The 72,089-nt window shown below is 36.3% G+C and overlaps 3 protein-coding genes across 4 annotated transcripts; 1 reads left to right on the top strand and 2 right to left on the bottom strand.

The window, feature by feature from the left end:
- Positions 1-33,055: 33,055 nt before the first annotated feature.
- LOC104234434 (uncharacterized aarF domain-containing protein kinase At1g71810, chloroplastic) lies at positions 33,056-47,003 on the top strand. 2 transcript variants are annotated; one of them, XM_070172202.1, is made up of 21 exons: positions 33,056-33,525; positions 33,614-33,658; positions 33,813-33,851; positions 34,526-34,696; positions 34,809-34,961; positions 35,139-35,174; positions 36,396-36,439; positions 39,065-39,155; positions 39,947-39,992; positions 40,075-40,179; positions 41,058-41,172; positions 41,260-41,309; positions 41,417-41,495; positions 42,874-42,924; positions 43,050-43,191; positions 43,874-43,918; positions 44,141-44,245; positions 44,362-44,403; positions 45,213-45,392; positions 46,192-46,308; positions 46,851-47,003. In XM_070172202.1, exons 1-21 carry the CDS (start codon positions 33,079-33,081, stop codon positions 46,953-46,955), a joined length of 2,208 nt encoding a protein of 735 aa, XP_070028303.1. In that variant the 5' UTR covers positions 33,056-33,078; the 3' UTR covers positions 46,956-47,003. The 2 variants fall into 2 exon arrangements, with proteins under 2 accessions (XP_070028303.1, XP_070028302.1); XM_070172201.1 differs by having other exon boundaries at positions 46,189-46,308.
- LOC138890061 (DNA-directed RNA polymerase subunit beta'-like) lies at positions 46,962-48,055 on the bottom strand. The gene is made up of 3 exons (XM_070173411.1): positions 47,865-48,055; positions 47,653-47,772; positions 46,962-46,974 (listed from the first exon to the last, which is right to left on the bottom strand). Exons 1-3 carry the CDS (start codon positions 48,053-48,055, stop codon positions 46,962-46,964), a joined length of 324 nt encoding a protein of 107 aa, XP_070029512.1.
- A 1,292-nt stretch (positions 48,056-49,347) lies between these two features.
- Positions 49,348-52,994, bottom strand: LOC104234432 (NAC domain-containing protein 17-like). The gene is made up of 3 exons (XM_009787992.2): positions 52,584-52,994; positions 50,098-51,333; positions 49,348-49,809 (listed from the first exon to the last, which is right to left on the bottom strand). The coding sequence occupies exons 1-3, from the start codon at positions 52,804-52,806 to the stop codon at positions 49,433-49,435; spliced, it is 1,836 nt and encodes a 611-aa protein (XP_009786294.1). The 5' UTR covers positions 52,807-52,994; the 3' UTR covers positions 49,348-49,432.
- Positions 52,995-72,089: the final 19,095 nt, after the last annotated feature.

Here is a 72,089-nt window from a genome sequence, read left to right as displayed (position 1 = left end):
AGAATTTGTTGTGCTGGGCCCAAGTCCTTCATATCAAATGACTTGGACAGATCTCCTTTCAACTTTGCTATCAACCCCTTGTCTTTTCCTACAATTAACATGTCATCCACATACAACAACAATATAATAAAGTTATTCTCAGAAAATCTTTTGAAGTATACACATGGATCAGAATAGGTCTTTAGGTATGTTTGACTTTTCATGAATGAGTCAAACTTCATGTACCACTGCCTTGGTGCCTGCTTCAATCCATAAAGACTCTTATTCAATTTGCACACCATGTGTTTCTTTCCAGCTACTTCAAATCCTTCTGGCTGCTCCATATAAATCTCCTCTTCCAAATCTCCATGAAGAAATGCAGTTTTCACATCTAACTGCTCCACTTCAAGATCTAGGCTAGCTGCTAAGCTCAAAATTGTTCGAATAGAAGTCATTTTGACAACAGGTGAGAAAATTTCGTCAAAATCAATACCTTTCTTTTGTTCGAAGCCTTTAACCACCAATCGAGCTTTGTATCTGACCAGCTTGCCATTTCCATCTTTCTTGAGTTTAAAGACCCATTTGCATTTGAGTGGTCTTTTACCCTTTGGAAGTTCAACCAGCTTGTATGTGCCATTTTTCTGTAGAGATTCCATCTCTTCTTGCATAGCTTTCATCCACTGGTTCTTTTCTGGATGGGACAACACCTCCTTAAGACTTTCTGGCTCCCCCTCATCACTGATGAGGACATACTCTGTGGAAGGGTACCTGCATGACTCTACCCTTGGCCTCTCTGATCTCCTCAGAGGTTGAGGTTGTTCTTCTCCCTGAGTGGGGTGCTCCACTTCCTCGACACCTTCATCAAGTTGCTCCCCTGCTCAATAACCTCACCAGGTTGCTCCCCCTGCTCGGCAACCTCGTCGGTCGTACTTTCTGCAGTTGTGGGATTGTTAGAAGTAGAAGGAATAGTAACAAGGTTAGGAATTATACCATTCTTCGCATTTTCTGACATATCGGCAGCAGTTCCAACTTCACTTTCTCGGAAGACTACATCTATGCTTCTGATGACCTTCTTCTTTACAGGATCCCACAATTTGTACCCGAACTCTTCATCTCTATATCCGATAAATATCTAGGGAACATATTTATCACCGCATCTCCACGATAACTGCCAAAAATTAGATCTTCAGCTTCTCTCCATCAAATAAAAATTCACCATTATATATCGGGTCCACCACCTGAAAATCCATTAGTCTTGAAACGATTGTTACCCAAAACAAATTCAACACTGCAATGGCTAGATCTAAATCATCTGAGAAACACTAATGGTGGTTGCTCTTCAGAAAAACAACAACAACAATAATAACGACCTAGTGAAATCCCACTAGTGGGGTCTGGGGAAGATAGTGTGTACGCAGACCTTACCCCTACCTCGAAGGGGTAGAGAGACTGTTTCTGAAAGACCCTCGTCTCAAGAGGACAAAAAGACAAAAGGAGACAATATCAATATCACCACAGAAATCATAGAAAAAATAGGAACAGCATGAAATCCAGAAGAAAGATGCAAAGCAAAAGCGATAGCTAGTAAATAGGTCCGACATTGAAAAGTGAAATAGTAAGACACGACATTGCCACTAGCTATCTTAGACAAAAATTCTACCAGACTAGTCTAACAATGGTACGAAGTAAGGCAAGACTCAACTACCTCCTAACCCACAACCCTAATACTCGACCTCCACATATTTTTATCAAGTACCATGTCCTCGAAAATCTGAAACCTCACCATGTCCTACTTGATCACCTCTCCCCAATACTTCTTAGGCTGCCTTCTACCTCTTCTCGTGCCTTCCATAACCAGCCACTCACACCTTCTTATCGAATCATCTGGGCTTCTCCTCTGTACATGCCCGAACTATCTGAGCCTCGCTTCCCATATCTTGTCATCAATGGAAGTCACGCGCACCTTCTCCCAAATATCATCATTCCTAATCTTATCCATCCTAGTGTGCCCGCACATCCATCTCAACATCTCAATTTCTGCCACTTTCATCTTCTGGATATGTAATTTTTTAACAGGACAACACTCAGCCTCGTACATCATGGCCGGTTTAACCACAACTTTATAGAGCTTACCTTTGAGTATCAGTGGCACTCTCTTGTCACACAGTACTCCATATGTTAACCTCCACTTCATCCATCCTACCCCAATACGGTGTGTGACATCCTCATCGATCCCCCCCTGGATAACCGATCAAAGGCACTTGAAGCTACCTCTACTTGGGATGACCTATGAGTCAAGCCTCACATCCATGCCCACTTTCCCCGGCTCAGCGCTGAACTTACACTCCAGGTATTCTGTCTTCGTCCTGCTCAACTTGAAACCCTTAGGCTCAAGAGCCTGTCTCCAAACCTCCAGCCTCTTGTTAACACCGGCTCGCGACTCATCAATCAAACTATGTCATCGGCAAATAACATGCACCATGAAACCTCCTCTTGAATATGGTGTGTTAACGCGTCCATCACCAGGGCGAATAAGAACGGACTGAGAGCAGAGCTTTGGTGTAACCCCATAACAACCGGAAAATGCTCAGAGTCGCCTCCTATTGTCCTTACCCGAGTCTTAGCCCCATCATACATGTCACTAATCGCCATAATGTAGGGGACCGACACAATATTTGCCTCCAAGCATCTCCAGAGAACTTCTTTAGGAACCTTATCATATGTTTTCTCTAGGTCAATAAACATCATGTGCATGTCCTTCTTCTTATCTCTGTATTGTTCCACCAACTGCCTAATAAGGTCTATAGCTTATGTAGTAGAACGACCCAGCATAAACCTGAACTGGTCGTCGGAAACAGATACCGACATCCTCACCCTCGCTTCAACCACTCACTCCCATACTTTCATGGTATGACTTAGTAATTTAATACCCCTATAATTGTTACAACTCCGGATATCACCGTACTCCACCTCCACTCATCTGGCATCCTCTTCGCCTTAAAAATAACATTGAACAACCCAGTCAACCACTCCAAACCTGCTCTCCCCACACACTACCAAAATTCCACCGGAATCTCGTTAGGCACGGTTGCTCTGCCCTTGCTCATATTACTCATGGCTCTCACGACCTCCTCAACCTTGATGCGCCTGCAGTACCCAAAGACACGGTGACTCTCGAAATGCTCCAATTCACCTAGCACAATATCCCGATCCCTTTCTTCATTCAGAAGTTTATGAAAGTAAGTCTGTCATCTGCTTTTAATCTGGGAATCATCCATCAATACTCTACCATCGTCGTCCTTGATGCATCTCACTTGGTCCAAATCCCGAGCCTTCCTCCCTCTCAACTTGACCAGCCTGAATAACTTCTTCTCCCCGCCTTTTTCCCCCAGTTCTTCGTATATACGACTATAAGCCGCAGTCTTAGTCTCTGTGACTGCCAACTTAGCTTCCTTCCTAGCTACCTTATACCTCTCCGTGCACGCTCGCCTCTCCTCCTCACCTATGCTCCCCACTAACTTCAGGTACGCCACCCTCTTCGCTTCCACTTTACCTTGGACCACTTCATTCCACCACCAGTCTCCTTTGTGCCCGCCACAGACGCCCGTCGAGACCCCTAACACCTTTCTCGTTGCCTCCCTTATATAGTCTGTTGTCGTTGACTACATAGTGCTTGTGTCACCACTGCTCCTCCAACCTCCCAAAGCCAACAACCGTCCCCCCAACTCTTTGGCTTTATCCTTAGTTAAGGTTCCCCACCTGATTCTCGGTCTTCCTCGAGCAGACCTTTTCTTCCTCTTTAATATAATACCAACGTCCAACACCAAGAGTCTATGTTGAGCATTTCAGATTTGTTTGCATAAGTTTATAAACAAAATCCCTAGTCTCATCGCACGAATAAATTTCATATTTACATTTTCGAAACATCGTAAACCCAAATGTTCAGTTGACTACTTATGTGCAGTGCTTGGTTCAAGTGGTAATTTTTGAGAAAACTGTAGTGCTTTTCAGTAAAGTACCTTAATTAGATGGGGAAACAGATTACTTAACCACCAGACTTTGGGAAAAATTGAAGACAAATAGACTTCGGCATGCATTTAAATATTGCAATTGTTCATAAGCGACTTCAGAATTTAACTTGATATATTTGACCTTTTAAATTTCTGAAATTTTGTACTTCTAAAACTATCGCCTATCGGTTCACATCTACCGTTTAGTTGAAATTTTAATAAATTTTTATAAATACATAATTATACTCTACGTCGAAAATATTGAATTTGCCAGAACTCACTCTACCACGGCAACTGGCGCAAAAGAAATCAAAATAGAATATGCTGGAATTCATGAAGTACATAGTTAAATCCAAAATTTACGATGGAAGGGTCATTTTCTAAGCCGAGCAGGAAAGGGACGTTGCGCTAAAGTCTATTTTGTCAACAAGCCTAACTTATGCGTCGTCATGTTTTTAGAGGCCGTATTCAGAATTTTAAAAGATGAGTATACTAAGATGTACTTCAGGATTCACTTTTAAGTTCATACTATAAACTCATTACTCTTTTGAAATTATAACTTCAAAATTTATTTTGTTTGCAATTAATTTTCTTATTGTTTCTGTACTTAGTATTGAAGATTCGGAAAATGGCCAAATATACTCTTGTATTATTTAAAAGGTAAAGGTATAAATGTACCCCTCGTTATACTTTGAGTCTAAATATACCCCTATCTTTTTACTATTGGTTTATGTATATCCTTTTTTCGTTCAGTTTGTCCAAAGTGGACATTCAATCCTATGTGACACTGACATTTGATGAAGTGGATGTCACATGGCTTGTCACCTCAGCGCCCCTAACCCATTTTACCCCTCCCTTTTATTTATTTTTCACCACTAAAATTTTCTTCCTCTCCACCACTATTGCCACCATTACCGCTACCATGAAAAATATTGTATTTCACATTTTAGTCTTTTATGTATGGATTAGGGGGCCGGGATGACATGTCATGTGTCATCCACAGGGGCGGATCTACATGCTAATTTTGGGTGCTCAAGCACCCATTATCTTTGACAAGATTTAGTAAATTTGTATAGATAATTATAAAAATATTTAGGTAAATATTGATTGAGCACCCATAACTAAACTCTTTTTTCCTCTTCTTTCAAATTTTTTATCAGTGCGCACCCACGATTTTAAAATCCTGGATCCGCCACTGGTCATCCACCTCATCAAATGTCAGTGTCACGTAGGATTGGATGACCACCTTGGACAAACTTAATAGAAGAGGAGTATATTTGAACCAATAGTTACGACAAGAATATATTTAGACCCAAAGTATAATTGAAAAGTATGTTTAAATATTTTCTCATAGTATAAGAGTATATTTAGTCCTTTGTGATTAGCTGAACTCATTGATTATACATTCTCCACCTTAGCTAATTTTAATATAGAGATTCAAATAAATTATGACGGTGATGACAAACGGAAAATAGGAGTTTACATACGTCAAACTTAAGAATTTGAAAGAGTAAACCAAACAAAGAAAGAAAAAGAAAAAATGTTTAATTAGAAAAGCATTAATATAATGTAAGTTGATCAAAATAGTCCTAAGTATTCTAAATACTTATTTAGCTAAGCAATATAATGTTGGATATAATTGTAATATTGGATATAATTATTTGTCTAAAGAGGATAGAAATTATATATAGTAATTCGTTTTTGAACAACAACGCCGCTAATATGCATGGTTTAGAAGATAGAATCCTTGTTTTCGGACAACAATTACATTCCCAATGATATTTGGATTACTTACGCTAAACCGTCAATATAACTATAATAAATGTATTTTCCATAAGATTTTAGCGTATAGAATCCCGATTATTTGTATAACTTGATCTTTTCCTTTCTTCTTTTTCTATTTGAACTACATTCACAGTTTAATGTGATAATAACTTATTGCATGAATCTATTTAGAAAAAGAAGTAGGCAAAGAACTTTTTTTATTTTTAAAAAAGTAATGATTACACAAAACTTAAAATAATATTTATTTTAAAGAAGTTTTACAAGATAATCAAATTAAGAACTTCCTTTAAAGAGTATCTATCTATATTATTATAAAAACACGAATGTTGGAAAATTAAATGTTGAACGACCAAAATATCCTTAAAATATTAATATACTTTTATACTCTTTAGAAGATACATTGTTTGTCCAAAAAAAATAAAATTACCTGTTAGGACACTATTCCTAACATGAATTTGAACGGAAATCTAAAACCATATTGTTTTTGTTCCAAAGTTATACTAATCCTACATAAACAAGAGTACGATGAACTGACTCTCGATCTTTATATATATAAAAGTCACATTTACTTTGAAAAAGTTATACCTATTGTGGGAATTCAGTGTTTCTACGGGTAATTTGATTTTGTTCATCGCATAAATTTTCTTAAAATTAGACACGGTAGAAGCTCTAAACAAGGGAAGGAATGCAGTTGGCCATGTGATAGAACATTAATTATTTTAGTAGTACTATTTATCCTTTTTAGTATGGTGTTATTTGTTTTGGGGGATCCACTGTTTTGAGTATTACACTTTTTAAAACAAAAATCTACTTGGAATATCAATATGAAATTTCTGGCATGGTTGTGCAATATGGGGCATGGAGGGCATCATTCGGTCAAAATTTTGATCGTTTTTTCAAACAAGAAGATTGAGAGGCCCCAGCTTGCTGCACTTTAAGATATGAATCCCATTTGGCTTGGACTCTTCATCCTATTTGCTGCACTTTAAGATAAGGAACGACTTATTCAAGAAAGACTACTTGGAATTTAACATGCCCCAAATCTAGGTACGTAGTCACAAGTTTAATTTGTTACCCGTCCATCCATCAAAAGCTACATGGCTGGACACTACTATAAAGAGTGGTTTTTCGCTCCCTCTTAGTACAAGGAAGCAATTCAATATGAATAAAATTATACATAATATTTAAACTCACCAAATAGACAACTCTTTACGTTGACTATAATGGAAAAATTAATTTTAATTGCCGGTACAAGTTTGACCTTTGATGAATTGGTTTAATCTATCTTTTTCGCCGACAAACTTTTATGCGCAATTTTGTGATTTGTTTTGTTACGTTTATATTATACTCAAAATTTTCATGTCTATTTTATCTTTTAATTGGTAATAATAATTTTTAAAAGGATTATTGAACTTAATACATATTTAATACCAAATAACTTTAAATACTTATATATAGTAATAGAAAGTTTATTATTTCGGTACGCATTTTATAATATTTGACACATGATATTTCACAGCCATAACTTTTGTACAATATGATTTTTTCTGTATATCAAAACAAATGTGTTTTGAATGTGTGGCTAAGAAATCTAATATTTTTAGACATATATTATAATTGAAACAAAATAACGTCCAATGCAAAAAGGAAACAAAGGGCCACGGAAGGCATGAACTAAAGTTCAATGTTAACATATTAGACTTTCGTATACTGGGCGTAACTAGAGTAAATCATCGCTTCACAAACAATAATGAATACTATTATATTTTAAAGTGAGTTTACAACTTTAATCACATAAACTTGTGATTCTAAATATTTAAGTAGTTCCATTTTTACTCCTATATTATGTCAAAAACGTTATTGATAACTTGATTTGAATTATATATTATATTTATTTTTATTTTAAGGAATTGATTATTAAACTTCCTACTGTGTACGTATTCAATAGTGTAAGCAATTGAAAGTTTATTATTTTCAATACGTATTTCTCGTGCAACGCACGTACATAGAGACTATTACTATATTAAAAGTACGAAGACCCTTAACGAAATGTCGTTCACCTTTTTTACCCTTCAAAAGTTAATTTTATATTGGACAAAATAGTCATTTAAATTATTTTCCTAATACTTAGGAGTTAAAAATTAATTGTATTTTGTATATTTAATTCTTCCTTATTTGAACTAGGTATGAAATCCTAATATTTAGAACTTCAAATTCAATTATACTTTTACGTGGTATAATTAAAAAGAAAGAAAAAAATTAAATATACTTCTGCCACTTCCTCCCCCCCCCTCTCCTTTCATTAACAAGAGATACACTACGTACTATAGTTTTAATTTTACATTACCAATATTTACGTAGAATGGAAAAATAAAACTTAAAACTCGCGGCTTTTTATCTCATCCAAGCTTGATCTTTATAAATAAATAAAAAATCTGCAATCCCTTTAAACATGCGTAAATTACCATAAGAAATACTTTATTGAAAATTCATTTAATTAATTTTCTAATAATTAAGAGTTTCAAAGTAATTAAAATTTTACGTATTAAATATTTCTTACTTGAGAAAGTCCTACGTTTTAGAAGTTTGAAAACATTAAGAAGTTACTTTGTACAAATCTATGTTTAGGAGTTTAAAACTATATTATTGTATTTTTTTCTTATTTAAACTATGTAAAAAATCCAAAAACTTTAAAATTATTAAGAATTTACTTATGTAAATCTTATACTTAAAAATATCCGATCATTTGTTATGAAGGAAAATATGATACTATTATATTCTATTGGTACTTATGTCTCTTGTGCGGAGTATAGTTAATATTTGAATAACATTGTGAGCACTTTTATGAGGTAGGATTTCTTTCTTTGCTGAGTTGTTTAATAACATCAAAAATCATCATTTTCAGGACTTAAATTATTTTCTTATTTTTTCTAGCTCAAATATATTCTATTATAATTTTTATGCTTTTAAAAAGTCTATATTTACTGATCAAGATACACGCGCAAAGCGCGTACCAAAAGACTAGTTTATTGAAACGCTAATGAACTCAAGCAAGAAATCTATACTTATAGTGGAGTTAATTAAGTTATAATTAATGCCTGATTATACTGTTAATGAAGATCACCTAATATTAGCCGTGCAATTTATTTTTAAAAGAATGAATGCACGAGCCGTCAATTTAATTAGAGTTGTAGTTAATGACTGATTGTAATATATAGGAGTAAAAACTATTGATACTTATATTTAATTTTTAGTAAATTATAAAAGGCAGGCATTAAAGTAACAATATGTATAGTTCCACCTACAATAATAATTAAAACTAAATAACAAACTATAATAGTGATCAGGTGCTCAAATAGTGAAGAGCTAAAGACATAGCAACGTCAAATATCAGACCATAACAGACAATGTCAATCAGACCATGCATGCTAACTGAGTATTTTAGGACATGTTTAATAGACGATGAAGCACTAATTTACAATAAACTATAAAGGAACAAACTATATATAGATTATAAATCAGCGATAAAATAGAAAGTTTAAAATAAAATTGTTACATAAAATTGTTACATACGAAATATATAGAGATATAATTCGTTTTTGAATTAATTAAAAAAAAGTGTGTCATATTGAAACACAAAGAGTCCGAACTTATGCAATGTAATGTCATGTATGCACATAACAGACAAAGTTAAAAATAACATTCCTCTACATATAAGTTAGTTTTGAAGAAAAAAGCATTCATCATACTACAAAAAACTTGGATCCCTCGTGTGGCTTATGTAAGGTATAAAGGATGGTCTATACTCTATAGAGGTCTTAGCAATATATACAAAAATTATGATAGGTCAATGTGCTTTCAAATATATGTTTATTCCGAGAATTCAATTTTTATCTCTAAAAATAAAGTATATTCTTTTAAATTTATTAGAAAATAATACGTTTGTATTCTTTTAGGTTAATGTGCTTTCAAACATACGTTTGTATTTTGTAATGACAAATAAAGCATGTGGACAAATGTTGGAGTTTATTTGCGGCAACATATGTCATTTTGGGGATGGATTGGCTGACACTTTATCATACTATATTGGACTTTCGCGTCAAGATCGTGATCTTAGCATTGCCGGAGTTGCCTCGATTAGAGTGGAGTGGGACTCCTGGTAATACTACCGGCAGGGTTATCTCCAGTATGAAGGCTCGGCGTATGATCGAGAAGGGGTGTTTGGCTTATTTGGCTTATGTTTGTGATTCGAGTGCTTAGGTTCCTTCTATGGATTCTGTGCCAGTTGATCGGGAGTTTCCAGGGGTGTTTCTTGCAGATCTGCCGGGGATGCCATCCGACAGGGATATTGATTTTTGCATTGATTTGGCTCCGGGCACTCAGCCCATTTTTATTCTGCCGTATCGCATGGCCCCGCCAGAGTTGAAGGAATCGAAGGAGCAGTTGCAAGATATGTGGAAATTAATCATTTTGCATATTAAATGTTATCTAATCATTTTGAATTTCAGTTGGTAATGTAATAAACTGCATTGAAACAATTGTCCCATTTTTCCCGTCAATTGCTTTATTATTATTATTATTATTATTATTATTATTATTATTATTATTATTATTATTATTATTATTATTATTATTATTATATATATATATATATATATATATATATATATTCTCATTAATTCAATTTGACTTAATACAAATAATTGACTAAACTTATATATGCAATATTATTATTATTTTTATTACTACTATTATTATTGTTATTAGTATAAAAGTACACATTCTCAATGCGAAGTGTTGATAGACTGAATATTTACTGGAAATTATTAGCGTGCAAAGCACATTTAATTCAGAGAACAAATGCAATATAGCAGCTTCTTTTGTACCTATTAACTCTTTTTTCTTTTTCTTTTTGGATCAACCGGCTTATTTAATTTAATGAGCATGATTATATTATATAGAGTTCAAAGAAAAAGTTATTTAAATAGTATATGTCAGTCATATCATATATCATTTTTATCTTCTATCCAAATCATTATCATATTCATGCTAATTTTGCTTATTTTTTCATTTAAAAAAAACTGAGTTAATCAAGTATAGAGGACAACAAGTGATGGCTCAAAAAAATTGGTGGTCTAAAGCAACTTTTAGTGTCGGACCTTTTAGAATAAAAAAATAATTCATTTATATTTTTATTTGAAGTTTATTTTTCTAGCTTTTTGAGATGTAACTAAATTTGTTAATAATTTCTTTTATAAATTATTTAATTTTTTCTAGGATATTTTGATCTTAGTTAATAGAATCAGATTCAAGAAGTTGATAACTTCATATCAAAATAATTATTTGATGTTCTAATATCTATATGCTATATTAAAAGCACGAAGGCTTTTAGCGAAATATCGTTCGCTTTTTTTACCCTTAAAAAGTATATATTTCATATTGGATAGAACAGTAAATTAGTTATTTTCCTAATTTTTAATACTTTAAAATTAACTAAAATTTTGATTATTAAATCATTCCTTATTTGAAACGATACCAAATACACTAAATCTCCTTTAATAAATAAATCACTAATATTTAGAAATTTGAGATCATTAACAAAATTTGCCACTTTTATTCCCCCAAAAGAAAGTTCAACGTCTATATGAATGGAAAAAATCTTAAAGCCTACGACAAAGTATGCTTCCAACAATCATACCAAATCGGGTGGCAATTCACCTAAATACAAAATTAAGTTTTTTCTTTCTCCATTTATTCCAACAAATGACTAAATGTAGTTTTTATTATATTGAGTTATTTGTGTTAGTTGATAAATCTTGAGAAATTGTGATAAAAGCATACGAAGTAACAAATATTCATAATTTTTGGATTTAAGAATAGGCCACACAAATAATAATATTTTCAAAAGATATATTAAAAGCATAATCTTTTCAAATTCACGCGAAATTGATTGATCAAACCCTTATGTAAAGTTGAACGACCTTTTAACCTTAAAAAGAACCACTCATTTTATAACATTTATGTACAAAAAAAATCCATATTCTAATAAATTTTCCTATTACTCGCTATTATTATGTTTTTTAATTCAATATCAAATCCTACAAATAATTCATTAATAAAAGCACACTTAACTATGGCACATCAAGTTCAAACGATATAGTATCCAACATTAGAGGAGACAAAGATATTATTATTATATCCTTATCGTTTAACTTATGCGAATCAAGTATATTCTATTAATTAATTCCAAAATAAATAAAAATAATATAACTCCAATAACGTAAGACACTAAAATGGAAGTTCAAAATCGTCACCATTTAATTTTAAACTTCATTAGAAAAATAAATGGAACTATAAATAGCACCTCGAATCAGTAATTATATACTCGATATCATTAATTTTCCAAAATCATCATTTAAGTTTTTTCTAATATTTTAAAGTTTTTAATTAGTTAAATTTTTTGTATTAAATCCTTACTTATTTAAACTATATATAAACTTTTAATATTAAATATATCGTATAAATTCTTTGAATTATGTAAAGTTTTATTTTACAACTCTAATATAATTTTTATATAATTATTTTAAACATATTATTGAGATGGGATACACGCACAAAGCGCGTACCCTAAGACCAGTATTTATTGAAAAGCTTGAAACTTGAGAACAAAAAAAAAAAAAAAAAAAAAAGAATGTGCAATATAGTTTTATTCGATAGTACTCTTCAGCTCTTGATTTTTATAAAAAAATTAAAGTAAAACCCTTTTCTTTTATAGAGCAATGGAGTATAACTTATCAAAAACTTAAGCTTTTGCAAAAACCAAGGAACAGAATATAAGAGCGTAGTACATATTTCCTAATGAGAAAGATAAAAAATAAGACTTGGACTATTGAAGATACCAAAAAACGGACTCTAAAAATTTATTACACGTTTTTAGTGAGAAGTTTAAAAAAGAGAATAATAATATAAGTACCTCACTAATGATGTCAATCATAAATTTAAATAATGAAAATTTTTATATTCGCAGGAAGAGTTTAGGAGGATTAATTCTCAGTCTCTGATATTTTGCTCAAAAGGTTACATCAATACTGAAGTAAAAGTTATTTTTATTTTTTATAAAATATATTCACTTCTTTATTTTGAAATACCCAATATAATTAGGCCCTAAAGATTATGGTGAGATGGATATGATCCACAACTTGCCTTAATTAGATGTATCGGATTTGAGCCCTATGGATAAAAAAATCATGTTGAAATGTGCTACCTAGTTTACTAGGCCTTACACGGTACGATATTAATTTGTCGGAGTATCAATACAAATACCAAACATGAGTAAAAAATAAAAAGAAAAATTTGGGGACCTAAAACTCTTGCTTTAGTTGCTTGACCCTTAGGCCGCCTCGAGAACAACTGTCACGACCCAAAATCTCACCTATCGTGATGGCGCCTATCGTGGAACTAGGCAAGCCTCAACTCGACATCTCAACACAGTAGAACTTTTAAATAAAGGCGGAAGCAGTTAATATTAAAGAAATCCTTTTAAAGAAAATAGAATATAACTCCAAAATTACTATACAATCCATTCCCAAAACCCGGTGTCACTAAGTGCATGAGCATCTAAATGATAACAACATCTGACTGATAAAACACTGTCTGAAAATATAGAACAGTAGAATATGAAAGGAAAGGAGACTCAAGGTCAGCGAACGCCATGCAGCTACCTCAATAGTCTCATGAGTCTGACTCCTCAATCAGCAACCACTGTGACCAGAAGTGTCTAGATTTGTACACGAGGTACAGAGGGTAACGTGAGTACACCAACTCAGTAAGTAACAGAAATAAATAAGGGACTGAGAAGTAGTGATGAGCTATGCAAATACAGTTATCTCAATAACTTTCAATAAGAATAGTCATACTTTCAATTTAACAGTTTAAGTCTCATCAGTGCGTACTCAAATAACCCAGATATCAAATATTCCATAAATATGTACTACAAGGATAAATAGCAACTAAGTGCAGCAATTAACTAAAAACAAATATAGCCTCTCAAGGCAGCAGTTACTCAGCTCATCTCATAACTTAAAAATTTCAGTGGAAATAACAAAACCAAATCAGTAATTTAATTCCAAACATCTCGTAAAAAAAATTCCAGTTCCAATGAAAGTTGTTCAAAATATTTGTTTAACATTTTTAATAGAGACTCAGTATAAAGATGAGTGAAGACAGAAATTTCACAAAACAAGCCCCTCGGGCAAAGCATCACTCGTATGTATGTATGTATATATAGACCCTCTGGCAAGCCTCTCAGTCCCTCATGACTCAACTCTCATCAATCAGCACTCACACTCAGCAGGTACCTCATAATAACCGCTGCGGCGTGCAGCCCGATCCACATATATATATATATATATATATATATAGTCAACTGCGCTCACTGGGGGTGTGCAGACTCCGGAGGGGCTCCTTCAGCCCAAGCGCTATAAACTGCACGGACAACTCACATGCTATAATAATATCTGGATTCGCACGGACAACTCACGTGTTGCACGGATAACTCACGTGCTATAATAATATCTGGATCCACACGGACAACTCACGTGTTGCACGGACAACTTACGTGCTATAATATAATATCTATATCCGCACAGACAACTCACGTGCTATAGTATCAATAACCTCACACTTAAGCCCTCGGCCTCACTCAGTCATCAATCTCTCCAGTCTCTTGGGCTCTCAGAAATCATTTAAACAGCCCAAACATAAGTAATATCATATATCAACAATGAACAGTAGCAGACGGAGGCATAATAAGCAAGAAACGTTAGGACTGAGTACAAACAGCAATTAACAGCTAATTCATCAGGTACACGACCTCGCAAGTCTAAAAGTGATCACATAAGGCCTAAACATGATTTCTAACATGAAATACAGTCAATTTCTATGAAAACAGAGGGAACATGTATTAAACAGTAGGCCAATTAATTTCACAGTCTCGCGGGACGGACCAAGTCACAATCCCTACGGTGCACGCCCACACACCCGTCACCTAGCATGTGTGTCACCTCCAAAGTAGTCATCCGACACAATGTCCAGGGTTTCATACCCTCAGGACCAAATTTATAACTGTTACTTACCTCAATCCGAGCAAAATCTTATTCTGCAATGCCTTTTCCGCTCAAATCGACCTCCAAATGTCCCGAATCTAGTCACAATTAACTCGATTCAGTCAATACATATTTTAGGAATTAATTCCATATGAAAAATACTAATTTTTCAACAAAATCCGAAATTGCACTAAAAATTTACCCGTGGGGCCCACGTCTCGAAACCCGACAAAAATTACTGAATATGAACCCCCATCCAACTACGAGTCCAACCATACAAATTTTACCAAAATCCAACTCCGAATCGATGTTCAAATCATGAAAATTCATTTTTATGGAGTTTTAGAAAATTCCTCCATTTCTCTTCAAATATCAATAATCTAAAGCCAAAAATGAAGATTTATTCATGGAATATAATCACAAGAGAGTCAAGAATACTTACCCTAAGAATTTTCGTGATTTCTCGCTCAAAATCGCCCAAAACCCGAGCTTGGTAGTCATAAAAATGACCAAAAACCGACTGCTAGACTTAAAACTGTCTAGAATTTTCGGGTATTGTTCACGCGTTTACTGGTCACGGGACTGTTCACGGATACTTTACAAGCTACTATTCACGGCTACTGTACATGGTACTGTTCACGGATACTATACGCGTACTGTACACGGCTACTGTTCATGCGGGTGCAGTCACTGTTCACATGTGCGAAAAATGCAGAAACTGCCCAGAAAATTTCAGCAGCCTTTTTATATCCGTTAACCTTCCGAAAATCCACCCGAGGCCCTTGGGACCTCGACAAAAATGCATCAACTAGTGCTAAAACATCATACGAACTTAGTCGAAACCTCAAATCACACATCAGATAATGCTAAAACCGCGAATCACACCCCAGTTCAAGCCTAATGAAACTAGGAACGTCCAACTTCTATATTCGATGCAAAAACCTATCAAATCAAATCTGATTGACTTCAAATTTTGCACACAAGTCATAAATGACATAACAAAGCTATGAAAAATTTCAGAACTAGATTTCGACCCCGATATCAAAAAGTCAAATCTCCTATCAAACTTAAGAAATCTTTAGCCTTAGATTTCTAGATTATGTTAAATTGCGATAATTTGATCTAGGGACCTTCGAATTTGATTTCGGGCATATAAACAAGTCCCAAATCATGATACGGAACTACCGGAATGGTAAAAACTTTTATCCGGGTTCGTTTGCTCAAAAATTTTACCGAAGTCAACTCAGTTGAGTTTTAAAGCTCTAGTTCACAATTTAATCCATTTTTTCACATAAAAACCTTCCGGAATATACACAAGTCAAGAAATTATTGATACTGCTTTTCAAGGTCTTAAAACACTGAGATGATTATTTAATTTAAAGATAACATTTTGGTCATCACATTCTCCACCTCTAAAACAAACGTTCGTCCTCGAACGTACTAACAATTATTCTCAGGTTACCAAATTGATGCTTTTACTTTTACACAAATATTCGCGATTGATCCCACATTACTGCATTCGATATAAGTCCGACAACACCATTTCAATTGAGATTATTTTCTTTATCCATATTTGTAAACTTGAAGACCAAATTTCTTACACTCCAATCATTTTCAGAAAGGTCTGATTTTCACGTCAACACACGATATTTGTCTCGACTGGCTATAGCAACTCGTGTCTACGCACCCATCAAATACGGGGTGTTACATTCTCCCCCACTTAGGGTCATTCGTCCTCAAATGAGAAGTAAAGCATGTCCTTAAACACATAATGCAACTTATCTCTTTCTTTGCACATCTCAATATCCCAAATTTTCCTAACTCCTAAATTTTTCAGAAATTTCGGCAGAGTCTTCCCTATAATTGGGACTATCCACCTGTCAGAGTAACACCAAAACAACTCCTAACAACATGTCCACAACCCAACAAAGCACCATAAAGTATATATTAATAACACTAATCTCCATATTACAAGCATGACATTATCACAATGATATCTTGACATGGAACACATCATATGTATGACCATAACCACATCTTTGGTCTTAATAGTTGTTCATAAAAGATTACAACATCACCAATTAACCTCATGTTAACAAAAATCCCATTTCAAACCTCCAGTTTACTAACAACAAGGCATGGAGATCTCATAATTACTTACCTAAATTAACGAGTAACAATTTACATCCTTCAGGCACTCACCTCGTAGTCTAAAACTCAATAATTACAATACAAATTTGGCAAATTATGCACAAAGATATTCATACAAGAATTTTCTTCAAATAAGTCTAATAGGCATGCCACCCTATAAGTACTATAGTACAAATTTTAATTTCACAAAGGGAGCATTTAAACACATAATAATTTTTTTTTCTTTCACCACAAGGACCTCGTCCTTATATAACATCTACCATAGCTTGAAGCCCGGTTTAAATATTTCACATTATATAGAACACAAGGATCTCATCCTCAATTTTGTACCACAAGTAATATGCACATCGTGCCAAATTGGAACGTTCCATTTTCTTCTTTTGAATAATTTTCCATTTAACAAAATCACAACACATAATGATAGACATAGCTATCTCCATCAAATCTCCCAACATGAGTATTCACATATGCAGATTTCAGAATTATGAAGTTCACTCAAGTTGAGCACAATAGGAGGACTTGCCTCGATACTCAGAACTGAATAAAGTTAAGAAATTTGTTACTTTATAATAATTCGAGACCGTACTCGTAACGACACCATCTAGTGTTGCGACCTCAGCCATACCATAGAAAATATATCAACGGGTTGGGTCTCTACCTCTAGGAGTCTCACCTCCACCTCTAACATCCTGACCCCTACCTCTGGCTGGTCATATAAGTGGGTAGTAATTGCAATGGAGCACGTAGCGTGAGTGCTTTTATAAAATATGTTTCTCCCAAGTCTAGGACAATTTTCCCATGATGTGCCTAGTACTATCACATTCATAACAATCCCTTTGAGGGTTCAACAGCTCATACTGAGCCTATGGTAGATAATTGGAATAACCATTATACGAAGATCGTGTCGGTAGTACATTAAAAGAACTTATTGGAGCACCCTGAGTCATCAGATATATTGACTGGGCTGGCCGGCTACCCGAGACCCTGTTATAATGATTTGTAGTTGTACAGTAGAATCTGCTGAATCCTTTAAAACCTCGAGACATATTGGTCTCCTTAGCTTCCTCTTTTCCTCATCCACAATACATTCTAACATTTGGAAATTTCTACCACTAGCCGAGATGAAGCATCAACCTGTAGCTTCCCGAGTTGTACAAAATTTCAATATCATAATTGAGTCCTTTAATGAGTCTGTGGACTCGCTCTCTGGCTGTAGGAACTAAAGTAGGAGTATGACAGCTAACTTATTAAACCCGATGACATATTCTGACACTGTAATGGTGACTTGACACAATCGTTCAGACCACATATACAACATATTACAGAGAATCCGGGAAACAAACTCTTTCAAAAATATTTCTGAGAACTGAGCCGAGTAGGTGGTGTTGCATTAGCTAGTCTGCCCTCTTCATAGGCTTGCCACAAACACCGACGGCTAATTTCTTCTTTTGTTATGCTGACTCAACACTGCTAAGCTAACCTATTTATTCATATACTCTTCGATTCTTCTTTGGGGTAACTCTTGTCCCTAATTATGCACAATAATCACAAAAGTATAGCTCCATCAAGATAAATCTTGGCATGAACTACATAGTCCAGAAGATCGTCAACCACTGTACTTTCTCTGATGCACCCCAAAATCTGCAACCTTGACTTCCACACTGAGCAAACCTTCTGTAAATGTAAAGTTTTTTTTTCTAACTTCTTTGAAACTGAAGTATGGGACTATTAAGGAGGCAGACATACCGCAAGTCCTAACCTTATCCCCTGCATGTCTCATGCCTTAAATATGTGTAAATTATTAGGGAGCCTTTCAGTACCATATATATATATATATATATATATATATATATATATATATACATTTCAGGTCAAAACGGATATAACACATGACCATTCGATTCATTCATTGATAGTAGGCATCCCTATTTGGCGCGAAGTCATGGGTCACAACGTCCAATAATCCACAACGTTGACCTTTGTAACTCATATAAATCAACCAGACGCCAAGGTCCATTGTATCCCTACATGATTCACTAGGTGATATTCTCAATGCATCCGCATCTTTAGACATAACCATAATGGGTCTAGTAAATATGTAATCTTTCCACCACCTCTTGGCGGAACCCGTCATCTGAAATACAGTAAAATCAACCCTTATTGCTTTCAACTATTCCCATGTTCTACGATACTTCGTAGCAGCGGTTGAGAAAATCATGTGGGTCCTCAGAAGGTGTACCACTGAAATGGACTGGAAATAGCTTGGTAAACTTGTCCAATCTCAGCAAAGCCTCAAAAGGCAAGGTAGGTTTGTCATCGGCCCGTGCCTTAATAACTGGTTGAGCTGCCCCAACTGAATGAGATTCAGATAAATCCTTCATAAGCTAATGCAACACAACCCATCTAATTCCTCAAACCATTTGCAAATCTCGTATTCACCCTCGTAACAGTCAATCCCACTCTTATAAGCGATCCAAACTCAAATTGCAACACGTATATTTCATTGGTAAGAGAGGACTGCCAACCAACAACATAAGGATCACACAAACTTCAGAACATCCCGCAGGAGATAATCCATTTGCTTAGCCTCAAACTGGTATCTCTCTATACTCTTCCATAATCATAACTATTACACAATCACTAAACCTCTCTCTGAGTCTGAACTCATAACACCACATGAAGATTTACTCCGCTCCACTACTAAACTACACGAGAGGTCCTTCAACACACCCATAGCTCGAGGCCATATGCCAACTCAAGACAGAAGTCAAACACCTAATAATCCTTGCTACATCCTCAACTACCTCTTCCCTTCACATTTGAACAACTTGAACACATCTCGTAATCAAATCATACTCACCCCTAGTCATCTAGTCACAAATCCCACCAGTAAGGACACAAACGGACATATAAGTCTCAAATGCACGTGCTCGCACAATCAAAATCCAGTACTTAAGCCACAGACAAAACTTGGCCTCAAGTCCTTCAGACTGGCCCAACATCACACACAGAAATCACATCTCGCACCTCATCCAGGGAATCACAAGCTGTCGATGCACAACAGATACCGAGCGCTCATGTTCGCACACGAATGCATGGAAGGAATTCAAGGAATTACGCTTCAAGTTTAATCAATGCCACACGATAAGAATTCAAGAATGTGGAATTTCCTAAAGGGTTCTGCAGCCTCTCAAAGATAAGTACAGACGTCTCCGTATCGATCCGTAAGACTCTACTAAACTTGCTCATGACTCGTGAGACCTATGTAACCTAGTGCTCTGATTCCAACTTGTCACGACCCAAAATCTCACCTGTCGTGATGGCGCCTATCGTGGAACTAGGCAAGCCTCAACTCGACATCTCAACAGAGTAGAACTTTTAAATAAAGGCGGAAGCAGTTAATATTAAAGAAATCCTTTTAAAAAATAGAATATAACTCCAAAATTACTATACAATCCATCCCCAAAACCCGGTGTCACTGAGTACATGAGAATCTAAATGATAACAACATCTAACTGATAAAACACTGTCTGAAAATATAGAACAGTAGAATATGAAAGGAAAAGAGAGTCAAGGTCAGCGAATGTCATGCAGCTGCCTCAATAGTCTCCTAAGTCTGACTCCTCAATCAGCAACCACTGTGACTAGAAGTGTCTAGATCTGTACACGAGGTACAAGGGGTAACGTGAGTACACCAACTCAGTAAGTAATAAAAATAAATAAGGAACTGAGAAGTAGTGACGAGCTATGCAAATACAGTTATCTCAATAACTTTAAATAAGAATAGCCATACTTTTAATTTAACAGTTTAAGTCTCATCAGTGCGTACTCAAATAACCTAGATATCAAATATTCCATAAATATGTACTACAAGGAAAAATAACAACTAAGTGCAGCAATTAACTGAAAACAAATATAGCCTCTCAAGGCAGCAGTTACTCAGCTCATCTCATAACTTAAAAATCTCAGTGGAAATAACAAAACCAAATCAGTAATTTAATTCCAAACATCTCGTAAAAAAAACTCCAGTTCCAATGAAAGTTGTTCAAAATATTTGTTTAACATTTTTAATAGAGGCTTAGTATAAAGATGAGTGAAGACAGAAATTTCACAAAACAAGCCCATCGGGCAAAGCATCACTCGTATGTATGTATATATAGCCCCTAGGGAAAGCCTCTCAGTCCCTCATGACTCAACTCTCATCAATCAGCACTCTCACTCAACAGGTACCTCATAATAATCATTGCGGCGTGCATCCCCATCCATATATATATAGTCGACTGCGCTCACTGGGGGTGTGCAGACTCCGGAGGGGTTCCTTCAGCCCAAGCGCTATAAACTGCACGGACAACTCATGTGCTGCACGGACAACTCACGTGCTATAATATTATCTGGATCCGCACAGAACAACTCACGTGCTATAATATAATATCTGGATCCGCACAGACAACTCACGTGCTATAGTATCAATAATCTCACTCTCTCTAGTCTCTTGGGCTCTCAGAAATCATTTAAACGGCCTAAACATAAGTAATATCATATATCAACAATGAACAGTAACAGACGGAGGCATAATAACCAAGAAAAGTTATGACTGAGTACAAAACAACAATTAGCAGCTAATTCAGCAGGTACATGACCTCGCAGGTCTCAAAAGTGATCACATAAGGCCTAAACATGATTTCTAACATGAAGTACAGTCAATTTCTATGAAAACAGAGGGAACATGTATTAAACAGTAGGCCAATTAATTCCACAGTCTCGCGGGACGGACCAAGTCACAATCCCTACGGTGCGCGCCCACACGCCCATCACCTAGTATGTGTGTCACCTCCAAAATAGTCATCCGACACAATGTCCAGGATTTCATACCCTCAGGACCAGATTTATAACCGTTGCTTACCTCAATCCGAGCAAACTCTTATTCCGCAATGCCTTTTCCGCTCAAATCGACCTCCAAATGTCCCGAATCTAGTCACAATTAACTCGATTCATTCAATACATATTTTAGGAATTAATTCCATATGAAAAATACTAATTTTTCAACAAAATCCAAAATTGCACTAAATATTTGCGTCTCGGAACCCGAAAAAAATTACGGAATATGAACCCCCATCCAACCACGAGTCCAACCATACAAATTTTACCAAAATTCGACTCCGAATCGATGTTCAAATCTTGAAAATTCATTTTTATGGAGTTTTAGAAAATTCCTCCATTTCTCTTCAAATATCAATAATCTAAAGCCAAAAATGAAGATTTATTCATGGAATATAATCACAAGAGAGTCAAGAACACTTACCCCAAGAATTTTCGTGATTTCCGCTCAAAATCACTCAAAACCCGAGCTTGGCAGTCAAAAAAATGACCAAAGACCGACTGTTGGACTTAAAACTGTCTAGAATTTTCGGGTACTATTCACGCGTTTACTGCTCACGTGACTGTTCACGGATACTGAACACGCTACTATTCATGGCTACTGTTCACGGATACTTACATGGGGGCTGTTCATGGATACTGTTCACGGATACTGTACACATACTCTACACGGCTACTGTTCACGCGGGTGCGATTACTGTTCACACATGCGAAAAATGCAGAAACTGCCCAGGAAATTTCAGCAGCCTTTTTATATCCGTTAACCTTCCAAAATCCACCTGAGGCCCTCGGGACCTCAACAAAAATGCATCAACCAGTCCTAAAACATCATACGAACTTAGTCAAAACCTCAAATCACATCAAATAATGCTAAAACCGCAAATCACACCCCAATTCAAGCCTAATGAAACTAGGAACGTCCAACTTCTATATTCAATGCAAAAACCTATCAAATCAAATCCGATTGACTTCAAATTTTGCACACAAGTTATAAATGACATAACGAAGCTATGAAAATTTTCAGAACTGGATTTCGACCCCGATATCAAAAAGTCAAATCTCCGATCAAACTTAAGAAATCTTTAGCCTTAGATTTCTAGATTCCGTTAAATGGCGATAATTTGATCTAGGGACCTCCAAATTTGATTTCGGGCATATAAACAAGTCCCAAATCACGACACGGAACTACCGGAATGGTCAAAAATTTTATTCGGGTTCATTTGCTCAAAATGTTGACCGAAGTCAACTCAGTTGAGTTTTAAAGCTCTAGTTCACAATTTAATCCATTTTTTCACATAAAAATCTTCCAAAAAATACGCAAGTCAATAAATTATTGATACTGCTTTTCAAGGTCTTAAAACACCAAGATGATTATTTAATTTAAAAATGACATTTTGGGTCATCACAACAACACTAAGATTTAATGCCAAATTAAAATGCTTTCAAGATTTAATCTACCTACAATATATATACCTTCAAGAGATTATACATCAATCAAAAAGATATTGTTGAAGAATATATTATATTCCCACTACTCAAACTTCAATATTATCTAACCTAGGGCTGGGCATATATCAGGTATAATCGATAGCCCGAACCGAAAAAAGTTTATTGGGGTATTGATATCGGGTTATTGGGTTAACGGTTCGGTAAGAGTTTAATATTTTTTCACTATTGGGTTATCGGTTTGGGCCTCGGTTTGCCCAATTTCTTAACGGGTAAACTGATAGCCCAATAAGAATTAGTACTATTTTAATTATGTTTGGACAACTGTTAAATTACTAATACTCTTGTTGCTCTTGCTACAATTAGACTCTGAAGAAAGACATTGATCTCTTGATTATGGTTTGGCAGGAAACCAAAAAATTATTATTTATGTTCCTGTTAACTTCTATTTCCAGCAAATTGAGATGAAATGCTTGTGGATATGTAGTATTAATCTTTGAGATTGCACATGTCTTGAATTTGTCAAAATGAAGCATGCTTCAAATATTAGTTGTGGTCAGAACGCAGAAATGGATAGTATACTATATGTGAATTCTTCTCTTTTTTGCTTTACTCCTGTGAATTGTTTTTTTCTTCTTAACTCTAGTTTGAGTTATCTTATTGGGTAAATCGATAACCGAACCGATAATGGTCAATAACCGATTAACCGATAACCAATAAGTAATATCTTATCGGTTCGGTTATCGGTTTATCATATTTGTAAACCGATAACCGATATGTAAAATCGATAATATTCACAACCAAACCGAATCGACCGGTGCCCGCCCCTAATCTAACCCTTACTTTTTCTTTCTCCTAAATTTGTGGTGTAGTTAATTCAGCATCACTTTAGTAAAATCCTTCTAAAATCCAAAATAAAAGTCAAGACATTCGTCTCTTTTCTTGCTTAAAGCCTTAACGTGTTAAATGACGCCAACTGAATTAATTATTTTTCTCCAGAAGTTGAAAAGTAATATTCTGAAGTTCCAAACAGTTCCCTACTTCTACACGCATCCTTAAGGTCACGAATCCAATTCCATCTTTTCTTTCCTTCCCTTTCTCCATCATTATGTTTGGATTTCTACAATCAGGGTGTGTTTGGTATAACGAAAAATATTTTTCGTAGAAAATATTTTTCAAGAGTATTAAAAATATTGTAAAAATATTTTCTACAATCATGTTTATTCATTTTCCGGTGTTTGATACATAAATTAAGGAAAAAAACTTCTCAAGAGTATTCATAAATAATTAAGATATAATAAACATGAAGCCATAAACTTTCAAACCAACAACCTTCCGAACCCAAAAATTTCATAAATTTTCGAACCGCTAAACGTTCAAAACCGCGGAATTTCGAACCCGTAAACTTCCAAACACATAAACCTCCCAACTCATAATTTTGGAACTTGTAAAATTTTGAACCTTTAAACCGATAAATAAAAAATTAAAACTGAAAAATATATTTAAAAAATATTTTTTCGGGGGGAGGGGGAAGGGGGTGGTGTGGGGTGGGGGTGGCGCAGGGCAGGCCGCACGGGGGGTTGGGGGTGGGGTGGGGTGAAAATAAAATGAAAAAAAATAGAAATTTAAATTACAAATAAAAAGTAAAAAAAATTGGGGATGGGGGGAGGGGGGAGGGGTGGGTGGTGCAGAAAAACGAAAAAACAGAAATTTGAAATTGTAAAAAAATATTAAGGTAAAAAAAATATTTTTTTTTGCGGGAGTGGGTGGAGTGGAGGAGTAGTAGGGTGGGTGGTAACAGAAAAACTAAAATTTGAAAAAAAATAAAACTTTTTTTTGGAGAGGGGGCGTGGAGTGGTTGGTGAGGGTGGGAAAGGTTAAGAAGGAGTTTTGAAAAATGTTTTCCCTTCTATTGATAAGAAAAATATTTTCCTCCAATTGGAGAAAAATGAGTTCATAAGGAATGTTATAAATAGAATTCTATTTAAGCTGAATGTCTATATTCTAGAGAGATTCTAGGGTTTATTACTTAGTGGCTAAGTCACGTTTCCCCTATAAATAGAGGGGTTTTATTCTATTATAATTGGTCCTATATCAATAAGAATTCTCTCTCCCTACGTTTCTCTGCAATATTCTTCTTCTTCTTTTATTATTTCATAACACGTTATCAGCACGAGACTCTAACCAATTGAGTAGAAGCTTTGGGATTGAGCATAATGATTGTCAATTGAACTTTCCTCATGATTAAATTCTGGATTTAAGGTAAGTATTTTAATTTAATTTTCTCTTTTAAATTCTTAACATTCTATAACTTGATTTTAAATACAAGCAAATATGGATATCTCTCAAAGCAAAATTGGATCACAATTCAATTGTAAAAATATTTGTGTAATTGACTCATGTACGACACATACAATATTCAAAGCGAAGAAATATTTCTCTTATTTAAGCATGTGTAAGACAGATGTTACTACAATTTCTGATAGTAGTAATCTGATTGAAGGCTCTGGAAGAGATACTATAACTCTGCCTAAAGGAACAATACTTATCATAGAGAATGCAATGTTCTCCTCCAAGTCCAAGAGGAACTTGTTGAGTTTTAAAGATATCCGACGAAATGGATATCATATTGAGACAATAGATGAGAATAATCTTGAATATCTCATCATTACCAAGAATGTCTCTGGCCAAAAGAGGGTTATTGAGAAGTTCCCATCTTTATCTTGTGGCCTATATTGGACAAGAATTAGTGCAATTGAGGCACATTCTATTGTGAACCAAAAGGTTACTGATTCCAATACTTTTGTACTTTAGCATGATCGATTGGGATACCCTAGATCAATTATGATGAGACGAATTATAGAAAACTCAAATGGGCATCCATTAAAGAATTTAAAGATTCTTTTAAATAATGAATTTTCTTGCACTTCTTGTTATCAAGGCAAGTTAATTATTAGACCATCACCAGCAAAGGTTGGGATTGAGTCCCCTACGTTTTTAGAACGTATACAAGGGGACATTTGTGGACCTATTCACCCACCTAGTGGGTCGTTTAGATATTTTATGGTTTTAATAGACGCATCTTCTAGATGGTCTCATGTTTGCCTATTGTCATCTCGCAACCTCGCGTTTGCAAAATTAATGGCACAAATAATTCTATTACGGGCGCAATTTCCCGATAATTCAATTAAGTCTATTAGACTGGATAATGTTGTTGAGTTTTCATCCCAGGCATTTAATGATTATTGCTTATCAATTGGGATAAAAGTGGAACATCTTGTAGCTCATGTTCGTACAATCTTTAATTAAACGTCTGCAATTGATAGCAAGACAGTTACTCATGAAAACGAGGTTGCCCACTTCTATTTGGGGTCACGCCATTTTGCATGCAGCAATGCTAGTTCATCTCAGACCGATAGATTATCATAAATATTCCCCGTTGCAATTAGTTTTGGGTCATGAACTTAATATATCCCATTTAAGAATTTTTGGATGCGCAGTATATGTGCCTGTAGCACCGCCATATCACACCAAAATGGGTCCCCAAAGAAGGTTAGGAATATATGTTGGGTTTGAATCACCCCCGATTATTCGCTACCTCGAAACATTAACGGGGGATTTGTTTATTGCACGATTTGCAGACTGTTGATTCGATGAGACACTTTTCCCAAAATTAGGAGGAGAAGTTGGTGAAACCAAATAGGAAATTTTATGGAAAAATCCATCATTATGTCATCTTGATCCACGTGCCTCTATTTGTGAAAAAGAGGTGCAAAAGATTATCCATTTGCAGAGAATAGCAAATCAAATGTCAGACGCATTTACGGATCTGAAAAGGATAACAAAATCACATATTCCTGCAGAGAATGTTCCAATCCGTATTGATGTCTCTGTTGGACAATCTTCTAGTGTCATAGCTAATGAGTCAAAAGCACGCCTAAAACGTGGCAGACCATTAGGTTCCAAAGATCGAAATCCTAGAAAAAGGAAAACAAATGATCAAAATGACACTACAAAAGAATCTCATGAAGAAATCCATGATTTAATAAATTCTGAGATTCATGAGGAAACCACTAAGCCCGAGACTCAAGAAAATAAGGAACTATCAATAAATCCAATCAATATTGAGACAAATTTGAATCGATTGGATATAGTGGTGGATTATGTCTTTGCATATAATGTTGCATCTAGAATTTTGCAAGATAGTGATGATCTTTAACCTCAATCTATTGGAGAATATCGACAAAGACGTGATTGGCCAAAATGGCAAGAAGCAATCCAATTAGAGTTGAACTCACTTGCAAAACGTGAAGTTTTTGGGCCTGTAGTCCAAACACCTAATGGTGTTAAACCTGTTGGCTATAAATGGGTCTTTGTACGCAAGAGGAATGAGATAAATGAGGTACAAAGATATAAGGCACGCCTTGTTGCACAAGAATTTTCACAAAGGCCTGGTGTCGATTATGAAGAGACATATTCACCCGTTATGGATGCTATAACATTCCGTTATCTCATTAGTTTTGTTGTCCATGAAAAGCTTGACATGCATTTAATGGATGTAGTTACCGCTTACATTAATGTCTCACTTGATAATGAGATATACGTGAAAATTCCCGAGGGATTCAAAATGCCTAAAGCAAATAATTCAAAGTCCTGGGAAATATTTTCAATCAAATTGCAAAGATCTTTGTATGGTCTAAAGCAATCAAGGACGAATGTGATATAATCGTCTTAGTGAGTATTTATTAAAGGAAGGCTATATAAATGATGGCATTTGTCCATGTGTTTTTATAAAGAAAACAACATCAAAATTTGTTGTACTTACCGTATATGTTTGTGATGACCCAAAAGGTCATCACTTGCTTTTAAATTGAATTCTGTATTTCCGAGGCCTTGAAAACCTCATTTAGCATCACTTCATTTTGCGTGCACAGTTCGAGCGGGTAGCTGGAAAGCCTAAATATGAAAATCTGTGAAAAATGATAAATTTTGACTATAAAATGAGCTAATTTGACTTCGGTCAATGTTTTGGGTAAACGGATCCAGACCCGTAATTTGACAGTCCCAGAGGGTCCGTAGGAAAATATGGGACTTGGACGTATGCCCGGAATCGAATTCCGAGGTTCCAAGCCCGAGGAATAAATTTTCAAAGAAAATTGTTTTATGAAATTATTTAAAGTATTTGGAAATGAATTTTGATTAAAACTGGAGGGTATCGGGCCCATATTTTGGTTTTGGCGCCCGATACAGGTCTTATATATGATTTAAGATGATTCTGTGGAATTTGGTGAGAAACGGATGTCATTTGACGTGTTTCAGACCTAAATTGCAAAATTTAAGGTTTTAAGAAATTTTGAAATATTTCATTGATTTTGAGGTTTAATTCATTGTTAATGATGTTAGTTTGGCGATTTGATCGCACAGATAAGTTCATATGATGTTTTTGAGTTAGTATGTATGTTTGGTTTTGAGCCTCGAGGGCTCGGGTGTATTTTGGATAGGTTTCGGGATGTTTTGCACTTAGGAAAAGTTGCAAATTTGTTGCTTCTAGTGCACAGACCTTTTGTGCATCGCGATCACGTACTCGTGATCGCGAAAGGGAACTGGGATGGGGGTGGCATTTGTTCTACACGAACGCGAAGAGAGGGACGCGAACGCAGAGCACTGGAGGGCTGCTCTACGCGAACGCGACCCATTTCCCGCGAACGCGTATAGTAAATTAGAGGTGGGCTAGGATGTTGTTGTTCTTCTACGCGAACGCGTACGTAGGTCCGCAAACGCGAAGGTCAGGGGGGGCAACCCTTCATGAAAGCGTAGGTGAACTCGCGATCGCGTAAGTTCACTTCTGGCAGCTCTTCGCGATCGCGACAGTGTTCTCGCGAACGCGATGGACACTGTCACCCAGCACTTAAAAACAGTAGCTAAGTCGGGATTTAGCCCATATTTTCATATTTTCAAAACTAGAGAGCATTGAGGCGATTTTCAAGGAACAAGTTCTTCCCCAAAGCATTGGTATATGATTCTAAACCTTTTTCTTACGATTTCCCATTGCATTTCATCAATCTTTATCCAAAAATCTAGAGTTTTTATGGTAGAAATTGGGAATTTGGGTAGAGTTAGGGCTTTTTGATTATTTGGGAATTTGACCTCATTTTGGGGTCGAATTTCAAAACAAATTATATATTCAGGCTCGTGGGTGAATAAATGGGTGATAGGGTTTTGGTCCGAACCTCGTGTTTTGACCAAGCGGACTCGGGGTCAATTTTTGACTTTTTGGGAAGAATGATTAGAAAGCTATAATTAAGCATTGGAATTGGATTGTTTAGCATTTATTGATGTTATGAAGCCGGTTATGTATAGATATAATTGATTTGGAGCCGAATTCGAAAGAAAAGGCGGTGTTTGAGGCTTAAGTTGGCCGTGGAAGTTCGAGGTAAGTGTCCGGTCTAACCTTAGCTTGAGGGATTAGGAGTTGTGTCATATTTGCTATTTGCTTCTTATTGAGTATGACGTATAGGCATGGTGACGAGTATGTATACGTTGGTGTCGAGCATGACCATGAGTCTTAAATTGCAACTTATTGTATTCTTAAATGATATTACGGATGCTTTAATTGATGATTCTCGATATTGAGCAAGGATTTAGTTTGTTTTCGTGGAAATTACTAAGTTTGAATATTGGTGATAGCTGAAATGGTTAGATGTTGGATTAAGATTGGTTATAGATGTTTCTCCTTTACTGGGACGTATTTATTTATGATGTCGATTCCCTTGCCGGGATAGTGTAGTTCGTTATTGATCCCTTGCCAGGACTATTGTTATGATTATTGTTGACTATATATTTGGAACGGGTTGCGCGCCGTAATATTATTATATATGCATCGGGTTGCACGCCGCAACATTATTATATATGGATCGGGTTGCACGCTGCAACATTATTATATAAGGATCGGGTTGCACGCCGCAACAATGTTATATTGGATCGGGTTGCACGCCGCAACAAATATTATATTGGATCGGGTTGCACGCCTCAACAGTGATATAAATGGATTGGGTTGCACGCCACAATAGTGTTAAACGATAAGGGATCGGGTTGCGCGCCGCAACAGTATTATTATTGTTTTGTTGTAGATTTTGAATTGTTCTCTTATATTTCTCTTAAGTTTCTGTTGGATTTGACATTTTCCCCGTAGCATGTACCCCCTTCCATTTAAATTGTTTATTCCTATTTATTTTTCGTTGTATATTATATAACTGCAAAAGTTTATCTGGAGTCGAGTCGTAGCCTCGTCACTACCTCGCCGGGGTTAGGCCAGGCACTTACCAGCACATGGGGTCGGTTATGCTGATGCTATACTTTGCACTCTGTGCAAATACCGGAGTAGCATTGGGACAGTAGCACTTGGGGAGCTAGCCTTCAGTCCATCCAGAGATCCCGAGGTAGTCCTGCAAGCATCCGCAGGCCCTGCGTTCTCTTCTATCCATTTATATGTTATGTTTTCCCTTGTTTCCGAGACAGACTGTATTTCTTTTTTCAGACATTTGTATGTAGTACTCATAGATAGTCCGTGAATATTGTAAAACCAGATTCCGGGTAGAGGAGCATATTGGCATTGTAGTACTGATTTTGATCATTTCTAGCTGTTTAAGTCTTCCGCTTATTCTATTATCTTTAATCTTTAAATTATTGATTACCTGTTAATTCAAGTTGTTAAAAGGATTAAAATGAAAGAGTTAAAATTTCTACATTTCGTGGCTTGCCTAGCTTCTACGAGTAGCGCCATCACGACTCCCGAGGTTGGGAAAATCCGGGTCGTGACAATGTTGATGACATTAACCTTATTTGAACTCCTATAGAACTCCAAAAGGAAATTGATTATTTAAAGAAGGAATTCGAGATGAAAGATCTCGGAAAGATAAAATTATATCTTGGTTTGCAAATTGAACATTTGGCAAACGGAATTTTTGTTCATCAATCTACCTACATAGAAAAGGTATTGAAACGGTTTTACATGGATGTAGCACATCCATTAAGTACTCCGATGGTTGTTTGATCACTTGATGTGAATAAGGATCCATTCCGATCTCAAGAAAAGAATGAAGAGCTACTTGGTCCTAAAGTACCATATCTTAGTGCAATTGGTGCACTAATGTATCTTGCAAATACTACAAGGCCTGACATAACTTTTTTAGTTAATGTCTTAGCAAGGTATAGCTCTACTCCTACAAGGAGACATTGGAATGGAATCAAACACATATTGCGGTATCTAAAAGGAACTACCGATATGTGCTTATTTTATAGCAATAATTGCAGTCCTGATCTTGTTGGTTATACCGATGCTGGGTATTTATCCGATCCACACAAGGCTCGATCTCAAACAGGCTATGTGTTTATATATGGAGGCACTGCCATATCTTGGCGATCGACTAAGCAATCAATTGTGGCTACTTCAACTAATCATGCTGAGATAATTGCTATTCATGAAGCAAGTCGAGAATGTGTGTGGTTGAGGTCTATAATACATCTTATTCGAGACAAGTGTGGTTTGAAGTGTGACAAACTACCCACGATTTTGTATGAAGACAATGCAGTATGCATAGCCCAATTGAAGGGAGGATTCATAAAAGGAGATAGGACAAAACACATTTCACCAAAGTTATTTTTCACACATGATCTTCAAAAGAATGGTGATATTAATGTGCAACAAATTTGTTCAAGTGATAATATGGCTGATTGGTTCACCAAGTCTCTACCGATGTCAACCTTCAAGAAGTTAGTGTACAAGATTGGGATGCGAAGGCTCAAGGATGTGAATTGATGCTCTCATCAGGGGGAGTTAATGCGCGTTGCACTCGTTTTCCCTTACAAGGTTTTGTCCCACGGGGTTTTCCTTGCAAGGTTTTTAACGAGACAACCAAAAGGGGTATTATTAGATATGTGTACTCTTTTTCCTTCTCTAAATTTTTTTTCCCATAGGGTTTTATTTTAGTTAAGGTTTTAACGAGGCACGTTATCTGTTGAATAGACATTCAAGGGGGAGTGTTATAAATAGAATTCTATTTAAGGTGAATGACTATATTGTAGAGAGATTCTAGGGTTTGTTACTTGGTGACTAAGTTACTTTTCCCCTATAAATAGAGGGGTTCTATTCTATTGTAATTGATCCCATATTAATAAGAATTCTCTCTCCCTACTTTTCTATGCAATATTCTTCTTCTTCTTTTATTATTTCGAAAAATATTTTTCAAAATATTTAAGTCAATTAAACATGGAAAAATTGGAAAATATTTTACTTCATACCAAACACACCCCAAATCTCAAAATTTAAAAACTGAATAACGTGTTTGGTCCCTCAATTATTGGTAAAATTTCATTTTGGTCTTTGTGATATATGGCTAAGCACATCTATGTGTTTTTGATTCCTTTACGTAGGAATCAGTTACATTTAGACTCGTGTGATTATATATTTTAAAATATTAGATTTGTGAAGGTTCACAAATAGAGCGATCAAAATCGTACATGTTAATAATTAAAAGTTAGATGCGCTTAGACAAATGTCACAATGCTCAAAATAAGAATTTGTCAAAAGTTGAGGGACTAAAAGTACAAATTTCTCATTATAAAAAAAACCATTAAAAAAATGCAATTCTGAAAAATCTAAAACTTCTAAAAAAATCAACACACACAAATAACATTTTGCAAAAAAAAAAAAAAATTGTGATATCATGTATTATGTTTGGAGTAATTTTCAGCCTTACATAACCGTCCTAACAGACACTGAAGCAAAAATACTATCGCTCCGCCACAATATGCTAGCACTCCGGCCACAACCGTCACCGTTATTAGCCGGCACTTCATTTTCCGATCGCTCCTTCCGCCGTCTATTCCAGCGGAGGAAGGTGAATTCCACTTCCCGGTGCGCAGCGCTGCCGGTTGCTGCAGTTGCGCGGGAGGTGGACGATTTCACAAAGTACTCCGGCTACGTTTTCGAGCTGAATTCAGCGGATGAGGAGTCTCTCACGGAGTTCAATATCGCGAAAATCGCCGCGTTTTATCAGAAGAAACCTTTGATTGTCGTTCGTAGACTTGTCCAAATCGGTTCTACTCTCGGCAAGTGGTTCGCCGTCAGGTACATGGATATTGTTAACGAACGTGCCGATGAGATGTTCAAAGTTAGTATTAATTATATCGGTACATATTTTAGAATAATGCATCTTCGTTATGTGTATTTGAATTAATTTATTTATTTTTTCCTTGTAGATTAGAGCTGCAGAATTGAGGAAGATACTAGTACAGCTTGGTCCAGTATGCCTTATTAATTCAACTTGCAAATTTTACTTCAATAATTCTCCCAATTAGTTTTGTTTTTTAAAAAACAGTATGAGTATTTTTTATATGGTAGTGGCAATAGTAAGGTGTCTCCCTATTCATAAGCCTCTTTTTAAAATTTCTTTTGCAGGCATATGTTAAAATTGCGCAGGCTATCTCATCTCGTCCTGTAAGTAACGAGTTGTTCAGCTAGTCAGTTTATCTCCAATTTTTTGCATTCACTTCCACTCAACATCCAGCAATTTTCTGCTGACAGAGAGAATTTACTTCCTTGCTGGACTAAACTGGCATTAGCTCCCCTTTCCATTTACGAATATTTGTCAACAAGTTCGAATTGTATTACATTTAACAACAGAAGGACTCTGAAAATGAGAAATAGTTAGCACGATTGCAGCTAGCATACTGGATTATAGATTTCATATTGAATTTCGTTCCTTTTTGACTGGAGATCTATGTTGTTTTCTGAAACTCAACTTTTTTTTAGACATCTTTTAGATTTCTGGAAAGAAAAAAATGTAGAAAACAAAAGTGCAGTTTTTAGAACTCGCTGTCTGCGAGTAGAAGCTGCTTGAAAATAATGGGATTCCAAAAATTCATTCTTCACTCTCCAAGTTATGCAACTATTAAGGTCCAAAGATATCTTGATTAAAATTCTGGGCATGCATCCAAAACATAAACTGATTCAGTTTGCAGCAATTAATTCTTACTTGCTGTGAAATAATGGGAAATTAAGTGCAAGTAGCTCTCTGCAAGAATTAATTGTTTGAAGGTGCACACTCGTAGTGACAGCACCCCATGTTTCACTGAAGTTAGTGATGTTCATCAAACTTACATTGCTTCTAGGATTTGGTACCACCGTTGTATTTGGATGAGCTATCTCAGTTGCAAGATCGGATAACACCTTTTTCCTCTGAAGTAGCTTTTCAAATTATAGAGAAAGAGCTTGGCATGCCCTTAGATGTGGTGTTCTCTGAGATCTCACCGGAGCCTGTTGCAGCAGCGTCACTTGGACAGGTCTGTGAAGTAGTGGGTTTCTTTTTCTTATATTTTAATTAGGCGGACTCATATTCACACTTCGTATAAAGCCAAATGTGATAGCAACTATATTTAAGTTCCATTTTTTAAGGTCTATCAAGCTAGGCTACGTTCTAGTGGACAAGTTGTTGCTGTAAAGGTGCAGAGACCTGGAGTTCGAAGTTCAATCTCCTTGGACATATTGATTTTACGTTATCTCGCAGGCTTAATACGGAGGGCGGGAAAGCTTAATACTGATCTTCAGGTATTGTAGTACAAGTAAAATTCCTTGCTGAGAGGAAAAAATGGGATGGGATGTGGAACACATAAATGGTTTAGGCTGCTGTGCGTTCTTAGTGTGCACAAGCATCTATTTTCAACCATGACAAGACATATTCTTTGCAATTACTTGTCCTGAGCAAATTTTCTGTCCAATATACAGGCAGTTGTTGATGAGTGGGCCTCAAGTCTTTTTCGGGTACGCAGTTATATCTTAATCTTCCTTATATATGCGCTGTCCACATACTTGCTCTGATACTGTCACATTTAAAACTTAGTCAACTGATCAAAACTTTCAGCTTTTAAGTTCATATTTTTTGTCACGCAAGAGGAATTCCCCTCCCCCCCCCCTTTATTAGCCGGTTAGTAGGTTTTGTGGATTATCATGGATTAAGCTTCTAAATGATACGATTAAACAATGGAAAGAGTTACATAGATAGACTCAGGAACATTCAAAGGGTGATAGTGAACTAGTTTGGGTTTATACATTATAGATTTATTACTAAGTTTAAATTATATTTGAAAAGATTGATGGGACTTAATAGGGAGAAAAAGAAGGATCTCCACATTGATACTCCAACATATGATAGTGTCAAGAAAGATCCTCTTGAGAAGAAAGGAATCATAAATACATAATTACATAGAGGAGAAGAGTTGGAGGAGATACAAAGGACCTTCCTTTACACCAATGATTTCCTTGATCCTATACTTGCTTATCCTAATTGTGGATGAGTAGTTAACTACTCCTACCGTATAAGGGATGAGGTTTTATGGTGCATGATATATTGATGAAAGTAGCAAAGGAGTTTGTCAAAGTTAGAACTATGGAGAATACTTGAGAGTAAGTTTTTTAGGATAGGAAGTAAGATAGAATATATGCACTGCAAATTTAGCTCAAATAAGAAGAATGAAGGTGAAGTGAGATCAAATGAACATTTTTTTTTTTGAAGCCATGTAAGATTGGATAATCACATTTGACAAAGGACGCAAGCAGCAGATATGGAAAATAAAATGGAACAAGATTGCTTGAGATGGTTTTGCCATGTTTTGCATAGACGTTCATATGCACAGGTCCATAAGTATGACAATACGATGATTGAAGATTGGGGATATAGAAGCAAAGGATCCATATAGGTTATAATTAAAGTAGTTATAGTTTGAGATTTAGAGTGCCCTAATCTGTCTTCAAAGGTAATCATTTAATATTGAAATAAAATGGACCCAGATAGCAAATGGATATAGAGGATTCATATAGCTGGCTCAAATCCTCATGTACACATATCTATGGACTAGAATCTGTGTTTGCCTACATGTACACACACACACAAAAATCGAACTAACAATAATTACTTTTAATAACATAGAAGGAGGAATATTCTTAGTGCTTTATATTGAATACAGGTGATCAAATTGAATGCAGGAGATGGACTACAAACAAGAAGCACGGAATGGAGTCAAATTTCGGTAAAATAGTTAATCTACCTGAATGCATCCTGTATAAGATATCTGAAATCTGTTGTTCCTTGCATACCTTTAATCTACTTTTAATCCAGTCTCACTTAGATTGTTGTGATGAGTGAGTTTGCATTTTAAAAACCTAAGAGATTCACTGCTTTTTATGGTTAACGACAAGATAAGCAATTGGCTCCAAGGTCTTTTACAGAATTTACCGTTGGTTTTTGAAGTTTATGAATGACTAGCTTTGATCATGAGATAAATATATCAAATGTGTTAAATCTTTTTTGTTCCCTTTTATGACTAATGCTGATTTGGAGCTGTCCATTATATAATAATACCTCTCCTTTTTATTTATTATTGTGTCGTGTTGAAATTTTCTGATATTGCACCAAGCTTCGGGAATTTAAGAGGGTTAACCGGTGAGTAGTGTTTTTGAAGCTCAAATCAGGTACATGAGAATTTTTTTTATAGAATGCTTTAATGGATTATCTATTGCAATCAGCTTCTGTTGGTCGCATACATTCTCGCAAAAGCTTTGTAATTGGTTGATGTTTCTGTTGAAACACTGATCTAATAATTTGCAATTTTAAGCCTTTTCCCTTAAATTAATGTGCAGAACCTGGAAACCTTTCTTAAAACACTATCAACTAAATCTGAAAGTGTTTTGTTTAAGCATTTTACTGATTATTATGAAGTATGGTTTTGACCCTTTCCCTTCTGTGAGTTAAGGAAAAAATACAAAATAATAGAAAGATAGCCTCCAATGTTTCTCTGGTTAATGAGGTGGTTAAGCAGCAGCCAGCAGGTAGGGAGAGAAGTATTTCCTCCTATCCTCTTCAATGAGCCAATGAACTGTACGAAATTGCATAAATTTTAAATATATATGTGTATATATATATATATAGAGAGAGAGAGAGAGGAACTTACGAAACTCCGGTAGACAAATCCTGCTTACTAATTTTCCTTTGTTTGGCTTTCTGATGCATGGAGACCAAGAGGAAATGACCTTGTTCATGCACATGCCACACTAAACTACTTTGAGATGTCATATGAAAACATCAAAAGTACATACGGGGACGGAAATATCATAAAAATGAGGGAGAGAAAACTCGCCTAAAATAGTTGAAAGCATGAAAATAATGAAAAAGCACATCAGACGAATGTGATCTCAATCTGATTTCACCTGAAGTCCTGAACAATTATTTAGGATCAGGTCCATCATGAATGTCTCCTTATTGGATATGGGCATATGGCAATTTGGTATTTCTTATAAAGATACCAGAGGCGGATCCAAAATTTTAAGCTTATGGGTTCCTATAACAATCTCAAGTTAATCTACATAATAATTGGACCAACTAACTGGGTTCCAAGCTAAATATTCTTATACTTTTAATGATTTTTTAGAATAAATACAGGGTTTATGCAAAAGTTACTGGGTTCACGGGAACCCGTACCGTTTGCTCTACATCCGCCCCTCAAAGATACTAGCCAACTTTTATTAGATGTTCACTCTCGCGAAGAAAAGTTCCATGCACCATGTGAAAAATAGTTGATTATCATAGTTTGTGCATCCTATAATCTGGGAGAACTAAAAGACTAACCCATTCGGTGACTTTTGCGGTCGCCCTCACTAAACCAACTTGAATATGAACTATGATTCAGATCATGTCTTACCGAAATAGGATTTCCTTTTCGTGCCATATACCCTTAGACTTTACTTTTTTCCCTTTTTTCTTTTCGGTCCAAATATTTGTTCTCGAAGGTCTTCGTTTTCGTGTAGAAGCAAACTCTCCAAATTCATGACCATCCTTTCCTTCAGTAATCTTACAACGAATAGGAATTTTTCCACTGTAAATTTGTATGGAGCAATCAACGAATTCCGGCGAAATAGAAGATCTACCTGACCAAATTTTCCTGTTAAAAAGAAGATCTCTCTTCTTCTTCATTCTCAAGAGGAATGCATCAACAAAACTTCCCTTCCATATAGATTGTCATGGCATGACTAATTTCTTCGCTTCGATTCCACCTGTAAAGCTAGCTCCTACTCCTACTCCTTCTCCTTTAGGATAGGATCCTCCTTGGTCCTTTTTGCATAACACTCTCGTAAGGAGACCTTTACGAACCGCAGCATGGGGGATGTCCTCTCTCTGGCTAGGCTCTATTGTTCTGAGGATGCCCTTTCTTTACTAGAGGAGGAGGAAAACAGACACATACATAATTCTAGAGGTGAACCAGCTTAGTCGGTAGAATTTTTTTTTATCTAGCAAAACAAAGGAAATAATGCTTTTCTTAAGGCAATCCATAAGTCAGAAATAGAATGAGGAAGAGAGAGGACCCCTCGGAATGGTATGTGGGCCTTCCTCAAGCAATCCCCTATGACTCAACCTTTGTTCTTGAGCAAAAGCGTCCTCCTAAAAGACTGACCCATCCGGTGACTTTATTTCCAACAATTACAAAAATTTCGTACTTGCTTACTAGGTTGATTATGCATACTTCATCTAGAACCAGTGGCATTTGATTGTATGGTACTCTTTAGTTTGTAACTGCAGATTCATGCATCTACTAAGTTAACAGGGAGAAATCTTCTTTTATTCATCCATGATCTAAACATCTCATATATTGCATGAGCAGGCAATTGTATGGTGTAATACAAGACGTTGTGGTACCAGAAATGTATTTGGCACAAACAACTCGGAAAGTGCTCACCATGCAGTGGATTGAGGTACAACTACATACCAGTAGCTATAAGCATACAGTCACGTGATAATTATGTTCAGTGAGATTTTGTGTTAGCCCGTGACAATTATGTTGGACATTATATTATCTTTCCGAAAGTAGCAGTTGGATTTCTTCCACGCAAATGTCAAAGTCAATAAAGACCTGATTAGTAAAAATGCTGAATTTAAAAAAAATGATTTTGGAGATTTTCTTACAGAAGGGCACTGATCTTGAGAACATTTTGTCTCTTCCTTATACTTGCTGCTCTGATTGAAACATCTCTTTTTGCAATTTCTATGGCTTTCTGACAGTCCCTGACATTCAGGCCCGGAAGGGAAAGGTAAAGAGGATACTTGACTGGGAGTTTCTTTAGATTAACATATTCACTAGTTGATGTGCACTACCTAGTTAGGGGGGAGAGAAGCATCAACACAACATTTAAAGAGTTACATCCAAAGGGGTCTAAGTTAGACTAAGGTTTACATCTCTATTAACTTGGATAAAATGTTTGAGAATCTCGTCGTTTCCTTTGAAGAATTTCCTTTTTTTTTAATTGGTTTCATTATATTAAGGTATTACAGATAAACACAGTAGCTCCAATAGCACCAACATGATCTCATTTGGTTCTTTGACATATATATGTTCGCAGCAACATGAGAGTGTCAATAATCTTTTTATTTAGGTCACATGAGGTGGCATATCTTATAGCCAACAACTAGTGTCTATTTTCCCCCTCCCCCGGTGTTAAGAAACTTAGACATATTGCTCATGTTACTACACCTTTTTCTTGGCCAGGGGCAAAAGCTGGCTGGGGTCAAGGATCTTTATTTGGTTGAGGTAGGTCATGAAACTCATTTCCTCAATGTTTATCTGTTTTTCAACATTGAACCGTACTTTAAAGTGAACTTAATGTTCACAGGTAGGGGTTTATTGCTCATTCAATCAACTTCTAGAGTATGGATTCTATCATGCAGATCCACATCCTGGAAATCTATTTCGTACATATGATGGGAAACTAGCTTACTTAGGTACTTCATTTATTTTCATTTCTCAATACGCATGCAGGATGCCATCTTTTAACTAAATATATCATGTTGGAAACCTTTTGTACAAGCTATGTTTCCAAACATATGCTGGTAACCTTTTGTACTTGCTATTTTTCCAAATATATGTCGGTAACCTTTTATACGTGCTACTTTCCTTTTTTCTTTCTTACTCTAGCGTTTGTCATTTTTTTCTTAAGGAGAATGTTGAAATGTCTACTTTGTTTAATCCGATTAGCTTTCATGAATTGGTTTTAGCTATTGTCTTATAGCTCACAAATGAAAATGCTGCTGAGAACTCAAAGTAGCTATCTACATGGAAACTCAAAGTATCATATTTGAATGTCTTATGAAAGTGTATATGAGAACAAACTTCTCTGTGTTTCTGTGGTTCTTTCTGATGTTCATAGTTATTCTATGTTTTAGTGTTAGAATCTCATATCAAAAGTGTTTGGGTTATAGTCTCCTTATATCGACTTGGACAATCCTCACCACTTGAAACTACCTTTTGAGTTTGACTCAGGCCCAAGGTTAACTTGGTATCAAAATCAGATTCATCCGTGATGTCGGGCTACCCAATCAATGTTGGCCACACCCAAGTTAATATTACTTCACACTCCAGATGTCCAGTCGTGGGGGAGAGGAAGTGTTAGAATTCCACATTGATTATGTGTATTGGTTGTAGTCTCCTTTTATGGTCTTGAACAGCCTCACCACTTGAGCTAGCTTTTGGTTTGAGTCAGACCTAAGGTCTATTTTCTTAAAGTTAGTCGATAACAATATGGATATTTTGTCCCAATTAAGTGCCTTAGCTTTAGCTACCTGTCATCAATTGCTTAACTTAAACTTGCTTTCAATCCCAGACTTCGGTATGATGGGTGAATTCAAACAAGAATTTCGTGATGGTTTCATTGAAGCATGTCTCCATCTTGTGAATCGTGATTACAGTTCATTGGCCAAGGATTTTGTCACTCTTGGGTATTATTATTATCTTCACTACTCAAAGCAAGGTCCTTTCTTAATATTAGAAAGTTGCTTAGTTCTGCTACATATATGCTTTGACAGGCTTATTCCACCCACAAGTGACAAGGCTGCAGTTACAGAAGCTTTAACAGGTTTTGTCCTTTATTTTGATATTTATTAGCTCTAAAGTTATATGTCTAGACCTAGAAAGTGATATACTTGTTGGGTTCTTCTTTACTGATATGATTTTCACCATTAGGTGTTTTTCGGGATGCTGTCGCCAAAGGAGTCCGTAATGTAAGCTTTGGGGATCTTCTCGGAGATTTGGGAATCACCATGTAAGCGCTTTTCATGATTACTTCTTTCGATTGAAATTGAACATATCTTTGCTTTCCTGTGATTACCTTTTCTTATGTGATGTAATTTGGTCTTATTTCACTTGTGCTTTAATCATTTCTTACTTTCTAAGTTTGTGAAAGATGTATATCTCATGGAGCATGCTGTGATGAGGATAGGCCCGGAGAAGGGAGCTTCTCTAAATAAACAATTTAAGAAGGAAAAGAAACATTTTTTAAAAGATGTATCCTATTAAAGGCACTAATCCTTGTTTAGTTTATTGAACAATCTTAGTGGTCGATCTTGATCTTGATCTGGATTCTGAGCTGATCTGCTAGATTACTGGATAGAATATTTGTGCTTCTAGCCAGTGGGGGATCTTTGGAGGACATGGATTCATATGCACCTAAGTTCCCCTCCCTAGACTATGTATAGCAATGTTATATCTCTTCAAAAATACTTATATATATATATATGTGTGTGGGTGTGTGTGCTCCCAAGCTCAAAGAACCATATGGTGGTTATTGGGTGCACCTTTATAAATGAGGTCCAGGGTTCAATTCCCATGTCTTTCTTGCTGTTTTTTTCCTTCTTTTCTAGAATTAGGCCCACACATGGTATGTCTGGTGACCCTTCTTCCATTCTAAATTAGTACTTTTTTCTTCTTTCTTTCTTGGTTTGGTTTTTTCTTTCAAAATTCCAAGTCTGAGATATTGACATCCCTATTCTCTTTTTGTCACCATAAAATATATATAATTAAATCAAATATCCATATTAAAACTAGTAGCAGTGGAGGATGTTCAACCCATTGACTATATGCTACCTCTGAACTCATTAACTATATGCTACATCCTCAACTGCTGCTAGTTTTAATGTAGGCATTATACAATATTTTGTACAACTTTAATACTTATGTAGGTGTGTGTGTGTGTGTGAAAGTTACTCAAATTTTAAAAAAGTTTAATTTTGAATGCCTAATGGGTTCAATGGTAAGAACCAAGAGGTCAAACCCGACAGATTTAAATCCTGGATCTACCTCTTCGTAATAATGCACCCATCTTCTTGAAATCCTTGATCTGCCCCTTTTCTCAGGACACTGAAGTATTACGATGGGAGTTGCATGCACTGTTGCATGCCGGACTATATGGCTTTTCGAAACGAATGAACTTGCTTGATAGAAAATCTGGAAAACCTTATCATTCATATTGAGATCATTGATGATAATTTCAGAGATGTTCTTTGTTGTCTTGATAATGCCTTAGTAGATATTGGTTTTTCTTATGAGGACACCAAATGGCAGATCTATCATTTACTCTTTGCAGTATTCTTTTGATTTTTTTTATATTTTTTAATAAGTTTTGCCAAACTCTTTGATTACAGGTACAAATTTAAGTTTCAAATACCTTCTTATTTCTCTCTTGTCATCCGAAGGTAATTTGGCGTGTAAAGTTTCACAACAAAAAGAATCATTAGGGATTAGTTTGTTTTCAATTTCCTTTGTCCCGTTTATTCTGTTGGTGGCTGATGTCATGTGCTGATGCTTCTGAGACATCTAGCCTCGCTGTATTGGAGGGCATTGCTATTGGCATCAATCCAGAATACAAAGTTCTGGGCAGCACGTATCCATGGATTGCTCGAAAAGTACTAACTGACAGCTCACCAAAACTGAAAGCTTCTTTACGAGCACTTCTTTATAAGGTATATGCAAATGTGATCTCTTATTCTCTTTCTTAGCACCAATTCCCAGCTGTCCCCTTGCACAAGCAACTTGATTGACCTCGTACCACTTCATGTTTCTGACCTCCAGTCAAATTTTTGGTGCCACAGCTGGATCACTAACAATTAATTTTCCTAGACGAGGAAAAGTCACAAATCTGTACTAGTCACGTTCATGAGTTCAAATTTTTTAATTGGAAATGAATCTCAAGTATCTTATGCTTGTGCTTTTTGCATGAAAGAGGGTTGTTTTTCTTCTCCTTTGATATGGAAGAAAGGGATGATTTTTAAATATTTAATTATCAATTTGATGAAATAATGTGCGATGAGCTAGGTGTCAATCATGTATGGATGCAGCAATGCTAGCAACACCTTTTTCTTTCCTATCCTTTTTCTTTCTCATTATCTTTTTGGGAATTACTAAGCATTGTATTCGACACAAACTTGTCTCCAACTAATTGTGAATTCTTTGAAGGGGCTTTCTTCAAAGAAATCAAAGACTAATTTATTAATATTAGGTAGAGACATATCAAGCTTCAAGCATGAGACAGTATACAGAAGTTTTACTGGTTATGGTGTTATTAACCTAATAAATTTTGTAACTGCAAGTTTTAACTGTTTATGTACTCGTGGCAAATTCTAATTCCATATACTCTTATATTAGGATGGTCAGTTCAGGATTGATCGACTGGAGTCACTCTTATCAGAGGTAAGCTTTGTGATATATATTTTGTCGCATTTATATTTGTCATCATACGTCTGACAATTAACTAGTGTAAGTTAGATGCTGCAGCTGAATTTTGTGTTCTTCTTGATATGCGAGTTACATATGAGAAAATTGGAAATCTTTAAGTATTTCATAGTTTCACCATATTAGTTAGTATTTGTTTCTGATATACAAGTGTAGATTCTGAATCTCTCTTCATAACAGTCTCTCCGTGCCAAGACAGAGAGAACACTGATCAACAAGCAAAATGGTGAGACCGATTCGAAGGTCATTATCAAGCAAATTCTTTCTTTTACACTGGATGATAAGGTATTCTATCTCAGAAAATATTACACTATTAAACAGTCCAGAAGCTGGATTGCACCTGAAAATAAAGAAAGAAATACACAGATGCACTTCTTATTAGTTCATTTGTTTATTTTCAGGGTGCCTTTGTCAGAGAACTTCTACTTGAGGAATTTGCCAAGGTATGGACCATTGTTTGAAATTACAAAAATTCAAGCAAACTTTTCATCAATGCTCAGCACCTTCGTTTGACTTAATTCAAACACGTGATAAATACTGTAGTGGCTGGAAATTCTTTTGCCTTGAATGTAGATGAATAGGAAAAGACCCTATACCAATATAATAGAAATAATTGTTTGGTCAAATCTGTATGCAGTTTCAGCTTGATAACGTATCAGTCAAGTTTTCTATTTCAATGGATTCTAGTGACAGACAAACTGATTTGCATCATTAGTACTCGTAGTTGGTTGGTGTTTCTGATTCTGATATTATTGATGATTTGGGAATTCTCTTCTTTGTTCTTATTCCAAAAACAAGTCCCAGTAGGAGTACTAGAGATAACAAAGAGATAAAGGATAGGTGAAGAGAGGTTTCACTATCATACTGGTAGTTTGTGGATGGAAATCTATCTGACAATGCAAGACCCAATACTTTTTAGGAAAGCAAGATACTGCTCAATCACTGAACATGACATGGAAATTTAAAATATCCTGTACAGTCCCAAAACCAGTGCTCTTGATGATGTTAGAGTTTGCATTCCTCATTTTCACGTGGAATCAGTATGCGTGCTAATGTGAATAATCTAAGAAACTCAAATTGGCGAATTTCCACTTCATTTGGTGTGTTGAAAAGTGGTTATAGCTTAACTCCCTTTCCATGTTGGTTGGTTTCCGATATTGTGTCCAAAATTTCCAGAATGCTACTCTTTCACTGTAATTTTCATCATCCGCACTGGTTGTATTAGGAAGTCACTCTTTTCTCCAATTTACAGGGTATGGATGCACTTGGTATTGCAACTCTTGATTCAGTAGCCAATGCAGTTGCAGCTAGGCTACCGTTCTCTCCCTCCCGACCATCGTCATTGACTGATGAAGATATTACTAATCTAAGAAATCTGCAACGTCTGATACTGTTGATATCAGGACTTAGAGAGGCCGAGAACCCCAGCATGGTAAGAGATTCTTGCAAACAAAAATAGACGTGTGTTTTCTTGCAGTTGATATAGAACCACCACGATGCACAATATGGAAAAAGTATCTAAGAACAGTTTTTGTATGGATTACTATTACTTACACATGTTTATCACTGTTAATAATAGAGCGAGAATATCCATGGTTACCTCCCATAACATGCTGTATTCTCGAAGAAAAATGCTCTCAGACATACAAACATTTATTACGATCCATGAACAACTAAGATATTGGAACTTGGAAACACCTGAAAAAGCATCAGTTTAATAATGAGAGTGCAGTATCATTCTTATTTCCATAAGAATGTTCTCCCTATTTTACATGTCTTTGAAATTTCCAAAGTTCCATTATGAATATTGATGTAGTGGCCCCTCAAAGACCAATTGTGAGCCTTCCAGTGTATTGCCACACTATGACAACATAATCACACTGCTTGCTCTTAATTAGCTGCTAAAGATCAGATTTATTTCATGATGCATGCTTGAACATGCATGGAAATCCAAGAAGATGTTTCTCTCCAGCTGAATTCCGCTTCACATTTCACCATCTTGGTCTCCAAGCTCCTAGACTAGTTACTTTTTCTGTAAAAGAAATAATCTTCCCGTTACTGAACTGTTATGTTCTTATGTTATCTGTACATCCCTGTGCATTTATAAAACTTGATTTAACTAGGGATACCACAGTACCAATCATTTCAGTGCCAAGTTGATTTTTATGATTATTGCACAATTACTTCATATGTTAGTAAAACGCGGACTCATAACTCATTATCTATAGAAGGTTAAAGGAGTTAGCACATCCAAAGAGCAGATGATATCTTTGAATGGAGTGCCTGTATCCCTTCAGCAATTTGAAGCTGTGCAAGAACTTCTCCCCCTCCTTTCAGTTCTACCTGAGGTAAAGCTCAAGCGATTTATTATCTCCATGATAAAAACCAACTTTATAACTGGTCGCTTCTTTATGATGGCAGTGATAGTGTATCTCCATAATTCTAATCCAATCTTTTAGCTGTTGTTTATAGAGAAAAACTGATTCAGTAATTTTTGAAAGAAAGAAGGGCTACAGATGTCATGAGAGCTTAACTGCATAAGTAGGCCTGATCGATGATTAGAAAACTGGGCACACCCCTTTAATTACCTCTCTTACACTAGCTTAAGTTGATAGGTTTATATTACGGTGTTTATTACAAATTGATGGCTTATGTTTAAAACTTTATCCTCTCATTTTACCATATAAGCTCCACTTTTTGTCAGTCTCTTTTTTCAGTTTAACTGCCTTCGACAGCAAATGGTAAATACGTGCCAAATTGCTAATAGATGGGTTTTTGAAAACGAGCATGAAACTCACTTTTTTATAACCAAAAACAAAATGCACTTATTTGCGTGAAGACTATTTTGTAGCTTTTGCAGGTTTTACTAATGGATGCATGTATTTTGCAGCTTCCACAAGATATGCAACAACGGTTGCTTCTCTTGCCTGCTGATTTCGCTGGAAAGCTGGCTTCCCGAGTCGCTGCAAGGACGTTACAGAGGGTATTCTTGTGAAATATTTCAGCTTTCACAACTGTAAAAAAAAAAAAAAAAAAAAAACAAGACATTCAAATTTGGTCCTCGTCGAAGAGCTTTTTGAGGTTTGTGGGACAGTGGGAGTGAGCAATTATCTTATCAAGTTGGCCATTCCAGAGCGAAAAGATCTTGGTTGATTTTAACATAAAATGTGGAGAAGCTCAATTTCCTGAAGCTATGCAGTTGCAACAAACGCAGAAAGATCTAAAATTATATAGGTAGTAAAAATATAGCATGGAGGCAAAATGCAGGCACCATTTTCTAATTCTCCTATTACAATTACACGGCTGATACCTGTCAAAATTTTATTTGCACTGCTGCTTCTTTTTCTTGTACCATTCAAGTCAAGTGTACAAAATTTGCTAGACGAAATGTAAAAACAAATAAGACCTCGTGAATGAGCTTACAAGCTTGGCCATGAGAACTCAATGAAGTCCTTTTAATAGAAAATCTTCTTTTTATTCAAATTTTGCTACATAAAGGTTTTGAAGTAGCTGAAATGCGCCATTTGCCTCACTGGGAAAGGGAAGGTACTGTCTTCCACAAGAAATATAGGGTTTCCTCTGCTGGATTATTTTGTTTGATGATGTACTGAGGCTGATGCCGTTGGCTGCTCCAGAACGTGCATATTTTGGACTTCTGTAAGCCGATAATTGATGAAAACACCATTATATACAGTGCTCTATTCAGCAATACAGGATGTCCCTGCATAACTTCTCGAAGGATTTCCCAAGCAATCGGCTCTTTTTCTCGAATTTTACTCTTAGCAACTCCTATGTTCGAAGCAAGATGTTGTCTAATTAGACCACGAATTACCAATGTCTGGAAAAGTTCTATTGCTATTTCACGAGGCAATCCACATCGATGTAATGAAAGTAAAGGACCCACGATAATGACAGAACGCCCTGAATAATTGACTCGTTTGCCAAGCGCAGTCTCACGAAATCTTCCCTCCTTCCTTCAATTACATCAGAAAATGACTTATAAACTTTATTATGACCGTCCCTCATTGGTTGTCCCTGGATTCCATTATCAAGAAGGGTATCCACGGCTTCTTGTACTAATTTCTCTTGACACATTACTAATTCTCCTGACGTAGATCTACTTATTGTTAAAAGATCGGTAAGTGAGAAAATTAGGAGTAGCTTCTTAGTAGCCAGAAATGGCTGTGGCTTGAAAGAGCGAGATGGTAGTTGTCTTCCTTTTCTTCTTTTATTTCCCACGAGTTCCAGGCAATAAACCGAAAAACTAAATGTCGATTGCCTTGCCATTGACAAAGGCAATCGATTATCTCCCTACTGAAACTGGAGCAAGAACCATATAATTGCAGCGTTGAATACATTCAATTTCCTCCATCACCTGGTAAATCTACATAAAGCATACGTGAAGCATGATATTCACAAATGTCCGCCTGGTAGTCCTTAGAATGTATCGTATGCGCTTCAATCAACAAAATAACCATACGAAATTAAACTTCGCAATTCTTTGAGATTTAAAACTGTTAAGGATATGGACACTTTAAAATTGAAACTTAAAAGCGCCGTTTTAGTAATCGATAATTCGATATGCCATTGAGAAACTAGAAATTACATAAAAGAGTAATCTAAATCATAACTTTCAATAGTCCACGCTATGGTCATGCAACTATAACGATAAATGCTTTATAGTCCATCTTGTGGTCATACAACTTAGTGATAAATGCGCACAAGATAGCAATGACCGGAGATTGAGCAATCTGAGGTCGCGGGTATCTCAAGGTTTTGGGGTGCTTCTCCTGCCACGATTGATTACAGTTAATGGGTGCAACTCCTGCTGCGACTAGGTTCAGAATAGGTATACCTCCTAGATCAAAATAGGATACCTTTTCAATTCTTTTCTCTGTTTCTGCTGTTATATTTTGTCTTGAGTTTATCCGTCTTTGGATTATTTCATATTCTTCGACACCCCTAACAAACCTTAATAACTCCAGCTACTCAGATATTCCGACTACAAATAAACACTTTGGGCAATGCGACGTGCAGCTTATTGATCCGATGGAACGTAACGTTTGTCTGCTATAAATCTAAGGGGGAAAAAACAATCTATCCAAGCAAGTTTACAAAATAAAAACGGCAAGTATTTACTAATCAAAAGAAAACATCACCTTCACCCCTTTGTGAGCAGGATGATATTCATGAGCTAAGACCATAAACAAAGAGAAACAGGAGATATAGGTCAACTTTTTTTTTTTGGGATAACATATCACACCACCTTTTAATGCATAGTTATCTTTAAATCTCAATTTAGTTTGTCTTTGTTTCAGGGGTTTCTTTGGTCAAGGGCCAGGGTTGGAGGAGAATTGAGACAATCATACATCAAGTACAATTTCCTATCATCTGTAAATTATGTGCTCAGCTTTCCATTGATTCTGGCAAGAAGCCAGATGATAAAATAGCAAAGCAAAACTCTTCACATATTCATGAGGATATATATCTCCCCAGGATTTTATCAGAAATTCCTATTAACACCCACAAGATTGCACAAAGTACTCCAAGTAAAGAAAAACAAAAAAATCCATTTTTGGATTTGCCCGAACTACTTGAAGCTGCAGAGGTATTACCTGCAGCAACATTCATGTTCCTGGCATTTAATTTCATCCTACTAAAGCTAGACATACGCTCAAAGGCCCTGTTAACTAGAGCACTTTCAGCAGCTGAAGCAGGTGTGGTGGGTATAGAATCCACGAAAGCCCACAAATTAGAGGATATCCACGATTGTGCACCATCATTCTTTTTGGCTATTGGATTTTGATTTGCGCCCACAGGATGATTTGTATTATTATCATATACCACACCTAAACATTGCCAGAACTTGCTAAAGTTAGAATAAAATATAGCACCAATATATTAACAGCAGAAGAGCTCTTGAAGCTGGCTCAAACTCCCCCATTTCCACTTGGGCAAAAGAGTTCTTGCCATGCTGAAGATGACATGGTTATTCAATACCATCCATCTGTCCATGAGCTCCACTAAGTCAGATAACATAGAGAATGTGTTTTATACAAATCTTGAAAAAGTATGACAATATTAAGGCATTAGCCAAGCAAAACTGGCAGCATCGCTATATGGAATTCTTTGAATACCTGAAGTTGCTTGATGAACAACTGATTGGTCTCCTTCAATGGGGTTAAAGACGTTGAAACTTTCGTCATGCCTCCACAATTGATGGTTTATCTGGTTTTCATGATTCAAGTGCATCTGCCGGTTGTTCATCATGCCATTTTGGAAAGTGCTCATGTATGTAGTGGAATCTGGGTATGCAATCCCATTCACAAAGTTGTTCATATATAGTTCAGCATTTTGCCCCACCGTTGTCCCCTCATTATCAAGAAGCAAGTGTGCATCATGATACAGGTCAAACTCTCCTAAGCCATCGAAGTCATCAAACTGCACAGTCCCCAGGTTTCCAGCAGGCTTGTCGAAGATTTGACCATTTGGTGTTTGATTATCAAAGTTTTGAATAGAGAGCGCTGAATCATCGAAGTTTTGAACACTCGGTTCTGGACCAAGAAGATCATCCATCTCCAGAAAGTCTTCCAGGAAATCCTCTTCCACCGCAGGTAGCACCTTTTCAGGATTCACAGGAGCAGATGAGACCTCTGCTGCCTCGTGCAACTGCAATTGTGATGTGCCTGATTGTGTCAGGTCAAAGCTTGTGTTCGCATTATACTGCTGGCAGCTTGGGCCAACAACAGCACAATGATTGTACAAATTAACTTCCATTGACTGATCTAACAAGGTACTTTCAGTATCTTCCTCTTGTACAAGCTGATCCAATGCATAGTCGTTATCTACAAAGAAAGGCTCAAGAAGCACATGCTCATCATCTGCAATACGTTTCAGCAGTTCCTCAAGTGCATCATCAGCAGCAGCTGGAACTTCATTAACGTGCTTTGTGGAATTCTCCTGCTGAACAGAGACTTCGGCTACTGGACACTCATCATCAACCCAGTCCTCCTCTCTAAAATATGCACCATATTGCTCACCATTCTTGGGGCCAGGCCCGCTCTTCTTAAAGACCTTGTAAAGTGCATAGTAGTCCTGTGCATTCTTACATCTTTTCAGCTCTTCTTCATCCATGGTATATTCATGCATCACCCAATCTGTCCGTTCACCTACAGGTGCTCGGCCTTTATAAAAGACAAGTGTCTTCTTGACTCCAACTGCACGAGAGTTGCATGTAATAATACGATCCTTTCCAGTAGCTTTCCAATATCCGTGCTTTGTTGCCCTGTTTGACCGTGCTCCATTGGGATATTTTCTCTCTCTGGGACTAAAGAAGAACCACTGCCTGTCTCCAGTTTTTAACTTGGACAAATCTGCAATTCAAATTTGCAAAAACAGTCAGATAAGAGTTCAGAAGATTCAAAGATGGTCATGAAAGTACATCAACCCAAATATGAGTATCAATCAGCAACAATTAGTTTCAGACAATTGAAGAGAATAAAATATCGTATGAAATTCAAGTTAGGGAGCATGTCAAGAGAGGAAAAGCCATCAAACAAACAAAGAGAAGCATGAGGAATTTAGAATACAATAGTTATACATGGAACATGATTATTTCCATTAATGTCGAAGAATCATAAATATACTTATGTGCGTGTCAAATACTGATAATGATACATCCTTTCTTTTCTCAAAATTAAACTACTGAGAGCTTATATATGCCCTCGATCTCCATTCTTATTCGTCCCTCAGTTCACACAAACTTTGATCACAATATACACAAAAAACACATGACTCAAAATAGAACCTATCTATTAGAATACATCCTTTCTTTTCTCATGGAACATGAGGAATTTAGAATACCATAGCTATACATGGAACATGATTATTTCCATTAATGTCGAAGAATCATAAATATACTTATGTGCGTGTCAAATACTGATAATGATACATCCTTTCTTTTCTCAAAATTAAACTACTTAGAGCTTATATATGCCCTCGATCTCCATTCCTATTCGTCCCTCAGTTCACACAAACTTTGATCACAATATACACAAAAATCACAGGATTCAACATAGAACCCCCCCACCCACCCCCGGGCTAGGCCAAAACCAAAAAAAAAAAAAAAAAAAAAAAACCACACACACACAGTAAACCTTTAACAGAAACTCAGAGTTACGCAAAAAACCATCTTTATGACAAATCTACTTCACCCCAAATAAATATTTGTCAAGCAAACAAACACAATAGAGCCATGATGACTAATATTTCCTTGCACAATGCATAACACATAAACATTACATATAAACCTTCAACCAGTACACACCTTCATCCACAGAGAGAATTAAGAACGCAAAAAGGGTAAAATCATGCCAAACAATAAAGTCAACGACAAAAATACTCCAGAAAGAAAACAATACAAGTATACAACACGCAGTTAAATCACAATCCTCAAAAACAAAATCACAAACACAACAAAACAACACACTTCACACGCCAAAACCCTACAAAAAACAGTCACTCACATGATCAAATCAAGTCAACTCCTCAAACAACACATACAAATCTAATCTTTCAAATTATAATAACAAAAATATAATATAGTAAGAGAATTGATACATACCAGGCAAATCCTCAGGATCCCACTTGTACACGTCAGTCTCAGCAATAGCATCAAGCAAGATCCGGCGCCGACAGATCTTCCTCTTCAAGTAGTACACAACAAGCTCCTCATCTGTCGGGTGAAACCTAAACCCAGGTGGAAAAATATTACTTTCACCAAAAACCTTAATCTCTTTACAAGCTGATGATGATGACGGGGTTGATGAATCCACCAAAAGCTTCATTTTTTCTTCAAAAAATCAATAGAATTACACTGTATATATGAATATGTGGCTGTGATTGTAGAGGAAAAAGTGAAAAACGGAAACCCTAGAAAGATGAAATTGAGAAGGGTCAATTGAGGAGAATGACCCTAAGAGGTGGGAGTGTAGAGTTGATTGGTCAAATAAGAAATAGCGAAGAAAATAATACCCTCGCGGTTTTGGGGGGTGGGGGAGAGGGGCATATGGGGTGTGAGGAAGGTTCGTGGGAAATAAAGGAGAGTTTTTTTTTTTGGTAGGGACACCTTGTTTCCATGGTTGTTATGTTCGTTTCATAATATATTGTATCGTATTGTATTGTATTTCACTGTATCGTTATCGTTTGATAAATATAATGTTTGGATAGATTATGTCGTTTGACATCATTTCATGATATCATGCACCAGCAATATGAAGAATAAACTTGCAATATTATAAAGAAAAATTATGATGCAAGATAAAATTATTATATAAAAAAGTAAGGTAAATAATAAAATAAAATTATATAATAATAATAATAAAGGGTGAGATTGAGAGAAAAAGACAAGGTAACGATGCGATCACACCAAATCGGTCATTACATAAAGTGACACATTTCGTCGTTATGTAACAACGGATTTAACGATACGATACAGTAAAATTTAAGTAACAATCAAAACAAACATCGTATTTAAAGTAACAATACTATATAATACAATGGGTAACAACCATCCAAACAAGCTAGAATTTGGTGTGACTAAGAGCCTGTTTGGACATGAGAATTTTTTCACTTTTTTCTCGAAATTTTTTTTTTTTTTTAAATTATTGTTTCGCCATAAATTTTTCATTTTTCACTTAAAAATAAATTGTGAAATTTTTTGAAAATTTGAAAAAATTCAAAAAACTATTTTTCAAAGTTTTCACTCACAAAACTTCAAAAACAACCCAAAATTATATTCATGTCCAAACACAACTTTAATTTTCAAATACCATTTTCACTTGAAAAAAATATTCACCTTTTTTAAAATATTACAATTCTTATGTCCAAACGCCCACTAGGTTTAGTGAGATTTGGGTGGGGTCCTTGTATTATGAATATTATTATTATGAATTAAAATAAGGTTTTGTTATTTTAGAAAATGGAAATTTGCTTTCTTTTTTAAAAATCTGTTTAGTGAAGAGAAAATTCTACAACGAATAGAAGCAAGTGAGCTGACTAATTTGGAAATTTTGGGACTAAATAGTATTTTCGTGAGGTTTGAATTATTGTGTACCTTTGATTCGTTCCAAAGTAACGTTGTCCATTTGGGGCAAATTCATGTATCCCATAAAGGATAGTGTCATGGTTTTTTGCCCAAAAAATTAGTCGCACAATTGGGAACAGTATATTGCCAAAAAAAGTGCAAAATAATATTAGTGAAAGATATTATTACTCCTATATGTTATTGTCTTTATGTCAAAAAGGTGAGATGTTTTGTACTCCTCCAATTCAGTTCAGTTGAATTTTTTCGTTTTTCGAAAGCTAATTTGATTAAATTAGATTGATGTAATATTTAAAGTAGAAATTTAAATATTCAAAAAATTATCCAAAAAATATTATAGCATATAAAAAGAAAAAAATTGTCAATATGATGAAAAAACATATGCCAAAATATAGACCAAAGTTTATATAATTTGAATCTTAAATGCGAAAAGATTCACATAAATTAGAACGGAAGGAATATTATATCTTTTTAGTAATTCAATTTTTGTCACGACCTAGAATTCCCACCGTCAAGATCGTGATGGCGCCTAACATTTCACTTGCTAGACAAGCCAACATTAGAACAATTTACTTCTTTTAGTAGCTTAAACATAACAATATTAACTAACTGAAATAACATATATGTTATAAATACAAATGCGGAAGTTAAACAGCCAATCGTCTATTACAATTCCCTGAACCTGGTGTCGCAAGTGCATGAGCTTCTAAAGTAATATACATAAAGGTTTGAAATAAGTACAAAGTTGTGTGAATGAAGTTGTACGTCTAAAAGAAAAGAGGATGGGGACTCCACGAGCTGCGGGCGCTGAACAGCAGTACCTCAAGTCTCTGCAAGTGATCGATCCGAGCTCGCTAGTAACCGCCACTGGGACCGTTTAAAAAACCTGCACAGTGTGCAGAGTGCAGTATTAGTACAATCGACCCCATGTGCTGGTAAGTGCCGAGCCAAACCTCGACAAAGTAGTGACGAGGCTAAGGTGGGTCACCTACGCTAAAACTTGTACGCAATCAATAATAATGACAGAATAATTAAAATACAGTACAAAATTAAACAACCAACAGGGAATGATAACCACAACCTCGAAAATAAACCAGTGTCGTCCAAAAATTACCAATCTCTACCAACTCAAATAAAAATACCGAAAAACAATGCAGCTCAAGAAATAGAAACATATAGGTTATTGCGGCGCGCAATCCGATCCCACCAGACAACACATAATCCTCCATTATTCCACCATAACAATATCAATAACAGTAAATAATATATATATATATATATATATATATATATATATATATTGCGGTACGCAATCCAATCCCACCATATATCAATATCAATATCATGATTTACCCTTATTTTACCACCCACCCTTATTCCACCTATTGCGGCGTGCAACCCGATCCCACCGTGTACATACATATTCACCTTTATTCCAATATATCAATCCTCCCTTATTACACCTGATGCGGCGTGCAGTCCGATCCCACCATATCAGAATCAAACACTCAATGTACACAGACAAATCAATAGGCTAAATCACAAGGCCTTTACGATGAATAAATACCAAACTGAACCAAGAAAAGGAACCTTATTCAATATAGAATATACACAAATAATACTATATAGCGAGACCAAACTAGCAATTTACAATTAGAAGCTAGGAACAAGTCAAATTAAGCAAATAGCAGGGATTAGGGGAACTATGAAAAGAGCTAACATGGTTAACAAAAGAAAATATTGATTAACACGTAGCAATTAAGCATGAAAAGCATTTAGAGCATGTAACAATTAAGATAAGAGGGAAAATAATTAAGGAAAAGCGATAAATTAGGGAAAAGAGATAATTCGGTGACGTATAAGCACTCGTCACCTTGTATATACACCACTCACATGGAATTCACATAACACAAAGTCTGGGGGTTCCTAATTCCCTCAAGTCAAGGTTAGACACAACACTTACCTAGCTCCAAAGGCCACACAAAGCTCAATCATAGCTTTTGTCCTTCAAACACGCCTCCGAACCAACAATATCCAGCAAATTACCACCAAACGTTTCAAAATAAACCTTAGGAATCACCCACGATCGATAAAAATTAATTTAGGCCATTATTGAAAAAGTCAACTAAAGTCAACACCCGGGCCCGCTTGGTTCAAACCCGAAATTCGGACCAAAATCTGATTATCCATTCTCCCCCGAGCTCGGATATGCAATTGGTTTTGGAATCCAACATCAATTTTAGGTCTAAATCCCCAAATTTCAAAATTCCTAGTTTCTACCCAAAAATCCCTAATTCCACCATGAAAACCTTAGATTCTAGGTTGAGATCTTGTAAAATGAAGTGAAAGATTGAAAGAAACTAGTTTAGAATCACTTACCTATGATTTGAGGATGAAAAGCTCTTTGGAAAATCGCCTTTTGTGTTTTAGGTTTCGAAAATTTGAAGAATGGGAGAAAAATCCCGTATAAGTCCCTTTTCATCAGCTGTAGATGTCGCATTTGTGACCTTAGCTTCGCAAATGCGAAAGGACCATCGCAAATGTGAGGTCCTTCACATCTTTGCTGCTTTCGCAATTGAAAAATCGCATTTGCGATCATTGCCCCTCCCAGCTTTACTTCGCAAATGCGAAGAATTCTTCGGAATTGCGAAGATGTGGCCCAGCTTCTCTTCGCATTTGCGATGAGAAGCTAGCAAATGGGAACCTCTCAGAGGTCGCAATTGCGAGATTAGAGGCCAGCAACAATCTAAGTTACACCAGCAAATTTGTCCAAGTTCAAATAACTCCACAGCATATCCGAAACTCATTCGAGCCCTCGGGGCTTTAAACCAAACATGCATATAAGTCTAAAAATATCATACGAACTTGCTCGTGCGATCAAATCACCAAAATAACACTTAAAACCACAAATTTAGCACCAAATCAAATGAAATTTTCAAGAACACTTTGAAATTCCTATTTTCACAACCGGACGTCTGAATCATGTCAAACCAATTGCGTTTCTCACCAAATTTCACAGACATATCTTAAATATTATATTGAACCGGTACCGGACTTCAGAACCAAAATATGGACCTGATACCAAAAAAATCAAACATCAACATTTTTCTTAAAAACCAATAATTTTTTAGATTTTAATTTTTAACAAAAATTCATAACTCGGGTTAGGGACCTCCGAATCCGATTCGAGCATACGCCCAAGTCCCATATTTTGATACGGATCCAACGGGACTGTTAAAGCATGAATCCGGGTTCGTTTACCAAAATAATTGACTGAAGTCAACTCAAGTGAAGTTTTTAATCAAAAATCCTTATTTTTATCAACTTTCAACACAAAAGCTTTCCGGAAACACGTACGGACTGCGCATGAAAATAAAGGAGAAATAAAATAAGGTTCTAAAGGCCTCGGAACACATAATTTAGTTTTAAATTATAAGATGACCCATCAGGTCATTACATTATCCACCTCTAAAACAACCGTTCGTCCTCGAACGGACATAGAAAGTACATAAGCTGGGAAAAAAGGTAGGGATATCTACTCCGCATATCGGACTCGGACTCCCAAGTAGCTGCCTCAACATGCTGACCTCTCCACTGCACTCGAACTGAAGGATAACTCTTCGATCTCAACTAACGAACCTGCCAGTTTAGAATAGCTATCGACTCCTCCTCGTAGGTCAAATCCTTGTCCAGTTGGACAGTGCTGAAGTCTAACATGTGGGATGGATCACCATGGTACTTTCTAAGTATGGACACATGGAATACTGGATGAACCACTGATAAACCAGGTGGGAACGCAAGTTTGTAAGCCACATCTCCCACTCGATCAAGAATCTCAAAAGGCTTGATGAATCTAGATCTCAACTTGCCATTCTTTCCAAACCTCATTACACCCTTCATGGGTGACACATGGAGCAACACTCTCTCTCCGACCATGAATGCAACATCACGGACCTTACGGTCGGCATAACTCTTCTACTTGGACTAAGCTGTGCGAAGTCTATCCTGGATGATCTTAACCTTATCCAAGGCATCTTGTATCAAATTTGTACCCAATAACCGAGCCTCCCTCAGCTCAAACCATCCAACTGGCGATAACACCGTCTACCATATAATGCCTCATAGGGAGCTATATGGATACTCAATTGATAGTTGTTGTTGTAGGCGAACTCCACAAACCGCAAGAACCGATCCCAAGAGCCTCCCAAGTCAATAACACACGCATGGAACATATCCTCTAATATCTGAATAATGTGCTCGAACTGTCCATCCGTCTGAGGATGAAATGTTGTGCTCAACTCAACCTGCGTGCCCAACTCACATTGTACTGCCCTCTAAAAATGCGAGGTGAACTGCGTACCTCGATCAAAAATGATAGACAAGGACACACCGTAAAGACGAACGATCTCATGGATATAAGTCTCTGCCAACCGCTCTGAAGAATAGGTAACTGCCACAGGAATGAAATGCACTGACTTGGTCAGTCTATCTGATCGGATCCAACCCTACACCACTATAGAGTGGCAAGAGCGGTCGATGCATCTTTTACCCGAGAAGATCAGGATCAAATTCACAGGGAGCTAATATAATGTTTGGAGTTGGATTCCTATCTAATCTAGCAATGTATAGTGTTCTTGATTGCACTTCCAATCATTCTTTTGTTTGTTTTCTATTTCTAATTTTATACTAATGATGCACGAAATTAATCTAAGTAGATATTTTTGTAGGGTTTTCTGAATGGGTAAAAAGGCACTAGGGAAGTGGCATACTCCTAGGTGAGTATCTAACGGGATCTCAACCTTAGGGCAATAATGTTATTGTTGGGATCGTGATATAGCCAATGCACGAAGCTACTCACTCTATACCTCTCGGTAGTTTGAGTGACTTTGCCCTAATTGGCTTTTTCAAGCCCAATTGGGTGTTCAATTTGTGCAAGCAAAGTTGGCTCAAGTCGGGTATTACTATCTCTAGGTTTAACCATTTAATTGGGGCAATCAATCTCTTGAATGCACCCCAATTCCTTGTTGGCCTGAATTTCCTAGACTCAAGCTCTCTTTCTCAAGAAGAGCTAAGTCAAAAAGGCACAAATTAGTATTTGCAACCATTAATTCAACATAGAAAACATAAATAAAGCCAAATATCAATCACCCATAAACATCTAAGCCCTAAAACAAGAGACCCATTAAATACTCATACTAGGGTTGAGCCACAACCCTAGCTAATGGGTTTAGCTACTCATAACTGAAGAAGAAATCATAGATTGAGATAAAGAATAACCCGTAAAATATAATTACAAGATACGAAACTAAGATTAATTGCTAAAGAAACTACAAAATTACTCAAAATAGGTAAAATACGGCGTTCACGTGCTCAACTAAGATAAGATGACCTAAAAATCTGAAAAAGAAGTATTTATACACAGCTAAATTTTTCGAACAAAATGCCCCTGGCGGAGGTACCTTTGACAACGAAAAATGGACCGCTGCAGCGGTGAGGCTACCGCGGCCGCATAAAATCAAGTGCAGACTGCGGTCTTCAACTTTAGCTCAATCTTCAGGCTCTTTGAATCTCTTCTCAGCGGACCGCGAAAAAAGGACCGCTGTCGCGGTAGAGGCACCGCTACTGCATAAAAGCACCGCGGTGACTTGAAATCTCAAAAATTGCATCTCTCTGAACCTTACCACCGCGGACCGTGATAAAAGGACCGCCTCAGTGGTGGATCCTCCGCGTCCGCGGTTGATTTTCTGCTATAACTCTCAGTTGACTTAGCTTTGAACTTAGTGCAGGTTTCACTCCTTTTTGAGTTAGTTATGACATCCTTTTCTCTTTTTGACCAAACACTGCAAACAAGCACAACAAATTAGCTTTTGGGAATACTTGTACATACTTTTAATACAAAACTCAAGCAAAAAGGAGCATAATATAGACTATAATCCCTAGTTATCAACTTCCCCAAACTTAAGCTTTTGCTTGTCCTCAAGCAAACAAAGTAATTCCCAACTCTTCAAGATAAAAGAAAGGAAAATTCAGCCGTCCTAAAGTAACCTAATTAAGAATCAATTGGGACTAACAATTACCCTCAACTCAAATGCATTATCAACATACACAATCTTTTAGCTCCATGGCTATAGTGCGACACAAAAGCATCAAGAGTTGACTCAACTCATCAAGGAAACTCTTTCTGTTATATTGGTCGTTGTGAAACCCAAACTCATACTCCTCGACTCTCCATAAGCAAACCTCACTTTTAGATTATAACACTCAGAACGAGGATTGTGAAAAACACACTCATCTCTCTCAAAGGAAGATCACAAGTCCGGCTCTAAGTACCATAAGCTTGCCCCTTATGTGAGTCACCACTAATGTAAGCTCACCCAACTCAAGATCATATAGGGCTTTTTAGTGATGTAATGAAGGCTTTTGGTTCAGGATAGGATATATTGGTCTAAGAAGGTTTTATCTTCCCTTAAGCACTTCATTTATTTCATTTTGGCACACATTTTCTTGATTCTTTGAGTCATTTACTTCTTCTTTAGGGGCTAGAGAGGCACACTGTCACTCTTTCTTGTTCATTTCAATCCTTTTTCTATTTTCTAATATTTCCATGCCTTTCATCTTTTGCTTTTATTGACTCCCTTCATTTCTTCTACATTGTTCACTTTCTTTTTGAATTTTTGGCTTTTCTTTCATTTTCTTTCCTTTCCTTTTCTTCATTTTGTACCTTTTATCACTTTTGCATTCCTCGTCTCCCCCCCAAACTTATGCTTTTGCCTTGTGCTAAGGCAAGATAGGGTGCCAAAAGAGGATCATTTTAGAACGGATAAAGGCTTGTATCATGGTTATTGAAAGAATAAGTGATATGGCTCAACGGGGTTGACTAGGGATATCATCATTGGTAGGCTATGGATATTTTCAAGTCTCAATTAGGATCAAAGAGAGCCTATAATAACTTCTCAAGTCGAGCTTCACTTAGGATTTCACCTAGACAAACATTCAGGGCAAGTTCTAGACTCATTGGCACGGGACTTGGACTTGCAAATCAATACCTCACCACACAAGCTATATGATCGCTAAAGAAACAGAGTCGGGGGCCCACAACAACCTTAGCTAAGATTTGAGCAACACAAATGGTTCTGAGAAACCACTCGATGATTGTTTAACCAACACAAGAGTCTTAAGGTCACAACTATCACCATCCTATACACACCAATTTGTTTTTAACCATAAGGATAAAGGTAAATGTGTTAGGCCCAAATGAAGTTTTGCCTGAGGCACTATTGCTCACTAACTACTATTTACACAAAAACAACAAGAAAAACAGACTCAAAACCTTAAGAAGGTTGTCATGCCATCCATCATCGGGAAGAGTCACCCGGTTCACACAAACTCCACCTTTGGAAAAAATTGTGACATTAAGAAAACCAAAGGCTTATTGATCACACAAAATTGTAAAATAAGAAGCTACAAACCGAAAAAGAAGCTATTAAATGAAATAAGAAGCTATACTATTAAGGGAAATTGCAAAGGAAGCTGTGAAGTAAAATGCAGAAAGTAAACTAAATATGTACAATAGGGGGTTTAGATGAATATATACAAGAGGGAAAAAATATATACATGAGAGAGTAACTTTATATACAGACCAAGATTGAAAAATAACGAAAAGTGAAATAAAAGGTAAAGTCATATACATACCAAAAGTGAAAAATAAGCATAAAGAAAGTGTGAGCACCTAATTTTTGACAATATTTAATTTTTTATCACTTCTTCTATGTAAATATTTTAGGGGTTTTAACCTACAATGTTTAGCTTTGTTATACTTTTTATTATAGGGTAAAAATACAAAATTTTAAAAGGTGAATTATTACTATTAATATTATATTATTTTTATTTTTATTTTAAAATAATAAAAAAAATTCCGAAAATTTTTTTTTTTTAATTTTCAGGAGTGATTTAAAAAATAAGAAAAACGGAAGTATTGAATAAAAAAAATAAAAGTAAAAGTAGGTGGAATTCTCTTTAAAATAAGTAAAAGAAAGTAGAAAATTAAAAAAAATAAAAGTAAAGTTTTGTGGAAATTTTAAAAAATAAAAAGTAAAATAAAGTTGAAATTAAAAAATAAATATAAAGGTATCTAAAAATTTAAAAAATTTAAAGTAAAAGAAAGTAGCATTTTTAAAATAAAAGCAAAAGAAAGTGGATTATTTTTTTTTAAGAAAAGTTAAATAAGTGGAATTCTCTTTTAAAAAGTAAAAAAAGTGGGATTTTTAAATAAGATAAAAGTAATTAAAGTTGGAATTTAAAAAATAAAAGTAAAGAAAGGTGGGATTTTGTTTTATAAAAAATAATAAAAATAATTTGTAAGTGGGATTTCTTTTAATTAAAAAATAATAAAATAATAAAATATTTTAAAAAAAAATCTGAAAAATTTCGAAAATTTTGCTATAAATATGTAACGACCCAGACCGTCGTTTCCTGTATTTTCGTCCCGTATTCCCCGTTAAATGCTTATTCATGTTTCAATATGTGTACTTGGTGAATTTGAGTCAATTCGGATCGAGTTTGGTATGAAATGGGACAATTACTCTCTTTAAGGAAGAATTAGTTTGGAAAAGTCAACCAGACGTTGATTTGTGAGTTATAGCGCTCGGAATTGAATTCCGATGATTCGGTTAGTTTCGGGGGATGATTTAAGGCCTAGGAGCGCAATCGGAATTAATTTTGGAGGTCCGGTGAAGAAATTAGCTCATTTTGGCGAAGTTAGTATTTTGGCGATTTCCGGTTGATAGGTGAAATTTTGATCCGACGGTCGGAATGGAATTCCGAGAATTTCTGTAGCTTCGTTATGTCATTTTGGACTTGTGTGCAAAATTTGAAGTCAATCGGACGTGATTTGATAGGTTTCGGCATCGGAAATAGAAGTTGGAAATTCTAAAGTTCATAAAACTTGGATTGGAGGTTGATTCATGATTTTAGCATTGTTTGATGTGATTTAAGGCCTCAAGCAAGTCCGTAATGTATTTTGGGACTGGTTGGTATTATTGGTCGGGGTCCCGGGGGCCTCGGGTGTGTTTCGGATGCCCAACGGGGCATTTTTGGAAGATTTTTGCCGTTTTGAGCATAAATGTAATGATCTAAAGGTTCATTTTTAGTTATAGAGATCCAAATTTGATTTCGAGACTTCCAGAATTTAAATCATGAATTATAGGACTGATCTGAAAATTTTGGTTTAATTTCATCAAGTCGCGATTGAGTTTTTGACGTGAAATGTGAGTTAATTGTTTAACGAGCGAAATGGATATTGAACTGGGCAAACGAGCTCCGAATTGAGTTTAAATTGAAGGGTTGTGTTTGTATTATTATTTGTGACTCATAGGAACAAGAATCGTCTAATTCTGAGTTCGTATGATGGAGTTAGATCCATTTTAGTGAAAAATGGTTGTGCTGCAAATTTCTTAAAAGCTGCTGTATTTTCTGCAGCAGTGAACAGTACCCGCACGTGAACAATACCGAAATGGTATGAACAGTGACATCACGCGCATGAACAGTGCCCCGCGTGAACAATACCGAAAATTTCTGGACAGATTTAATGTCCAGCAGTCCGAGTTTGTTCATTGTTTTTGACTTCCAAGCTCGAATTTTGGGCGATTTTTAGCAAGAAATCTTGGGAAATCTTGAGGTAAGTCACTTGTGATTATTTATACTCCATAATATTGAATTATCATCGAATAATCCGACTAGATTACATGTTTTTGAGGAGTAAATTGAAGATTTAGGCCTAGGGATTTGAAAATAAGATTTGAAGATTTGAGGGGTCATTTGAACTCCGATTTTGGTAAATTTTATATGTACGGACTCGTGGCGAGACGAGGAATCCGGTGATGTGACTTTCGTAATTTTTTGAGAAGTGGGACCGGGGCTCGGGTTTTGCGAATTTCGTGAATTTCGATATTTTTCGAGTCTTTCGATTGGGTTATATTCCCTCAGCCTATTGTAATGTATTCGTTGTGGTTTTGACCAGATTCGACGCGCGAAGAGGTAAATTCGAGAGGCAAGGGCATATCGGAGTAGACATTGGACCGTCTTGAGGTGAGTAATGATTTTAAATGATGCACTGAGGGTTTGAAACCACGGATTGCACAACATACTGCTATGTTGAGATGAGACACGCGTTGTATGACGAGCGCGGGATCATTTACTATTGGGGATTGTGACTTGGTCCATCCCAGTTGATATTTTTACCGCGTAATTGATAAAGATTTATTGTTTTTCACTATGATTGGGCTTTTTGCCATATTTGGGCTTCGTGCCAATTATCTGAAATCTTTTGTGAATTTACATCACTATTTTCCTCACGAATTGAAATATTATTTGAACTCAGTCCAATTGAATTATATTATTTTGTGAACTCAGCTACATTTATACTCAACTCGAGATTTAATGATATTTATAATGCTGTTGAGCTGAGCACTATTGTTTTACTGATGCCCAAGAGGCTTATGATTATTTTCTGGACTGATTGAGGCCGAGGGCCATACGTGAGGATATGTTGAGTGATGTGAGGAGGCTTTCAGGCCTCGAGTGTTATATGAGGAGGCTTTCAGGCCTCGTGTGTGATGTGTGAAGGCTTTCAGGCCTATTGATATTGCGCTTGGGCTGTAGGAGCCCCTCCGGAGTCTGTACACACCCCCAGTGAGCGCAGGGTACCCAGGTGAGTTGGGAGTGGGCCCGAGAGGCCGTTGCTTGTGTGTGGTGAGTTGGGAGTGAGCCCGAGGGGCTGATGTTGTGTGCTGGTGAGTTGGGAGTGAGCCCGAGGGGCTGATACTATACTGAGATTTACATATTGAGCCCGAGGGGCAAGCTTTTGATTTATCCTTACTGTGGAAATTATTTGTCTTTACTGTTTTAAAAGAAGAATTATCTGATACTCACTATTTTACTGTATAACTGATTTTACTGCTTGGGATAGCGCTATATTGTGCCGTTATGAGATTTCATGTTTTCAGTCGTTATTTATTTTTATTACTCACTGGGTCGGAGTACTCACATTACTCCCTGCACCATGTGTGCAGATACAGGCAGAGCTGAGTTCGCTCCTGAGCGCTGATTCTTTCCAGACCAGGCGGTGACTAGGAGTAACGAGGTAGCTGTTGACGTCCGCAGCCCCGTTTTCTCCCTTATCTTTGTTATTTATGATAATTCCAGACTTTGTAAAATATTAGTAAACTCTATAGTAGCTCATGACTTATGACACCCCGCTTTCGGGCTGAGTTGGGAGGGTTTTCCTTATTCTATCACGTTTATTTCGCATTTAAGATTATATTGCCCATGATTTAGACTTATTCCTACTAAGTAATTATAAAGAGATGTACTGTTTTGTTAATTGGCTGGCCTTGTCCTCACGAGAGGCGCCATCACGACCGGGTTGGGATTTTGGGTTGTGACAAAATAGAAGAGAAAATTTGAGAAAAAAAAGACGAAGGGAGGGGGAGGAGAGAAATTTAGGTTGAAAATTTTCATTAAATTTTATTTCCAACATTTCGGGCCTTGAATCTTGGGTTTGAAGAAGAGTTGATGGAGATTTTGTTGTTGCTGCTGTATTGACTCTAGAACTTTCAGATTTTATTCATTTGAATTCACTCTTTTGTAGGTATGTAATTCAAGCTCTTGAGTTAGAAAATGTCAGAGCATCTTTATTGAAGCAGAAGCAAATTGATTTGGTTTTTTTTGATAAAATTTCTTTCGTATTGAATCTGTTCGCATGAATGATGTTTCTTTGATTGAGTGAATTGAGATTTGCAAATGTTAACATTATTTTAGTATGTTCATGACTGTGTCTCGTTTTTTGTTTTCTTTTTTTACTTTTTTTTATTTTTCTTGGCTCATGACTTGTAACCAGCAAGTATTGTTTTGTTTACATTTAGATTTCAAGCCCATGTAGCACCATATTCATATTTTGAAATTTAAAGAAGTATGTGAAGTTGAACAATTTGTCAACATTAAGATGTAAAAAAAATAGATTGCGTTAGTGGAAGGATCTTATCTTCAATTTATGTTATTGGCTGCATATTTTCTTAAATTAACCATGTGAAGATTCAACTTCCTCTGCTTCAAAATGGTACTGTAGAAGTTATAGTGGTGATACTACAACTTTCTCTTTAGCATAGTGTTAAATAAATTAATTACTTTAAGTGTTCTTTGTTATAATCAAGTTTAAAATGCATTTTTGTATGTCCATGTTCGTTTTGTTACTTCTGGTTCATCCGAATAGTTCTCAGCATGTTTTTTTTGTGCTCATATGGTCATTTAAGATTCATTATTTTGTTATAAAATTTTGTTAGTTTCTTTATAGAATTTGAAAACGAAAGTCGGTCTTTTGAAGATGATATGGAGATGAACCCAAAGCTGGCACCTGTCTTTTGTTATTTTTACATAAATGTCAACTCCACCTTTCTGAATTGTAGTATGCTATAACAAAAGGCTCCAATGATATACATGTAGCTAACCCATTTCTTTAGGCCTTTTGTACTTATCAATTTATACCACTCCATCCACAATAAAACCTCAAAACTCATGGCCCTCATTTAATTAATTTTAAATCCTTAGAATTAGAGGCATGCCATTTAGTGAATTTTCTATGGCCCTCGCAAAGTTGAAAAATGCGTAGTTGCTTTAGGCGCGTAATTTAAAATTACCTTCCTAAACTCGGGTGTGCATATTTTAAATGACGTTGCAATCTTCCTAAAAAATGAATAAGAGCGGTTAATAAGTTAAAATTGAACCATAGGCTAAAATATGTATTAAAATTAGATAATAGGCCAATTATAACAGTTGAGCAACCGTGCTAGAACCACGGAACCCGGGAATGCCTAACACTTTCTCCCGAGTTAACAGAATTCCTTACCCGGATTTTTGTGTTCGCGGACTGTAAAACAGAGTCAATCTTTTCCTCGATTCGGGATTTGAACCGGTGACTTGGGACACCATAAATTATCCCAAGTGGCGACTCTCAATTTTTAATAATAAATGAATCCCGCTTCGATTGTCACTTTAAGTTGGAAAAAACTCCCTTATACTCCCTTCTGGGGTGTAGGAAAAAGGAGGTGTGATAGCCTGGCGACTCTGCTGGGGAAAAAAACCCAAAATCTCTGGTTCAGGGTTCAGAATTCGAGCTTAGAATAATTGTTATTATTTGGCTTTATTTATTATCTGATTTTATTTCATGTTTGGGCCTAATGTGCTAAATGTTGCTTTTACCGCTTTGATATTATCTGAACTGTATATAAACTGCTACGAAACCCTTTTCTTCTCATCTTCGGGGATGTGCTCGTTGGTCGAGACTCCCTATTCTGTTAGTGTCATATCTTGAAATAATAAAGAGGCTCGGATAAGTTACTAAGCCGGATAGCCTTTTGGTTCCCGGTACGTAGCCCCCTCCTCGGCTCGAGTTGTCCGCTCGGGTACACAAGTCTAGAACAAATACCCAGGTTTTGAACCTAGAATAACTCAGCCTCATGTCGGATCCCTAGTAGGAACGTTTGTTTGCATCATGTGCATTTGACTTTAGAGACTCAACACAGGGGTTGGGTCTGTCTAGGACAGGTGTACCTGAAATGAAAAGACCATCTTGATGCATCCTATGTGCTACATGTTGCATTTATTCAAGGGTAAAAGGGTCATTTGGCGGACCAATGATAGTTGAGGGCAAATAAAAAAAAGAAAAAGAGAGAGTGAAGTGTGAGGATGAAGCGAGTAGGGCCCAATTATATTTTTGTTACATTTTATTAAGAAAAAAAGAGCATGGAAACTTCAAAAAGATTTTGCACTTTTTATCATTTTTTAAAAAATCAAAAATAAAAAAAAAGGGGAAAAAAATAAAAAAAATAAGAGTTTACATGTTTCATCATTTTTCAAAAAAAAAAAAAAAGAAAGAAAGAAAAGAAGAAACAAATATATTCTCTAAATTAGTTGTTATTTTTATTTCTTGCCCATATCCAATTTGTCCGAACTACGCATACCTGATTCTCGTCTTTCGGGGCGTGATACGTAGGCAACCCACATAGGGTCCGGTCTTCCTAGTAAATCTTAGGTTCTTGGCTTTGCAGGGTCATAGCCAAATTTTGCACTTCTAGCCACCTTTTGGTCAAATAAGCCATTTTGCAAAAATAGCCTCAATCATGTCTTGCACGTGTCTTAGGGAATATTATTGTCTCACATAATGCTAGTTTAAGTTTTCTCATACAGGTGTGGATCTACTTACTGGATTTTGAGCATGACAGATATCCCAGGATCATTGCATTCAGGAGCTGCTCGAGGAGCCATTTTATGTTTTTGAGTCAATTGTTTTTGTTTTGTTTTCCCGTCTTGTATAGTAGTATTTAGTCTTTTAGGTGATGTTAAAGTTTGTAATAGTCAGGTTAAGTTTGTCGAGTCTTTTGTTATTGTATTTCTTATTTTGTATGTGGAAATGTGTTACAAGTCGAAAATCCAGAAAAAAAGAAGAAATTTTGCATTTTTGTTATAAGAAAAAAACAAAATCTCCTTTGAGATTGTTTTTTCTTTAGGCAATTAATATCTAGGACTTAAAATAAATTATTTTTATATTTTCTCTACTATATTAGGACCAAAATTCAAAAAAAAAAAAGAATTTTCTTTTAGTACTTCTTTAAAATCCTTCTTTAAGGTATTAATTCCAAAATCCAAAAAGATTTTCTTTTGAGGTGTTTCTTGGGGAAATTAGTGAAAAATGAAAAAAAATTCTTTATATTTCATTAGAATTTTAGGATATTGTACATAAAAAAAACATACTTTATTCTTTGTTTATCATTAGAAATTCTTCTTTAGGAAATCAAAATTGAAATCCAAAAAATATTTTGTTTTATCTTTTTCATTGCTTGTTTCGAAACCTTGCATCAGAATATCAAATGAAAATTCTAAATATTTTTCTGTGGTTCACTCTTTAGATTTTCTTCCTAAAAAAAGGAATCAAAAAATATCTTTATCTTCTAGAGTTTTTCCTTAATAGAGTATTTGTTTCAAAGAAAAGAAAAAAAATCCGTTAAGCTTGAGTTTAAAATAGGTTATAGAACATTAAGTTTAGAAAATTCAAAAAAAAAGATTTGCTTCATTTATTTCTCTTTTCTCAGCGGAGTAGTCATTAAGGTAAAAAGAAAAGAAAAAGAAAAAGAAACAGAGAACGTCAGTTTGTTTCCTTTATTCCCGATTTGCCAGAACTACACAAAGATCTGATTCATGCGGGGTCATGATACGTAGGCAACCTACATAGGGTTCGATCGAATTATTTTTTTATTGTTAAAAGAAAAAAAGAAAAAAAAAAGAAATAAAAGAGGTGAAATTGTGGGATGTGAGATATGAGAGAAAGAAAAGAGTGATGATAAAAAAAAGAGAAATGAAGGAAAATGGGCAAGCCAGCAAGTGCTAGAAAAGCAAAGAAAAGAGAGGTTGAAATGAACAAATTGGGATGATGCCAACTGACCGTTGTACCCTCGAAGTCATTTTAGAACCGATAACTGTGGCTAGGTGCATTGCACATAAAGTGAGATTATCTTATGTTAAATGCCCTAACGCTAACGTGATGGCTTCATTTTGTAATATTCATAGCAGAAGGGTGGTTGGTTTGTAGTTTTTAAAGTGATAACTCTTCTCTATAACACAAAGTCAAAAGGCAATGGCAGACAACAACAGGACTGAGTTGGTTGATACCGGTGCCCGGAAGCAGTCGGTTGAACATGACAATGGGTTGGTTGAAGAGGTAAAGATGTTAAGACAACACATGGCGGACATGTATCAGGCCTGGATGACTGGGAAGGCACCACTCCCGCCATCACCTAGCTTCCTAAATGCTACCCTTTCCCGAACATCGGTCACAGTGCCAGATGATCCCCCATACTCTCCAGATCCACCCGCTTATCATGGCTTTCCCAACCGCCCTAGTAGCTCCATCACTCATCTTCCAATTACCTTTCCCAAAAATTGCCCTCCGGTCTTATCCACTATCCCCAACAATGAACACCCACTCAAAGCTCATGATGCCCAATATTACCCCTCAGAAGTTGCCCACAAGGTTCCCAACTCATACAAGCAGCGCCCGCGGGATGAACCTCATGTTGAAAATGAAAAGCTCACAGGAAGAAAAGGGCGAGATGGGATACCCAGGAGGCCGAAAGGCATAGAACAGTCCTTAAAGAACAAGCAAGGAATGGGAGACCAGGGTAGTAGGTCTTACAAAGAATTGTCTGTGTCCCCTGACGTTCGTCTGCCCGTGAGATTCAAAGTGCGAGGATTTAACTTGTATGATGGGTGTGGAGATCCGGTAGCCCATTTGAGGGATTATTGTAGTAAAATGAGAAGTGTTGGCGAGAAAGATAATTTGTTGATGGCGTACTTCAGTGAGAGCCTGACTGGGGCAACTTTGGAATGGCATAATCGCCAAGATGTTGGTAAGTGGCCTACATTGGGTGACATGGCTCAAGATTTTGTTCGATACTTTCAATACAGATCAGGTGTTACCCCAAACCGCTCCTCCCTATCTAAAATGGAAAAGAAGCCAGAGGAAAGCTTTAGAGAATTTGGACTTAGATGGAGGGAGCAGACTGCTCGAGTCAATACCCCGATTGGTGAAGAAGAAATGGTTGAGCTTTTCCTACAAGCCCAGGGGCCCACCTACTTCAGTCATTTGATCCCGGTCCTGGGGAAGCCTTTCAATGATGTGTTAAAAATGGGGGAGCTAGTAGAAGAGGGAATCAAGTCAGGCAAAATCATGAGTTGTTCGAAAAACATTCAAAACATCCCAGTAAGCTTGGGTGGAAGAAAGAGAAACATAAAAGATGATCCAATGGGCTTTCCCGATCAACACTTCCAGCCTCGACATCGTCCTTGTGGATATCCTTATGCACCAGATGATCCTCCCCAGTGCCACTTCTCTCCACAGAACTCCCAAAGTTGTACATCACTCTCCCAGTACCCAGCTCCACAAAATGCTTATCTACCCCCACGAGCCTATCGAAAAACCCCTGGATCAGGTTTCTGGCCCAGTCAAGCCTTTAAGAACGAGAGGTTATAGAAGAAGAAAACATTCACTCTATTGGGAGTGTCATATGCCAGTCTGTTCCAGAGGCTAAGGAAATTGGACATGTTGAAGCCGACCCAGATAAAAATGCCAAACCCTCTTCCAAAGAAGTTTGATTTTTCTCAAAGGTGCGCTTATTGCTCAGATGCCCCGGGGCATGACATAGAGAAGTGTTGGAATCTGAAGAACGCAATTCAGAAGCTTATTGATGCAGGCGACATTGTCGTGCAAAATCCAGATGCAGCAGACTATAGCCAAAGTCCATCGCCTGTGCATAATGAGACGCATATGGTGGGTATGGTTTATTTTGAAAAGGAATGTGAGAATTCTTCTGGGAGCCTCGGAGGTCCACGTGCTACTAAGCTTTCAACGCTATCAGGGGTTGATCTTAAGAACGAGCCGACAAAAGGAACCCAAAAGCAATTTGTTAAGAACAATGTGATGGAAGTTTGTGAAGGTCCTAGTAATGTTGATACAGAATTCAGTGGCTAAGATGCTGAGCTTGGAAATTAGAGAGGCGCTCCTGTCTTGGTTAGTCAGGGAGGAGTTTTGGTGGTTTATTTTGTTGTCATTACTATTGTCCGGGTTATTGCAGGGTTGTAATCCAGATATTGTCTTGTGACTCAAACCCTTCTATCCTCTTATTTTGCCTAGTTTGTTTAGTCTAGTAGCCTACTTAGTGTTTTCTAGGTTTGTTCTAGGTTTGTAACCCCAGTCTAGTTTGTCTGTTTTGTTGTCCAAATCCTTTCACCATCTGTCTAATGCAAGTTTCTGTTTTCTGTTATTTCTAGTCATTTTTGTTTAGTTCTCTTTTCCTTTTATAGTCCTTTTCCTATTGACTATAGTGAAGTGACATGCACGCGTAATTCTCAGCCTGGTTTTAAAAGTCAGTTTAATCACGAAGTAATGAAACAATGTTGAAGATGTAAGGACATTTGAGG

The sequence above is a fragment of the Nicotiana sylvestris genome, chromosome 4 (genome assembly GCF_000393655.2).
Source record: "Nicotiana sylvestris chromosome 4, ASM39365v2, whole genome shotgun sequence".
NCBI classification, from domain to species: domain Eukaryota; kingdom Viridiplantae; phylum Streptophyta; class Magnoliopsida; order Solanales; family Solanaceae; genus Nicotiana; species Nicotiana sylvestris.
This window is presented reverse-complemented; position numbering and strand designations above follow the sequence as displayed.

Coding starts and splice junctions, on each gene's coding strand:
- LOC104234434 (XM_070172201.1), top strand. CDS start 33,079: ATGTATTATGTTTGGAGTAATTTTCAGCCTTACATAACCGTCCTAACA. Junction 39,993..40,074: donor TCTTTATTTGGTTGAGGTAG/GTCATGAAACTC, acceptor GTTCACAGGTAG/GGGTTTATTGCTCATTCAAT. Junction 41,173..41,259: donor AAGGATTTTGTCACTCTTGG/GTATTATTATTA, acceptor ATGCTTTGACAG/GCTTATTCCACCCACAAGTG.
- LOC104234432 (XM_009787992.2), bottom strand. CDS start 52,806: ATGAAGCTTTTGGTGGATTCATCAACCCCGTCATCATCATCAGCTTGT. Junction 51,334..52,583: donor GGATCCTGAGGATTTGCCTG/GTATGTATCAAT, acceptor TTTGAATTGCAG/ATTTGTCCAAGTTAAAAACT. Junction 49,810..50,097: donor TGTTCATCAAGCAACTTCAG/GTATTCAAAGAA, acceptor GGCAATGTTTAG/GTGTGGTATATGATAATAAT.
- LOC138890061 (XM_070173411.1), bottom strand. CDS start 48,055: ATGTGTCAAGAGAAATTAGTACAAGAAGCCGTGGATACCCTTCTTGAT. Junction 47,773..47,864: donor CAGGGCGTTCTGTCATTATC/GTGGGTCCTTTA, acceptor TGGTCTAATTAG/ACAACATCTTGCTTCGAACA.